The sequence below is a fragment of the Camellia sinensis genome, chromosome 5 (assembly GCF_055761805.1).
Source record: "Camellia sinensis isolate YWXY chromosome 5, ASM5576180v1, whole genome shotgun sequence".
Lineage (NCBI taxonomy): Eukaryota > Viridiplantae > Streptophyta > Magnoliopsida > Ericales > Theaceae > Camellia > Camellia sinensis.
In genome coordinates, this window is record NC_138965.1 from 158,782,988 (window position 1) to 158,855,076 (window position 72,089).

Consider the following 72,089-nt stretch of genomic DNA (forward strand, 5'->3'; position numbering starts at 1 on the left):
ACGTCAGAGCGTAGTTCAGTATGACCAGCGTACTGCTGTGAGCTCTTCAATCCATGTCTCTTTGGCTGTCTCCAATCGTTTTTTAATACCACTAAGAATGGTTTTGTTTAAAGCTTTGGCTTGCCCATTACTCCAGGGATAAGTTGGGGTGGAATAGTAGGTCTTAATGCCGTATCGGGCGCACAATTCTTTGTACATTCGGCAAACAAACTGTGTGTCATTATCGGACATAAGTGCTCTTGGTAACCCAAACCATGTGATGGGGTTTTGCCATAAAAATTGTCGCACATCAACATCACAGATAGCGGCCAATGGTTCGGCCTCTATCTATTTTGTAAAATAATCTGTTGCTACGATCAACTATTTCAGATTTCTTGGAGTGCGTGGCAATGGTCCGATGAGATTTAACCTCCATTGTGCAAATGGCGAAGGACTCGAGACGGGATTGAGCTCTTCAAAGGGTTGTCGGATAATTGGTGAAAACTTTTGGCATGCCGAACATTTTTGGACGATCTGTTGTGCGTCGTGTTCTATTCGGGGCCACCAATATCCATGTGTGAATGCCCGATGAACCAACGATCTACCCCATGTGTGCGCCTCGCATGATCCGGCGTACAGCTCATCTAACACACTTGTGACCTCGTCGGGATGTAGGCACTTGAGATAGGGTCCCAAATAGGATTTCCTAAACAGCTGCTTTGAGTCATTTAGCTAAAATTGCATAGCTCGTAGTCTGATCCGATGGGTCTCCTTGCTATCAGTGGGCACGATACCATCAAACAAATATCGGATGAGGCGGGTCATCTAATTTTCGGTGGAATGGATGGGGAACGAAACTTCTCTGGTGATGCTAGAGACAGAAATGTCCCCTATTTTGATTGTGCGTCGTTCTGTTCGTGCAATTGATGTGGCCAAGGTGACTAGTGCATCGGCATGGCTATTTTGATCTGGCTCGATCTGGTGAATCTCGAAGGAATTAAATTGCTCGACTGCAGCCTTGGCTACTCCTAGATATTTTATCATTCCCTCATCCCTAACTGTGTATTCGTCATCCATCTGTTTGACAACCAGTTGTGAATCGGACTGAACTCTTATTGATTTAGCACCTAGCATCTTTACAGTTGTGAGGCCATTGATGAGAGTTTCATATTCGCATTCATTGTTAGTAGCCGAAAAGCCCAGGCGAGCAGATATTTCAATTGTCTCTTGGTGAGGTGTGATTAGTGCAAATCCAATCCCTGAACCCTTAGCGTTACTAGCCTCATCGCAACCCACATGGTGTCGGTGAAAGGTGTGACTCCCGTTTCGCTCTCTACGATGCTCGTTTTTGGTGAAAATTCGGCTAAGAAAACGGTTAAAACTTGTGCTTTGATTGAAGTCCTTGGTCGGAACTGAATATCGTACCATCCGAGTTCGACAGCCCACCTGGAAATATGTCCTATGGAATTAGATTGGTGCAAGACCCGTTTAAGTGGAAAAGTTGGGTAAACAATGATAGAATGGGCTAAGAAGTAATGACGTAATTTGCGGAAGAAAATGACCAATGCCAGAAGTAACTTTTCTAGGGGCAGATACCTAGTTTCTGCGTCGAGTAGTGTTTTGCTCACGTAGAAGACTGGTATTTGCCCATCTGAACTCTCTTTTATGAGTGTCGAACATGATCGAAAACTGCTAAGTACAAGTACAACCTTTCCTCATTGTCGGGGCTGGTGAGTAGAGGTGGTTTGACGAGATAACCTTTTAGTTCTTGTAGAGCATGGTCGCATTCTGGGGTCCATTAGAATCGATTTCTTCTCTTGGTCAGTTGGAAGAACGATCTGCATTGATCGGAGGATCAGTCGATGAACCTATTGAGTGCTGCCGCTATCCCAGTGAGTATTTGGATTCCTTTAACAGTTGAGGGCGGGGTTAGGTTGGTCAATGCCTGAATTTGATCGGGATTGGCTTCTATTCCTCGATTAGTGACTATATATCCTAGGAACTTTCCTGATCCAACCCCGAACGCACACTTTGCCGCATTAAGCTTCATCTTGTACCTACGGAGTACCTCAAAGGTTTCTCGAAGATCATCGGGATGATTCTTAGCCTTCTTTGACTTGATTACCATGTCATCGATGTATACTTCAAGGTTCCGTCCGATTTGACTGTGGAACATTTTTGTAACCAGCCATTGATACGTTGCTCTAGTATTTTTAAGACCGAAAGGGCATTACTATGTAACAGAACAACCCGATTGGTGTGATAAAAGAGGTTTTCTCATGATCATGCGGATGCATTGCAATCTAATGATATCCTCGATACGCATCTAGAACACTCATTCTTTCATGTCTAAAGGTTGCATCCACGAGTTGGTCAATTTTTGGTAAAGGAAAGCTATCTTTGGGCCATGCTTTGTTTAGGTCGATGAAATCTACACATACCCTCCATTTGTCCTTTTTTTTCTTGACCACCATAGTGTTGGACAACCAATCCGGATATTGAACTTCCCGAATATCATTGGCCTCAAGTAACTTAGCTACCTCCTCCTTGATGACGTCGACACATTGAGGCGTGGGCCTTCTATTCTTCTGTATTACCGGTCGTGAGTCCAGACTCACATATAGCTTGTGGCTCGTCACCCTTGGGTCGATGCCCTCCATTTCATAAGGTGTCTAGGCGAATATATCCCTGTATTGAAGTAAGAAATCCACCATATATATTTTTTCTTCGGGGCCAAGATTTTTACCTTTGAGGAATAACCTATCTTCATCTTCGGGATCGATTAGTATTTTTTTGAGTTTTTCAGCACTCTTAGTCGCAATCTCTGGTTCAGCTTTCTCTCCTATCCCTAAATCGTTCATTTGCACTTCCGGTGGCCGAGTTAAAAAGATAGCCATACATTGTTTGGCCATCGTTTGGTCCCCCCGAATGGTCCTGACAATGTTAGCTTCGGGGAAGCGCAGAACCTGGTGGAAGGTAGATGGAACCGCTTCCATTTGGTGGAGCCAAGTCCTAACCATTTTGGCATTATAAGGGAAGGGTACGTTGACCACCTGAAATTCGACTTGATGAACTGTTTCTCTGGCCTTGACTGGCAGGAAGATTCGTCCCAAAGGGAACACCGAGCTTGAGTTAAAGCCATAGAGTGGGGATTCCACATTGAGTAGAGCTTCATGAGACAATCCTAATTTTTTTGAAAAGTCCATAGTACATGATTTCGGTCGAACTACCTTAATTGATCAATATCCTTTTAACAACAAATTTCTCAATTTGTAATGTTATTACCAATGCGTCATTATGGGGATGATAGATCCACGTCAGATCCTCATTAGAGAAGGAAATCTTTACTGATGAGCAAATCCTTTTTGCAACCACCTCTGAGAGGGACATAATTTCTCTTCGGAATGTCGGTGCCGCTTTCCGACCTATGCGTCTTTTCGTTGGAACCGAATAGATCATATTAATAGTTGTCGTGGGTTGTGTTTTCCCAGTTTTGTTCCTGATATTATCCTTTCGATCTGTGGACGAGTCAACATAAGATCATGGGTGTCTGCTCTGCACCAATTCCTCCAGGAATTGCTTTAGCACTTTGCAATCCTCTGTGAGATGTCCATGGTCCTTATAGTAAGAACAACGCAATCTACAACTGCGAAGTGATGGATCACTGAACATCCAAGGCAGCCAAGAGAAGTAGGGTTCGTTCTGGATTTTTGACATTAAGCAATATATCGGCTCATTAAAGGTGGTGATAATCGCTTGGAAGGCTTCATTTTGTATTTTTGGCTGGTCGGCGATTGCGTTGGATTCCTTTCTTTTGTTGTCCGAAGATTTCTTCTCATCTTTCTGTGGAGTCTTAGCTGGGATTCAGACAGGCTTTGGTTCTTCGGCGCCTCTTATGCTATCTTCAATCTTACAGTATTATTTAACTCACCTCATCAGACTTCCCACATTGGTCGGGGGCTTTTTTGTTAGTGACTGCCGAAGCTTGCTCTCGGGTAGCAACCCTAACTTGAATGAAGCTACTGCCAGTTGCTCATTGCAGTTATCGATTTCATTATAAGCTGGCCAATACCTACTAGAATACTCTCGTAGCCTCTCCGTATCTTCATTCTTCATTGTGAGGAGCACATCTACTTTTTTCGGTAGTTGATTATTGGTGATAAAACGGGAGACAAACGCTTACTGCAACTGTTCCCAATCGCTGATAGATCGCGCTTCCAATTTGTAGTACCATCGCAACGCCATTTCACCTAAACTCGAGGAAAACATCCGACACATGATCGGGCCATTGTTGCTCCATAACGTTATGGCCTGCGTATAATGTTGAATGTAGATAGTCGGATCCCTTTTACCATCATACAAGTTGAATTTTTGCAAGGTGAACCTTTTTGGTGGATCCACGTTGTCTATTGGTCGAGAGAAAGGAGACGCTAAATCATCTGTGAAGAGTTTTCGTATAATGGGTTTTTGGATGTCCTCTGGTCCGACTATCGAGCTAGCTCCTTAGGTTGTTCTCCGGGTTATCTAAAAAATCCCTTCAGGTGGCTTGATGCTTTTTCTGTGTTTGGTCGGCATTGCTGGTGGTGGTCTGGCTTATGACCTGATGGTGATTTGGTCGCCTTTGTTGATCGGCAGTTCAGGCTTGTTTGGCAGGCTTTCTTCGGGTTGTGCGTAGTTCTTCCTTGAGCATTTCAACTTCTGCCATCAGTTGTTCAATAAGTTGGCCTTGTTGGTGTAAACACCCCATTTTGACCAGCCCTAAGACTTAGGCGCTTTCTGTTGATTACCCGATGATGACAATCAGAATATGTTTCCCAACAGTTTTCAACAAGAAAAATGAAATTTGAGCTTTAATCCCAACCTTCACACATTTTTGGCCAAACTATTTTAGACCTTAAAACCCTTTTTTCAAAATATTTTTCCAAATATTTCTATGATGTTCCGAGGCTCCCATTTCAATTAAAATATTGTACTTTTCAGTAAATTGAGTAAGGACAAAGTAGAAATAAATGGACGTGAGGTGAACTCTTAAAAAAAATATTTAAAAATATCTTCTTTATAGGTTTGGATTTGAAGGAAACATGAGGGGATGGAAGAAAACTAGTTTAGGGAAAGGATGAGCATCAAATTGTTAAGAAAAAAATGAACAACCTTCACTAAACTAAGCATATCTCTTTATACACTTGGAATTTAAATGTGAGGCCACCACCATTGGAAAATAGACTTCTAGGGCTTCAATTTAGACCAAATAATCACCTAAAACCAAGTCCGAATAAGGGAGATATGCCCATTTGAAGTTGGGCTTAATAGCAAATTTTGTTGACTCAGCCCAAAACAGCAACAACCCTATTTTTCTTCGTTTTGGTTCGGTTGGGACACCCCATTTACCTATTTTCTAATCCATTCAAGTGCACCCACTCATCCTCCAATATACCTAATCATCCCCCATGGTCAAAAAGAGGTTTTGTTTGCATCCATAAAAGAGTATCCCAAGCAACCACCTTGAAAATTTGCCTCCCTATCACATTCTTGTCTCCCACCTTCTTTTTGACCTTTGCTCTCCCTTATTGCCTATATAGCATGATAATATTGTAAAAGAGAAAGAGGACCACAACATTGAAGAGAAAAGAGTGAGAAAAGGGTAAAAAATAGAGAAAAATTGAGTTTTTGAGCTAACAATACTCCTATCACTACAAAAAAATTGATTTTTTGCGACGGCAAAACGTCGTCGCAAATAGCCCAAATGCCGTCTCAAAAGGTTTTTGCGATGGTAAGTGACTTTTTGCGACGGCAAGTGGGGGGCCGCAACAAAGGGGGTTGCAAAAGGCTTTTAGCGACGGCAAACGCCGTCGCAAATTGTTTGTGACGGCAAAAATACATTTTTTGCGATGGAAAAATCCTGCCACAAATAACGGATGAAAATCTGACTTTTTTTTAGACGGCACTGTGTTGCCGTCGCCAAAGGGGTTTTTTGCGACGGCTAAACATACCGTCACTAAAAATGTAATTGAGACAGCACCATATTGCCGTCGCTAAAGGAGTATTGGCGACGACAATAACACCGTCGCTAAAGCCATATTTTCTAATCAAATCCCTACCTTTTACGACAGTAAAGGTGCCGTCGCAAAAAATCCTGGTTGAATTTACTTTTTGAGACTGTGTGTTCTGCCGTCTCAAAAAAAAAAAAAAATTATTAAAATGATTAAAATAACCTGTATTAAATAAAAAATAACTAAAAAAAAAATCAATAATTACATAATAATATAAATACATACATAAACAAAAGTTGACACATAATAAAAATTCATAATGTTGTTCCATTCATAACAATACATAAATAAAAATTCAACAATAAAAATTATCCCACTACATAATGTCGCATAATACATACATAATGTTGTTCACAAATTTAAATAACGTAAATCAAAATCAAAACCAAAAGTTTTTGTCTTCATTCTTCCGTGAGTTACAAAAACAAAAGTTTGTCATAATCTATACACGCCCGCATTCCACAAGAAGCAAACTGCTATTCAGGAAATATCTGAAAATAGCAAAATAAAAATAATTAATGACAATATGATGGTGTTAATATTTTAATTATAGAAAAACATAAAAAATTAACTACTATATAATTACAAAGATAGTTTAGCAAATAATTTTGGGTAGACAGAAATCCGGCCCTAACTCCCAAACCGGGAACCCGATTGGAGTCCCGTCTTCTCCCACAAGTTTCTCGTGCCTAGGCGGTCGTGTGTGCCAAGTTTCATGCTAAACCGAAGCCGTTTGTTGATTTTGGGGCGTTAACACCTCGAATTCAAGTTTCTTAGGGAACTAGTTTACCTAGACCGAAATCTGACTCTACCTCCCAAACCGGGAACCCGATTCAAGCCCTGTCTTCTCCCACAAGTCTCTCGTGCCTAGGCAGTCATGTGTGCCAAGTTTTGTGCTAAACCGACGCCGTTTGGTGATTTTGGGGCGTTAACACCTCGAATTCAAGTTTCATAAGGAACTAGTTTTCCTAAAGTGAAATCCGGCTCTAACTCCCAAACCGGGAACCCAATTGGAGTCTCGTCTTCTCTCACAAGTCTCTCGTGCCTAGGCGGTCGTATGTGCCAAGTTTCATGCTAAATCGATGCCGTTTGGTGATTTTGGGGCGTTAACACCTTGAATTCAAGTTTCTTAAGGAACTAGTTTGCCTAGACCGAAATCCGACTCTAACTTCCAAACCGGGAACCCGATTGAAGCCCCGTCTTCTCCCACAAGTCTCTCGTGCCTAGATGGTCGTGTGTGCCAAGTTTCGTCCTAAACCGACGCCGTTTGGTGATTTTGGGGAGTTAACACCTCGAATTCAAGTTTCTTAAGGAACTGGTTTGCCTAAAGTGAAATCCGCCTTTAACTCCCAAACCGAGAACCCAATTGGAGTCCCGTCTTCTCTCACAAGTCTCTCGTGCCTAGGCGGTCGTGTGTGCCAATTTTCATGCTAAACCGACGCTGTTTGGTGATTTTGGGGCATTAACACCTCGAATTCAAGTTTTTTAAGGAACTAGTTTGCCTAAAGTGAAATCCGACTCTAACTCCCAAACCAGGAACCTAATTGGAGTCCCGTCTTCTCCTACAAGTCTCTCGTGCCTAGGCAGTCGTGCGTGCCAAGTTTCGTGCTAAACCGACGCCGTTTGGTGATTTTGGGGCATTAACACCTCGAATTCAAGTTTCTTAAGGAACTAGTTTGCTTAAAGTGAAATCCGGCTCTAACTCCCAAACCAGGAACCCAATTCGAGCCCCATCTTCTCCCACAAGTCTCTCGTGCCTAGGCGGTCGTGTGTGCCAAGTTTCGTGCTAAACCGACACCGTTTGGTGATTTTGGGGCGTTAACACCTCGAATTCAAGTTTCTCAAGGAACTAGTTTGCCTAAAGTGAAATTCGACTCTAAGTCCCAAACCAGGAACCCAATTGGTGTCCCGTCTTCTCCCACAAGTCTCTCATGCCTAGGCGGTCGTATTTGCCAAGTTTCGTGCTAAACTGACGCCGTTTGGTGATTTTGGGGCGTTAACACCTCGAATTCAAGTTTCTTAAGGAACTAGTTTGCCTAGACCGAAATCCGACTCTAACTCCCAAACCGAGAACCCGATTCAAGCCCCGTCTTCTCCCACAAGTCTCTCGTGCCTATGCGGTCGTGTGTGCCAAGTTTCGTGCTAAACTGACGCCGTTTGGTGATTTTGGGGCGTTAACACCTCGAATTTAAGTTTCTTAAGGAACTAGTTTGCCTAAAGTGAAATCCGGCTCTAACTCCCAAACCGGGAACCCAATTGGAGTCCCGTCTTCTCCCACAAGTCTCTCGTGCCTAGGCGGTTGTGTGTACCAAGTTTCATGCTAAACTGACGCCGTTTGGTGATTTTGGGGCGTTAACACCTCGAATTCAAGTTTCTTAAGGAACTAGTTTACCTAAAGTGAAATCTGGCTTTAACTCCCAAACCGAGAACCCGATTCGAGCCCCGTCTTCTCCCACCAGTCTCTCGTGCCTAGGCAGTCGTGTGTGCCAAGTTTCGTGATAAACCGATGCTGTTTGATGATTTTGGGGCGTTAACACCTCGAATTTAAGTTTTTTAAGGAACTAGTTCGCCTAAAGTGAAATCCGGCTCTAACTTCCAATCCGGGAACCCGATTGGAGTCCCGTCTTCTCCCACAAGTCTCTCGTGCATAGACGGTCGTGTGTGCCAAGTTTTGTGATAAACCGACGCCGTTTGGTGATTTTGGGGCATTAACACCTCGAATTCAAGTTTCTTAAGGAACTAGTTTGCCAAAAGTGAAATCTGGCTCTAACTCCCAAACCAGGAACCCAATTCGAGCCCTGTCTTCTCCCACAAGTCTCTCGTACCTAAGCGGTCGTGTGTGCCAAGTTTCGTGATAAACCGACGCCGTTTGATGATTTTGGGGTGTTAACACCTGGAATTCAAATTTTTTAAGGAACTAGTTCGCCTAAAGTGAAATCCGGCTCTAACTCCCAATCCAGGAACCCAATTGGAGTCCCGTCTTCTCCCACAAGTCTCTCATGCATAGGCGGTCGTGTGTGCCAAGTTTCGTGATAAATTGACATCGTTTGGTGATTTTGGGACGTTAACACCTCGAATTTAAGTTTCTTAAGGAACTAGTTTGCCTAAAGTGAAATGCGTCCCTAACTCCCAATTTGGGAACCCGATTGGAGTCTCGTCTTCTCCCACAAGTCTCTTAACTTAGAATGTAAAGATTGCAAAGATACATTTTAGCTTAGAATGCAAAGATACATTTTATACCTGATCTTTTGGTGGTGGTGTATATGGATTCTCGTCTTCTGCAGATTCCCTAAATACCCGGTGGCCACTCGATGTATCAGGAACCCATCATAGTCAATGCATAATGTGTTAATCATATTTGAATTTTATACATAATGTTGTGTGAAAATTGAACTATCAAACAATTTAATTTATATCGAACCTGTCTGTTAGGATCCACACTCGCCTCTTGTGACACAAGGGCCATCATCTCAGCTCTCATCTGCTGTAAATGTGTAGAGAACTCTGCTCGCAGCTCCTCTCTCAACTCATCCCTTAGCTCTGCACGAACCTGCTGTGTGATCTGATCAATAGTCGATGGCTGGGGTGTTGACTGTGATGGCCTAGCACCATCTTTATACACCGCTCTCCGAGGCACAGTTCTCCCGTATGTGCGATAATATCCATGTCCGTCTTGACCTATCAACTCATGAAAAATGGTATTCCTAGCCTCCAAAGTCCGACAATCCTCAGGTAGTATAGAGAATTGACGATTAAACTCATCCTGTATTGAATAAGACATACATGTATATGCCAAATTAAGATGGTTGACACACAAAAAATAAAAAATAAACTTTAACAACACATGAAAAGGTGTTTGGAAACTGCCAAGGTCTGGATAACCTCTGGGTCATCTGCTCTATGTGTCATAAGCCAAACATTCATTTTATCAGTAAACTCCCCCTTATTGGTCATCTACATTTTTTTAAAAATATGAAAATTAGAATCCAAATAATTTACAAATATACAATGTTTATTTATATACAAAAATAAAACAATAAAATGTAAACCTCATGCCATATCTGAGCGAAAGTAGTACGCCCTGTGGTATGAGCTATGCCGTGAGCTCGCCGATTTTTAGCGTTCCTAGTTGCAATTTTCTATAACAGGTTCAACAAATGTAAGTATATAAATATGATTTATATGTTTACATATCATACATATAACTTATTTGTATACCTCAGCATCGGAAGTATGCCAATACTCCACAAGTTCTTCCCAATGGCTTGGCACAATGTGCAAAGGAACATCATCTTTCAGATTAGGATCAGAACTTCTAGGCTTGAAACACTTAGCCTTAATCTTGTTCTTGTGATCCTTCCATATGCTGTTGCAGTCTTTCATGCATATTGGCTTGTACTCCTCTGGACATATATTCAAATTGTCATATAAAACACAATTTCAAAGTTTAAATAATAATAACACAATTTTGGAATTCGAATTTTTGGACAAAAATATACTTTTACCTTCACATCCTTCCAGATAGCATCAACAATATCATCAGGCACATTGTTCCAGTCAAGAAAAGTAAGAGGAACAATGTTACCATTCCGCACAATAATGCCAAGTTGAGTAGTTAACTTAGCCACGTTATCTCCTATTGGGCAGTAATTTTCATCAAATTGTATGTCCAGCTTTGTACCAGTACCCCACTCCCTAATGCCCTTGGCACATCCTCTACCACGCCTAGTCGAGGTTGATAAAGAACTAACATGACTTGCGAGATACAATAACAATAAACAACATGCAATGATAATAAACAAGTGCAAATTTAAATAATGTGAATACAAATCGAATTCTTATACGTGAGGTGGGCTGTGAAGAAGTCGAAGGGTCTGCAAAATACAATGAGAATAAACAAGTTATATATAATGAGAATAAATAAATGTATGTTTAAATAATTTTCATATAAATCAAAGCAAATTTATATACCTGCGGATGGCTCATAAGCTGATGACTCTAGTCGGGATGATAGCTGCTGTGGTGCCACTGATGGTGGACGCACTGATGGTAGGCGTGGAGGCTGAGTACATGGTAGCTGCTGTGGTGCCACTGATGGTGATGCCAGTAATAGTGGTCGCTGTGATGGCTGGTCCGATGGTGGTGGCACTAATGGCCCCTCCAATGGTGGCCGATGTGATGCCTCCCCTAATGGTGGTGCTACTGATGCCCTGTTATGTAGCACATCAGACATCACATACCGAGGATGATCAGGCTTCTTCTTCTTTCCCATAATAATCTGCAAGCAATATAACATTAATTGACATTAGAAACATAGACAATGGTTTGTCCTCAACTATAATATGGCATTAATTGAACTAATACAATTACAAAGACTAAGTAAATTAAGAAACTGATGATTAACTACAACCTTGGCCTTAAATGAATTACTGATGTTGATTAAATATCACCCTATTTGAACATCAACTGTTTCCCCTTCTGCGGCTTCCCTTACCCAACCAACTTCTTCATCACGAAGCATTATATTTTCTTCCGATTGTTGGCTCATGTATGGCTCGATTTGTGGATCAGTCGAACTCATATCAAATAAACCTCTTTGAGACATCTTCACCACCACTTGCCAGTCTAGTTGTATACCAAATTTGCTCTTCTTGGGACGCCAAGATGAAAGGTTCATTGGTAATTCGATCATCTCGGTACAACAAATGATTGAAGTTGACCAACGTGAAATTGAAGACATCTTCTTTCTTTCCGTGAATGTTGTCAATCCAATCATACTTAAACAACACATGTTTCTTCTCATTGGAATATCGAATCTCAACAATATCTGTCAATTGTCCATAATAGTACACAGACCCCACACGAGGATTCTTGTTTTTCCGACTAGCATAACTTATGGTATCTACCTTCAAAGCTACACCACAATTTTGTGTGGCTCGACGATCATCCATGCCCTTTACTCGATACCGAAACTCATTTAGTATATACCCGTTGAACCTCCTTGCCAGGTTATGAGGACCATTTGCCAATAGAATAATCTCTTCAGAAAATATGACATCAGTAGTCCTTCGCAAAATTTGGACCTATTTAAAACGAAAATGTAAAATTTAAAATGTAGTTCGACTTAAGTAACTAGAATCTATAGAGTTAAATACATACATATTCCTTGATCCAAATGTGAAAAGTTTCAAAATGTTCACGCCGAAGCTGATGATCGTCGACGCGAGGCATTTTGAGCTTAAATACTTCAAGGTGTTTGCTGTGTAGATTGAAATTTTATCAATACAAAATATTTGGTTGAAAATTCAATAAAACATAATAAAATATTGAGTGAGTGACTTAACCTACTTTATGAATGGTTGAACCGCGCTTGTATTGAATAAGATGTGCCGATGAGCTTGTACCCAAGAAGTATTATCAAGATAAAAGCATGTGTTTTCACCAATAGCATGACCCAGATTATCAGCACCACTATAGTTCCTCACGGGTCGACTAGATTTGGTTTCCAAATCATTGAGATATTGTGCACAAAAATTCATGCATTCTTCCATAATATATCCTTTAGCAATTGATCCTTCAGGATGAGCTCTATTATGCACGTATTGCTTCAAAGTAAGAAGATACCTCTCAATTGGATACATCCATCGAAACTGAATCGCTCCACCCAATAAGGCTTCATCAGCTAAATGTATAGGCAAGTGCTCCATTATATCAAAAAAACTCGGAGGAAATATTTTCTCTAGATGACAAAGTGTTACAGTGATACGATCTTGAATATATTGCAAATTCGTCGCACGATTCACTTTGGAACACAATTGTCTAAAGAAATTGCTCAATTCAATCAAGGGTTCAATTACATTCTTCGGTAACGATCTTCGAATAGCCAATGGAATAAGTTGTTGCATCAGAATATGATTATCGTGGCTCTTAAGACCCCCAATACTTCTATCATGTAAGCGCACACGACGTGATATATTGGATGAATACCTGTCGGGAACTCTTACTTCCTTTAACACTTTCAAGAACAAATATTTCTCATCCTTGGTCATCGTGAATTGTGCTGGTGGTAAATAGGCTTTATTCGACCCTCTTAACTGCAAATGTGGGGGTTTTCTAATATTCATATCTTGTAAATCACGCCGAGCATTAACACCATCTTTCGACTTTCCTGCAACCCCTAATATTGTCCACAACACATTGTCATAAACATTCTTCTTTATATGCATCACATCGAGGTTGTGTCTTATTAGATTGTGCTCCTAATATGGCAGTTCATAAAAGATACTCTTTTTCTTCCAGCTATGGGTGCGATGTCCAACTTTCTCCTTCTCTACCTGTCTCTTATGCCTTTCCTTAAGGTCATCCCTCTTGTATTGGGTTAAAATACCCTTAGATTCTAATTGTAGCAACATCTCAGTTCCAGACAACAATTTTGGTTTGAGTCTGACTTCCCGACTACCATCAAATGATACTTTATCCTTCCGAAATTTATGGCCAGTAGGTAAAAATCTGCGATGACCCAAGTATGATTGTTTCCTACTATGCTTCAACCAACACGATGTAGTTTCCTTATTGCAACAAGGACATGCATATTCGCCTTTAGTGCTCGATCCTAACAAGTTTGTGTATGCAGGAAAATCACTAATTGTCCACAGTAAAGCTGCATGCATTTGAAACATTTGATTTGTTGATGCATCAAATGTTGACACACCCTCATTCCATAGTTCTTTCAACTCCTCAATCAACGGTTGCATATACACATCGATCTTGTCACCAGGTCCTTTCGGGCCGTCAATAAGCACGGATAAAATTAGAAATGGTTGCTTCATGCACATCCATGGCGGCAAGTTATATGGAATGAGCACAACAGGCTAAGTGCTATGAACTATGTTCATCGTCCTGAATGGGTTAAAACCATCAGATGCTAAGCCAAGCCTTACACTTCGGCAATTATTACTAAAGTCAATATTCCGACAGTCAAAATCTTTTCATGTAAGAGAGTCAGCAGGATGCTTAAAGACACCATCATCAGTTCGTTCCTCTGCATGCCATCTCATTAACTTGGCCGTCTTGGATGACATAAACAACCTCTGCAACCTTGGCTTTAAAGGAAAATACCTCGTCTGTTTTGCAGCTATTCGTTTGCCACCTTTGTTAGGACCATTTGAACCACCATCACCATTTGATTTCCATCTAAAACTGTTGCATATGACACATTTATCAAGATTAGCGTCCTCGTATCGAAACAACATGCAACTGTTGGGACATGCATCCCACGTCTCATACGTGAAGCCCAAATCTGTTGTGACCTTTTGAGCTTTATAATATGAGTCTGGGAGTTTCACACCCAACGGGAACGCCTTATTCAATAACTCAAGCAACATGTCAGCAGACTTGTCTTTCCACTGATTAAGTACCTTCAAATGTAAAAGTCGAACAATGAATGACAATGATGTGAACTTCTGACAACCCGGATACAATTCACTTTCTGCATCTTGAAGAAGTTTGAAATACTTTGCAGTTTCTGCATTTGGACCGAGCTGAGGTTCAGATGCATGGGGATCAGGCCCCTATGGTTCATTACCCTAAACACTTGTACCGGCATGTGGATTTCCTATAGCCCCTTGTATCATTCCAATCATATCATCCCCAATGTCTAAATTAGCTAATGTTTCATTCTCTCGATTACCATGCAGAGATACGTAAGATTCCCCATGATTAATCCAATGTTTGTATTTTTTTAAAAAACCATTCAAAATCAGATGCTCCCGTACACCCTCTCGTACAAGATGATATCGATTCTCACACTTCCTACACGGACAACTGATCATCGAACCTTCAACCCTATTGGTGTAGGCAAACACAAGGAATTCATCAATCCCATTAATGTATTCGCTCGACATCCTATTTGGCAAATCAATCCAACTCATATCCATCATCTGTACACATCCACAAAAATATCTCATCAAAGTAACTCTAAATATAATACCTACGTATTCATGTACCATGATAGCATCCTTAGGTCCAGAATAGAGATGATGCCACATAGAACTATCATCAACATCTTGCTAGATTTTGATCACCTTTTCAAATAACATTTGGTGTAAAGAAAGATTGTTTAAAGGCAAGGACAAAGAACATATGTACAATTTATAACCTTTAACTAAAGTTTGTATTAATTAAAGTATTTATTCATTTTGGTGGGTGTTCAATAAAAAGAGTGGTACCAAAACCTCTATTTATAGGATCAACTAGCAATATAGTCAACACAGAAAAACATTTACACGTGCTTACAAGCCAGCTTTAGATTCACCTTCAAGTTTGGTACTTTGTTTTCCCACCCTTCAAGCAATCCTCCCAATAAATAAATTACCCAAAGCAAAGTGCTTCTAATATACGCATAAAACTCATCATGCCTACACTTTTATCACAAAGAATTCAATCAATCCTCCAAATAAAGAAATTGCCCTTCAAAGTGCTTCTAATTTACCCATAAAACTCATCACACCTACACTTTTATTACAAAGAATTTGCTTATTGAAGCATGTGGCCGAGAGTGATGAGAAATTTTTTGAGTGAATATATAAAAGCACTAAAGAAAAGACAAATAAAAAGTACAATGATTACATGATTTTACATGGTATTAATGAATAACAAAAAATTTTAAATAAAATTAAATGAACACTCATGTTCTCATTAATTTAATTATATTATGTTAAGGGAAAAGATATTTGTTCATTTGTAATCTACGCCATATAACAAACGTTTAATTTGGTATCTTGAAAATTTTCTCTTTATGCCAAGCAGAGTGGATCTCAAACCTAAAACCTCAACTCTAGTTAAGAAAATTTTTACCACTTGAGTCACATATAATATATAATGATTTTTTATTTTATTTTTACTTATTTAAATTACACACGCATTGCATGTACCAATTGCGAGTTATATAATCTGTTAAGAGAAAAGATATTATTATGGAAAACTCATAAAAATTTGTTATGAAAATAATGTGACTGTGATGTTTATGTAATAATCAATTTGATGGATTATTTCTTTTAACGAAACAAAGTGTCATGTTGGGCCTCCGAGGGCCCACCATGGAATAAACATCAATAATTCAAATCATGTAATGTGTAGAAATCATCGAATACTTTATTCTTGTAAAAAATTATATTAATTGAATATCAATAATTACATGATCAAATCACATTTATGCTAATAATTTATTTTTTAAATCATAATTAATGTTGAAATAAATTTGATTTGTTCAATTGACTGTCGATATCCAATTAATGTAATTTTTTATAAGGATAAAATACTTAACGAGTTCTAAATATTAAAATATTCAGATTATCAATATAAACTTCGTAATAGGTCACAAAGCCCAATTTTAATTTTGAATTAGAGAGGAACTTGAACCTTATTTTAAAATGATAAAATCGTTGATAGTTTCACATCATTTTATATAATTTTACTATATAAATCTTCTATTTGTATAACATTATTTTAATTTAATTAGTGATCGAATTGCCTAACCCTTAAAAGCAAACACCTGACGAAGACATGAAGACACTCCTCACCATTCTAGTGCTAGAAAATAGAATCAGAGATTTTTTTTCCCCTACCTATCCCCATGACTTCCCAATTGCTAAACTCACCAAAAAGAAAAAAAAAAACCAACAAAAACAAACATAAAACAAACACAATGCAAGTGAGAGAAGAACACTAAAAAAACCAACAAAAAAGACAATGCAAGCATAGAAAAATAGAATGGTTTTAGCTTCCTAATTAACAATGTTAGCCACAAAATGTTGTTCAATGAACCATCCATAAACAATTTTAAAAGTTCTCTAGCTCAATTATTTCAGGAATTTGAAAAATCGGTGGCCCAAATGACAAAGATACGGTGACTAAGTAGAGAAGAGAGAGAGAGAGAGAAAGAGAGAGCATATGTTGAGTAGCTGTCGTCGTCGCCGCACCATCGCAGGCCTGCTCGCCGTTCAACGCTCGTTGTCGCCGCACCACCGCACCACCGCTAGTCCTTCGCCGTTCGTCGCTCGTTTAGGTATTTTGGGAGAAAAAATTTGGTTTCAAACAATTAGGGATTTCGATCCAACTGATCGAGCGGCAAGATGAAAGGGAAGAGGGGGGAATTTTTTTTTTTTTTACTTTTTGCGACGGTAAGTTTTATACCGTCGCAAATGATACATAATTATTAATAAACCGACGCCGTTTTGGTAATTCCTTTTTCGCGACGGACATTTGCTGTCGCAAAATGTCGAATATTTGTGACAGCAAACTTATGCCGTCTCAATTTTTTTTTTTTTTTTTTTGCGACGGTTCAAAACGCCGTCACTAATACTTCTGCATTTATTACCTACCCATGCAGTTTTATTACTGACGGTTAAACGCCGTCGCTAAAACTCCTTTTTGCGACGGTCTAACCTGCCGTCGCCAAAACCCATTTTTTGCGACGGGAAACGCGCCGTCGCAAATGCTTCCGTGTTTTTTACCCTCTTTTCTTGTAGTGTGTTGTAATAACCCTCACCATTGTTTACCGTATAACCACTGATTACCGTTAAACTGAACTGATTATGACTGATAAGCGAACTGATTGAAGTACTGAACTGACTGACTGAAATCTAGAACTAAATTGACTGAGTATATCTGTTTACTTGTGCATTTATCTGTTTGATTGTTTGATTATCTGTTCACCTTTTTATGCTTTTAACTGTTAATTGAAGGCCCTATCGGCGGCCGAATCCGGGAATTGATTGAGGTTTCTCGACCCTCATAATTAATGTGATTTTATGGTGTATTTACCTGAAATTTGATTTAGTATGATTAAATTAGATTAAATATTGGGTTAATTGCAAAGTTTGACTTAATTACAATTAGACCACTTAGTGGCCATTATCTCTGCACTTTTGAGCCTTATACATTGAATTAAAACACTTTTGCTCAGCTCATTTTGAGCATACCACCGATTTGAGAGAGGGAGTGAGAGTGTCTTCATCTCTTTTGCTTAATCTTGCTTGGATTGAGAGGATTGAAGTATAGATTTCATATTTGAGCTCCTAAACCTTGAATACAAGACTAAAGTAGGAAACTCATATTCTTATTGTTGTCATTGAGCTAGTTCTTGCATGATTCATGCTTCATGGTAGAACTAAGTCATGTTTTGGTTCATTGTTGTTGAAATGAAGCTCATTCCTTGCATGCATGTTAGTATTGTTGGATTTTGAGTTGAGTTCTTGGCAAATCGTCACATGCATGTCCATGTTTTGAGTGTAGGCCATGTTTTCATCATGTTTGTGAATCAATTGGCTCATTAGAGCATATTTTGGAGCTTGAAAGTTATTTGAAGATCATGCATGTCACGTTTGAGGATTGTTCTTGAAAAATTGGTTTGAAATTGGGTTTGATTAAACACCCTTGGGCTTTGATTTCTTAAATTGAGTTTTGAATCATGTTTAACTATGAGTTTATAAGAGTTTTCTAGAAAATGGGCCCAAGAGGATCGGTTTTGATGCATTTGAGCTTGAGTTTGAGCTTGGAGGTGCAATCTGGAATTTCCAGATTTTGCACTCCCGCTCGAGCGGGGGAAGGTGACGCTCGAGCGTGGAATCCGAGCATCCAGTATCTCTGCACTGTTTTACATCTGCTCGAGCGGAGGACTGGGTGCTCGAGCGGAGTCTTGTATCTCAAGCTTAAGCGGGCGTCGAGCGTCCGTCGAGCAGAGATTTCACCCATCCAGTACTTTTGCAGTACGCTCGAGCGGGGGATTTACCGCTCGAGTGAGTACTTTTGTCTGCATGTCCGCTCGAGCGGAGTGACCTACGCTCAAGCGTGACCTCTGTTTTCAGAAAAATCTGAAAATGCTTTTAAAAGTACATCTTTGCATTCTCATCCCATTCTAGGCATTCTTAGGCCTAGTTTAAGACATCTTATTGAAGATATAGATGTAGAACACACCAAGGCAACTTAGGGATTAAGTTATTATCTTTTCCAGCTGTGTAGCTTAGTGTGTTCAATCTGTTAACTGTGTAGGGTTGGCGACTGGGGAGACACGCTCTAGCATACTGTAGCCCAAACTCTGTGAGTAACAACTGTGTAAAGATATGTTCGAAATGATTATCTTCTGAACAACTGAACTGTACTGCTTTCTGAACTGATACTGTTAATTGAATGAATGTATGTCCTATGTTCTGAACTGTATTGTGGCATCCTTAGCACCTACTGCTACTGTTACTGTTACAGAGATCTCTGTTGGTTCCCTTGATGGAACCACTACTGTTTACTGACTGATGGCCATCATTTACTGCTCGGTCTTTTAAGACCTACTGTTTACTGTACTGTTATGCTAATGGATGTACCACATATGACTGTACTGACTGAACGACTGAAATACTGATTTAATGAACTGTTTTCATACTGTAAGGACATTCATTCTTAACCTCTTTATGCATTATGTTATTCACTGGGCTTTACCTCACTGCTCATATATATATGTAGGTGTACAGGCACCAGACCGCGGCTAGGAGCGTCAAGGTTACTCCAGTTTTGTCAAGCCAACTACCGTGCCTCACTGCGAGGTTCCAAGCCTGTCATGCTAAGGCTTAGGGGTGTTTTAGGACTCCCCCTTCTGTACTGTCTTGCTGTTTTGTAATAACCAATGGAATTTATAGACTGAATGGTTACTGTACCGTTACATAGGGATTGGGTCCCTATTCTGAATGATTGTATATATTGTGTATACCTTTCCACTAAATGTAAATATGTTTGGAAAGTCCTTTTGCATACAGACTGTCACAGCTCATTGGGCATTGTTTAATTACTGTATTGGCTTCCGCCAGGCCCTGTACTCTGTTTTACTGTACTACTGTTAAGCAGGCCTTCGGTAATCTCGGATTACTGGCCGGTTACGGTGCTAAACCCATAGGGCCGGGTTTGGGTCGTGACATGTGTCTTCCATATACACCCCATACCTTCCATACAAACTAAAATTCCATCTTTCTTACACCCAAAGCTCCTCCAAAAATTCTGAAATAGCTAAATTTCAGTAGTGATTGATCAAAGGAAAGAGTAAGTGTTGTTGAAAGTGAGAAAAAAATAAGAGAGTTAGCCGCTTTTTCACCATACATACCCAGAGTTACATTTTAGTTTCAAATTGAGGGTTGAGAACACACTTCCTAAACTTGAGGGTGATCAAGAGGAAGTTTGGAAATCAAGAAGTTCAATCTTTCTTTGGAAGGTGAATTTCTAGTCTTTCATTTTCTTATATTTTCTATCTCATATTTATTTTCTTGCTTCTTATTTCATAGTATTTTGTTGTAATCCAAGTGGTTTGTTTATCTCATATTTATTTTTTTACTTTATATTTCATAGTGTGTTGTTGTAATTTAAATGGTTTGTTTAGCTCATAATTATTTATTTATTTTTATTCACTTGTTTTAATTTTATATTAGTTTTGTTGTAATCTTGCATGTTCTACCTCATATTTGCTTTCTTGTTTTAAGTTCATGTTGTAATCTTACATGTTCTATCTTATATTTGCTCTCTTGTTTTAATTTCATAGTAATTGTGCTGTAATCTTGCATTTCCTAGCTTATATTTTTCTTGTATTAGTCTCATATTAATTTTGTTATAATTTTGCATGTTCTACGTCATATTTGTTTTTTTTTTTGTTTTAGGTTCATGTTAGTTTTGTTGTAATCTTGAATGTTCTATCTTATATTTGTTTTTTTGTTTTAGTTTCATAGAAATTATGTTGTAATTTTGCATTTCTTAACTTATATTTTTATTATATTAGTCTCATATTGGTTTTGTTGTAATCTTGTATATTCTACCTCATATTTGCTTTTTTTATTTTAGACTCATGTTAGTTTTGTTTTAATCTTGCGTGTTTTATCTTATATTTGTTTTTTGTTTTAGTTTCATAGTAATTATGTTGTAATTTTGCATTTCCTAACTTATATTTTTCTTGTATTAGTCTCATATTAGTTTTGTTGTAATCTTGCATGTTCTACCTTATATTTGTTTTCTTGTTTTAGGTTCATGTTAGTTTCATTGTAAGTTTGCATTTTTTTTTTAATTTTATATTTGTTTTCTTGTTTTTAATCTAACCGATAGTGGTTAGTTGAGCCATCTACATATTTCTTATTTGTTTCTTTTCTTGGTTTCGCAATAAGACAGGTTTTGCTAGGCCTAGTTGGCCGACCAGTTAGCTTCTTTTGGACAAGACGACGTTGTCTTCCGATGTTAACCAACTTCCGGTGGCTTCCAAGGCACATGAAACTTTTTTTTGTTTTATTTATTTTACTTTGAGTGTATTATGAGGTTTTTATTTTGTTGTAATATTTTCCTCACCCCCCTCTAATTTGGTTTGTAATTATTCTTTCAAGTATTGTAATAATTCTCCGCCCCGCTTATTTTTATCCCGTTCTTTTACTTGCTTTCTTTATTTGTGAATATGTATCATATTTTATCTTTCATTATATCCATGCTTTGCATCCATGTTTCATGCATCTTGATTTGGCTAATTTTACATTTGTAGATTTAATCAATTCCTATGTGATTATGTGTGCTACCTCATATTCTTGAGATGATTCACATGTCGTATCTTAAAAGCCAAATCTTTAGTTGCATCTCATGAGTGAATTGCATTAGGATTTTATATATAAGATCATGCATGTTTTACTAACTTTGTTTTTGTAGCTTGTTCACAGGACGTCAAACATGTAAGTTTTTATGCTTTAACATCCCGTTTGTATGTGTTTTTCTTACTATGTTTAACATTCTACCATGAGTCTATTTGCTTATGTGATATAACTCTATGAATGCTAGTGGATGGAGGTTGTGTCGCTTAATTTGGAATGATGTTGGTTTTCATGTTTGTAAACTCAATTTATTTGGGTTGTACATTTTCAAAACTCTTTCAAAACTACATGAAATCAAGTTGTTCCAAAGTGAGTGACATAGTCTATACTTGTATGCTTCACATAGTAATTTTTTTAGGATTTATTAAATAATCGGAATATGAACATATAACGTAAATAAAATTTATATCATGGTTTAGTAAATACCGATCTTTGATCGGGTGAGCGGGGGTACTCAATTAATGACCTTCCCCTCTCATACCTAAGGTTCCGAACCGAGACAACTTTGGTTATGACGAATAGTGGCATTGGCACGAGTCATGAGTTTCCTAATTTTCCAAAATATTAGGTGGCGACTCTGAGATCTGATGACACAATCCATTTTCTGGCAAAATGTATTTTTTGCAATAAAATGAATTTTCAATAAAAGTTGCCAAATCTGGACTCTCATCTATGTTTCACATTGCACTAGTGAGACTAGATCAAAGAGACAAAGGGTCCGAACTGTTTAACGCGCATGGGTACCTTCCGGGCATGTTACAGTTGGTTTTCAGGACCTGGTGGAATTATCGGCTTGGAGTTGGCGGGGGTAGCGTTGGAATCGTGGCTAAACTTTTCACTAGCCATATTCTCGATCGGCAAATTTTGGGAGTGTGTTAGTATTTCGTCCAGAGCAGGATGGATACTCATCTTTTCTCGAATTTTCCACAGACGATGCCAATTGTGGAAGGGGAAAATATTTTCTCTACTGGGAACACGAGATGAGCCGTTCCTTCTCTTACTCTGTGATCTTCCTGGGAAAGCGAGATGAGACAAATACCAAAACGTCACTGATCTCCCTCGACCAAGGTTGGTCGGGCAGACCCTCCGATGATCAAATTAGAACCTTGATTAAACATGTTGTTTTTCTTTTGAAGAGAAGTATCTATTTCTTTCTTTTTTGCCTGCGTTTGAATGGTTTTCCTTCCTCATTTTATAGTGTGGATACCTGGTATCGTGATCGTTGGATTATGGTACCGATCCAATGGTGTTTTATGTATGCATAGACTAGTCGAGCAAGTAGGAAGTGATTTTTATATGCCTTTGTCGGCTACCCAGTGTTATAGATGACCTAGATTTAGTTCTGGTTTTGCGCACTCATTCCTGATCGTTAGATTGATCTTATCAGATGCCCAGATTGTCAGAGTTGGTCGATTTTGTATCATTTCTTTTGTTTTGATCTTTATCATTGATTTTTATCGCATCAAAGGGTTTTCTTTCATGTTTAAGGATCTCTTTTCTGAAAGCGATTCTGCCTAAATCTCCTATCACGTGACCTTGTTTGCTTTATAACTGTACCTTCTAAGGGCTTGAGCCTAGACTTTTCCTGGCTGGGTAAAAATACTTCGAGGCCACGTGTTAACTTGCTTGGGCCTGGGACTTAATTTTTTACTCTCCACAGTTAGTGTAAATAAAATTAAAGTAGGATCCATTATTATTATATTTAACTAATATTTAATTATTATCACTAATATATCTAATTAATATTCAAAATATGATAAAAAAAGATAATATTAATAGGGACATTTATATACGAGTTTTAATTTATGAAATTATACTATATTGAGTCTTAATTAAAATTTTTAAACCTTTAAGTTGCATTAAATTTTTAATAGTCGGAATTGCCCTTCAAATAATAATTGTTCATTATTTATGATTATCTATAAATAAACATGATGATTTAATATTTATTTTGATTTTCAAAAAATTTTAAAATATCAACTTTTAAATTGAAAAAACTAAAAAAAATTATGTGAAAAAAACTAATGTTTTTAAAAAAAAAATTAAAAAACTGAATTATTTTTTGTACAAAATTAATTTTGTGTCTATAATGGAATATGATAATGAAACATTGATGTGCAAAACTAAAAAAAAAAAAATTTTAAAAATGAAAAAATTGATAATATTCTTAGTTTTATTTGATAATTGAATCAAAATAATAAGTAAAAAGACAAAATGTTTAATCTCATTTTTTTTCATTAGTTAGTGAAACAAAATATTACTATACAAAATTGATAATATATTTAATTTTTAAAATTAAAAAAAAACAATATTCTTAATTTTATTAAATAAGATTTATTGACCTAAAAAATTAAATAAGATTTAACCTAAAAAATCTTAAGGCCAAGTTTGGCATCCTCCAAAAAATTCAAAAAGTCAAAAAGTCACTATCCTATTTAAGTCACATCATCTTATTTAAGTCACTTCACCTCTCTAACACATCACTTCAAACCCAACCCAAATCCAACCCATATTTCATAAAAAGTCAAAAAGTGCACTTATTTAGTCTTCCCAAACTTAGCCTAAATAAGACCTAAACTTTTAAATAATTAACTCATATATCACATTTATTCGAAAATTGAGCAGCTCATCTGTAACCTCCATCTGTGGATTACCGGGGGCCACAATACCCTTCTCTCTCTTCCTTCGTCACCAAGAAAACCAACCTATCTCTCTCCTCTATTTCCCTCTCTCTCCTATCTCTCCACACTTTCTCTCTCTACATCACCCCAATTCACCAGCGATGCAAGAAGCAGAGCTTCACGATTTGTCCGACGACTCCGATTACGCCGCCTCTCAACAGCAAGTAAGCAATCCTCCAATCACTCCTTATCTTCAATCTCAATCACACCATTCTCTATATTACGCACTACTAATTCATATATGTCAATCTCGAATTTGTGTTCTGAATTAAGTTGAGTTCGTTTGAAATTGGGGTCGATTGTTTTTGAGCATCGATGTGGAATTCGCGACTTCAATCTAGGTTTTTTTTTGGGGTTTGTTTTTAGGGTTCGGCGAGCTTGACTCGGAGTGATAGTAAACGGAGCTCCGCGAGTGAGCCCGATGGTGCGGAAATCGTTTACTTGAAAGATAATGTGACAATTCATCCAACTCAGTATGCATCGGAGAGGATTAGCGGTCGATTGAAGTTGATTAAGCAAGGCTCGTCTTTCTTTATGGTACTAATCTTTTGTTTCTTATGAGAAGTGTAGGTATAAACACTTATATACTGTTGTGTTTATTGAACTGATTGTTTGTGATGTGGTAGACTTGGATTCCCTATAAAGGGCAAAGCTCAAATGCAAGGTTGTCTGAGACAGGTTAGCCTAGATTTCTAATTTTATACATATACAGATTTATGGGTTTTCATGGGTTTGCTGAATTTGTTGCTGTGTTTGGTATCATGCAGATAGGAATCTCTATACGATCAGGGCAGCGCCGTTTACAGAGATCCGGTCAATTCGTCGGCACACTCCAACGCTTGGGTGGCAGTACGTAATTGTTGTTTTGTCATCAGGTAAGGCAGTGCATACAATTCTCTTGACATATTAGCATTTATTTTTGGTTTAGCATTCTGTAAAATGTATGACTCATTGGTCTAGGACTGTGTTTTTTCTGTCTAGTAGGCCATTCCAATTTTCAATTTTATTGCCATTGGTTTTCCAAGGTTTTCAAACAAAGGCATTGATTAGAAGATGTGAACGGGTAAATTAGTATTAGTTTAATAGTACATATTTATTAGATTCCAGTGTGGTTCTTACTGTAAAGATTGTCACTTTCCTTGCTGGTTAATCAAGGGATAGGCTTCAAGTAATCATATATACCTGTGCATTTGTCGAAATATCAGTGTTTAAGGTGGTTAGAATTTTCTTTACTTGAGTTATGGATGGTGTGATTGGCTAGGTGGAACTTTGAAAAAAACGGATTGTGTAGCCATCGTACTTAGTTTATTTCATGTTCACCACTCCCTACTTTTTTGGTGCATAAGTTGGAGATTTTTTTTTTTTGGGTGTAACATTGGTGAAGATTCTAAATACCCTATGTTTGATTGGGGGGATAAGGGGGGGGACTATCCACTATTTGGACTCCATGTCCGGCCTCCCTCCTTATCCGTCGTTTGATTTTTTTTTAGTCCGGCGGACTCCATGTCTCCCATATGGGGGACTATCCTGTCCTGGGGGGGTGGGATTGTTTTGGGGGGACTAATCACTGTTTGGATTAGATGCGAAAATGACAATTTTGATCCTCTATTATTTAATTGTGTATTATATTTAATAAAATTTAAATGTCTCAATTTAAAAATAAAATAATTTTATTTAACTTTTTATTAATGTTTTATTTATTTAATTTTTTAAAATAATTTTTTATAGATATTTTATTGATGTTTTATTTTAAAATTTTGTTTATGTTTTATTTAATTTCATTATTTAAATTTAATAGATGTTTTAATAGATGTTTTATTTAAACAATTAAATGTTTAATTTCAACAATAAATAATTTCATTTATTTAAATTATGTTTTATTTAAACATTTAAACATTTGTACATCAACATGTTTATTAAATTATTTCAACATTTGTACATCAACATGTATATTTATTTAACATCTATTAAATTATGTTTTAATACGTCAACATTTGATTACATCTACATTTGTTAATTGTTAATTACATCAACATTTGTTAATTGTTTAAACATAATCTGTACATCAACATTTATTTAATTGTTAATTGTTAATTGTTTAAACATAATCTGTACATCAATATAATTTCAATGTTAATTGTTTAAATAAAAATTTAAACATTTAACCATTAGTATGTTTAATTTCAACAATAAATTTTTATTTGTTTAAATAAAAATAATCTGTACCAGTCAATTTTTTATCAATATTAGTATGTTTAAATATCTTTAAACAAAATTTAACCATTAGTATGTTTAATGTTTACTAAAAATAATTAAAATATTAAAAATATGTTTAATATTGCTATTACTTAGTAAACAATTGAAAAAGGGTAAAATAGTCTTTTGTTCATTTATCCTATCCAGTCCGTCCAACCAAACGTTGAATTCACTGAAAATAGTCCTATCCAGACATCTAATCCCATGAAAAAACAAACACAGGATACATATCCAATCCGACTAAATAGTCCGGGGGATTCACAGTCCCAGGACTCAAGTCCGATGGATTCTAATCCCTCCTTTTCCAGTCCGTCCAATCAAACACACCCTATGTGGGTTGAAATTTATTGTGCAAACCAATTGGAGGTCAGTATTTCTTATGTTGAGAGTTTGTTGGAAGGGATTAGAAAGGATGGGAGCCTGTTTTACAGTCATATACATACTCTATATGAGGTGGGAGATGTCAAAAGGGAGAGTTTTTGGAATGTACTTGGTTTGGGACCTCTAGTGATGTTTAGAATGTCTCATGTCATTTCTTTATGTCAGTAGCTTTAGGAGAATTGAGTTCTATCCTTTTTTGTATTTTTCTTTCATGATCTTGTCAATTGACCTTGCTTCGGGTCTTTGTCATTTTTGTAAAGCTATGGTTATAATTTTTGCATCATATTTGTTTTAGTATGATCTACCGTTGTTGATTGTGTGATCCTTTGCACTTGTACTAATGTCAGATGGTTTCTCCTAATGCTAATTGCCTGTATGTGGTTGAAGCATCTATGGCACATAGATCATCAGATGAATCCTTAGTCTATGCTATATGATTTTTTTCACTAGCACTTTATTTACCTTCAATGGCATCTGTTACAGCTGAAAATATTTTCAGGATTGGCCTTTCCTCCCCTTTACTTCTACAATGGAGGAGTTAGAGAGTTCCTTGCTACAATAAAGCAACATGTTTTTATTGTGAGGTAGGTTGTTTTTAATTTCAGTTGTTCTTTTCAACTTGAAATCCTTTGATTGTGAGTAATGAGCATAGTTGGAGATAGAATAAATTTGTTTTTTGGACTAGAATATTTTTTTTTATTATTGCAATACGAATGTCTAATTCCCTAGTTTGTTTTTCTTAGTCTATTTTAATTTAATATGATTGATTTTTGTTCATTTAAACCACATAAAATTGTTATTAAGGCAACAAACATAAAATTGCCCATTCAATACAAAGTTGTGCTTGAAAACTGGATCACGTAGTATTAGATCCGGGTTGGGATTCCACAGTCCTATAAGATCCAACTATCAAGATCGAAAGATCCTGGTTAGAAAGGAGTTTTCTACACAATCCGGATTGATTTTGCTTAAATGGGTCATAAGATGATAGGATTGTAAGATCCAGATCACGAAACCATGATTTAACTTATAAAAAAATCAGTCATTTTACTTGTCCCATGAAAAGCACTAATCATAGGTGCATAAAGGTTATTACTAAAAAAATTGTTAAGCACTTAATAACTAAAAATTTCTTCCATAAAATAATGATTCAGCATACTCCTTTTCATGGGTATTTTTGATCTCTTTCACAAACTTTAATTACTGTGGTATTCAAAATTATTATTTATTGGTTCTTAGTGTTATTGCTTGATGGCTAATGGCACTAAGATTGACGGATATACAGAGAGTCTGATTTCTTGTGTGTGTATATATATATATATTTAGTAGCCCGATTTGTTTGGAATTATATGGAAAAGACATGTTATAATTCATTAATGTTTGTAAGAGACTATGAAGCACGGATACTTCAAAAAGGGTGACGTATCCGTATCGGATACTTATCTGATACCGATACTCCTCGGATACTCGCGGATACGTATCGGATACTTCTTAAAAGTATCGGATACTTCTTAATTAATTTTTTATTAATTTTGAAGTATCGGATACTTAATTTTGAAGTATCGGATACTCGAAGTTACATATTACTTATAATATTTTATTTAGTTCTTTGATAAAAGGAATATAGTGAGAGTTAAAGTAATAGAATTTGTCAAATTGATGTATCCCTGTTGTCTCTCTCACTTCTCTCTCGCTTTCTCACTCTCTCACGTTTCTTCTCTCTGCTCTCATTCTTTTTTTGATGTTGGCATGTAAGGATGATGTTTAATTTGCATTTGCTTTTGCTTTTAGTTTTGGATGTTTTATGAATGTTTGAGCACTTTATTTTAATAGGAATCCCTCTCTTTACTTATTAATTTACTTTAAGTTTTATTTTCATGCATATTACATTATTAAAATTATAAATTTTCTTTTTTACGAATGTATTCCCGTTGTATCCGTATCATATTTTTTCAAATTTTGACATATCGCCATATCCACATCCCCATATCACCATATCCGTATCCGTGCTTCCTAGGCTATTATTGATGACTTAAAAAAGTATATTTGCTGAAATTTTTATTTAAGAATGGTTTTTTGGCTTTAGCTAAGGTCTTGTGATATTCACTGATGAAGGGGAACAAGTTGAAGCTATTGACCTTGAAGACTCTTAGTTTTATAGGAATCTTTCTTCTTCATCAAGTTGTCTTTTGCTTTAGGTTTTATTTTTATGCATACTGCATTACTAAAAATTGTTAAAATAATATTTTTTACGAATGTATCCTCGCCGTACCCGTGTCTTAGTTTTTCAAATTTTGTCGTATCGCCGTATCCGTATCGTATCGTATCCGTATCCGTATCCCGTATCTGTATCCGTGCTTCCTAGGTAAGAGATGAGGTATTTGGTTGTATATTTGCACATTGGTGTAAGTTAATGTACATGGGTTCATCATCATCTATGTTACATGGACTTGGGTACAAGTACCAGGTGCTGGTGCTTGTCCAAGTATCAAATCTTCCTAAACCTAAATTTTAGAATATTGGTATATGCATCCAGAAGAGGGGTATTGGTATGGGGGCACATCTTAAACACTAATTGCGTATTGTATAATATTTTTAGATAAGAAGTAAATTATTTAGAGAAGTACTCTAAATTAAATAGTATTTAGGAAAATATGAAAAAATGACCCATTTGTGTGAGAAGATTGTAATGTTTATTTACTATCAAATGTGAGCGTTTTCTTCGTCAAACATCATATAAAATCAGAGGATTCAAGTGTCTAAATTGGTTGTGGGTATGGGTATCGGACACAAATGACGCACCCTTAATCTAAGAACGGGTACACTAGGGGAAGTAGAAGAGTCCATGTAACACAGATAATCATTGCAAACCACTGGTTATATGGACTTTCCAGAAGATTTTGTTAAATATTAGGCAATTGAAACTTTATCTACCCTGTTAAAGTTGGTTTCTCAAAGAATTATCTATAATTAGAGATTAGTAAGTTGTTAGTTGTTAATTATTGGAGGGTTTGTTGAATCATGTACCCGTAAAATATGATGTGGTGCATAATTTGGATTCAAATAAAAAAAATCAATCTTCACCGAGAGGTTGTCCCGGGAGCAAATATATAACGGAGCTTTAATTTTTGTTTATTATAGGTCATCAGATGTAATTTTGCCTATCACTAAAGAAAAAAAGGGAAAACTACAAATCAGTGCATGTGATAAAAATAATTTGCAATATATGGTAGTGCAACTCTTTTTGTGTAAAAAACACAGCAAATGTTACATCCCAAGAAGATTCTCACCATTTTAGCAAGTATTTGCCACACTTCCCACTGAATTGTAATCCCCCCTAGAAAAAATGGTGGAAATAAGGAAAAGCAAAGGAAAATGAGAAAAGTTCTTTAGAATCTGTTGAGATCCCATGCATGTTGTTTAACAAAAATCTGGCATTAGCATTACATATTATTGTTACCATTTTTGTTCTCACATTATTATTCTTGTAATTATTTTCAGTTAAGGAGTTTAATGCGTACTTATTAGGAACATTGGCACTTTAGGGTCCTTAGTTTGCATACATTAACTACCTTGTTGAGCTATTTTAGGTTCACTTCCTTTCAAATTCTCTAGATCATTCTGTTGGTAGATTTTTGTAACAATTTATTATGTTTTCAGGTCAGCAGAAGATGCAAATGTATTTCTTGTGAATGATTTTCAAGATCCTCTGCAGGTCTGCATCATGTTTGAGTTGTTTGTGCTCTTATCTAATCAATTTTTGAGAATTGTACATGAAATAATTCGATGTAAAAATGATTGCCATTGTTCTTATACCTCAGCATCATTCTTATTCTGATAGCATTTCTCCTGCTCTCTGACAAAGGGGAACATGCAAAACATGGTTTCATGTTCCCAAGCTACCTAAAGAATCCCCCCTCCCCCCCTTTTTTTTCTTTCTAACATTGGGGGGTGTGAGCAAGTTGCACAGACTGTTCTTGAGGTTTGGCAAGGGTTGTCGAATCATGATACGTATCGCGTATTGTTGTATCACTTTTGTGTATCATGTATTGTATTGTATTGTGTATCGTAAGATACATTAACACATATAAATATAGATAAAAAAATTAGTATTTTTATATAATATATAAATAAATATATTGCAAAAAAAAATTACTGTGTCTGAATCATATAACTAATGACCAAATTGGTGAATTAAGTATATATAAATTCAATCAAGTCAAATTCATGATAGTAATTTAATTTCTTGTACCAAAAGAAGTATGGTAGTCATTTTTCTCGCAATTTCATTTGAATTTGGGTCTCCTTTGTATGGGATTTTTTGATAATATAGTTCATGACTCTTCAATGAGGGTTAGCTATGGTGATTAATAGTGAGAAAAGTAGTTAATGGGGCCAAAGGTGAAGAAGAATGTAAAAATTAATTAATTGTGCGATACGAGTTGAATTGCGATACGATACAGATTTGAACGATACGGAAACGTATGTCACGATTCAAGTCACCAATGATACGTATCGAGTATGGTACGATTTTGACAGCACTAGGTTTGGCTCATTGCTGATACCACTACTGTGGTTTGAAAGATGAGACTTGCCTTGCTCATCAGAGTTAGTAACAGCGTTAATGTAGAAAACGACATTACCTTTTCACCCCTATTTGTCAAAAGCTAATTTTTGTTGGAAAATTAAAATTTTAATATTAGTCAAAATACCCTTTTGTCCAACCCCTCTTCTCTATCTACTTTTTTTTTTGAGAAGCAACAAAAGATATTTTACTCTTCTCTATCTACTTATTTCTGTTGCAAGTTCTCTCTCTCTCTCTCTTGTTCTTTCCAAACCAGAACCACATCTTCTTAACTGCCTGTGTGGTGACCACCTTACCTTGGATTCCACCATCTAAATCTCCATTGTGATCCTCATGGATCGACATTCTCTGCAAAATGAAGTGTCATTGAAGGTTTTGACTGAAAATCCCATGGTTGTTGCTTATTAGTAGCTTTGTCAGTAACCACAATCCAAAGTCAAAACATACTCTGGTTTCCGCTCTCTCTCCCCCTCCCGCTCTCCCTCCTTTGAAACCCCAAACACCACCACCATCCTTCATAATTATTTCCATTGCCATCATTGTCCTGAAACCCTCCTCTGCCATCATTCAACACTGTGCTAAGGTACCGGCACAGCAGTTCCACCATGATACCGAATTTATATTGACAAATCCCATTTTCATTACCATCATCATTAATCTGGTCGCGACCATGTCATCATTACGCGCTTATTTCACTAGTAGCACAAACTGCTGCTAGTAGAGCATGAATGCTGTTCTGATTATCCCTTAGGTCACTTATAATTACTCTCGTCAGTTTTGTTTTTCTCTTCATCCTCGAGTATGCCCTCGTTCACTGCCAAAGCAAGGTTTTTTTTTTTTTTTTTTTTTGTTTTTTTTCTCCCCCCTGAGGTATGAGTGAACTAATATTTCATAACATGAAAGCCATATTGACCCCAAGTTCTTAGACAGTAAATTCATGTCAAACTAAATAAATCATATTAGTTGACAACGAAAGGATAAGATATGAGTTATGAACGTAGTTACAAATTTTACTTCATTGCTGTAGAGACTGGCCTTACTTTCTGTTATAAAATTTTGGTTTGCTGTAGCATGTTTATAAATGGTTTGACTAACCAAACGCTAAATCAGATTTGTAATTACCAGATGGTCTTTCCTGTCACATGGTCAGAGCTTTTATGTTCCTTCCAACATTTCTTGCTTCTGTTAAAAGTTACAAAAACAGAGTATTTCTTTTCTTTTTGGCATGTATTCTACATTGATTTTTGGTTTATGGAAATAGGAGGCCAAGTGAAGTTTACACCAACAATTATCTAATTTTTTTTTTTTTTTAACTGCTGCAACACTTCACAATAAATACATTTACCCTGATATTTCATGTCTGCCCTATTTCTATTTGAAATATGGTTTTTTTGTCTTCTTCTTTCCCTTTTGTTTTTGTTTTATTTTCTTGGACAGAGAACTCTGTCCTCTTTGGAGTTGCCTAGGGCTGTTGTTGCTAACGGGCTATCCTCATCAGTCTCAGTTGATGAGTGCCCCTCAATTGATAATTCAGAGAGGACTGATGGAGGTGCCTTTGATGGAACTGCCAGTCATATACAAAACAATGGGAGGCGGAGGCAAAAGGTTCAGGATCCTGCTCGAGATCTTTCAATTCAAGTATTGGAGAAATTCTCTCGTGTGACTAGATTTGCTCGGGAAACTACTTCCCAGATTTTCCGGGAAAGTCATAGTGATAGTTTTGGCACTAATGAGAGGAGGACCCATAACCTGACTCCCCACGATTACCCTAGCAACGTGGCATCCAATGATGTAGAAAAGGTTACTGAACAAATTCCTGTAACCAAAGATCCTTTGGAGGTAACCTTTTGTTTCATTCACTTCTTTGTATATATTTGTATACATTAATTGTGATTTACATTAGGAAATTATTTTCGCATTAAATTTTTTCTCTTGGTATTTTATTTTTTGAAATGTTACTATACTTAATACAAGATTGCTAGGGTACAATTTGCTAGATTGCAGATATAAATGCTCAAGTATGAGTAAATTTTCTCAACTTCCTTTTTCTTTTGAACTATGATTGGGTGTCGATATTATGCTGTTTATGCACTTCAGCTGCATAATCTACTGGCTGGTGCTTTTGGTTTACATCTGTCACAAATATTATTTGCAATAGGGTACAAACTATAGCATAGCCTTTTGCTGTTTGGACCATTAAAGTATATGTAGAGTATTTTCCTGCCTGCGAGTTTAGTTGCTCTTTGGAGTGACAGTATATCGGATTGGATTATTCTTCAAAAGAAATGTGGAGTGTCCCCAAAATATTGCCATATTATATATTGGATTCTGAAATTTGGTCTCAAGTAAAGTGGGACAAGAAAATGAACTTTATTCTCTTGGTTCAACACTCAAATTTCATTCTTTCAGTTTAAAAAATCTAAATTTCTATTCTAGGACTGTCTGATGCAGACATCTATCCTTGTTAAACAGAAAACACTGTATTGGAAAAGAAATGATGAAGCAGAAGCTGCCACCAATGTGGGAACTTTTGAGCTAATCAATTTTAAGGAGGTACTAAAAGGAGCCTTTAGGTTTTGTTTATCTTTCTGGGTTTGTTCCCATTCAAATTTTTTTTACCTTCTTCCAGTATGAGCATAAGGTAACAGTGTCTAGTTAGTTTCCTGCCATTGCTTTTCATAATCCTTCAACAAATATGCAGTCACTTGAATTCGACCTTTGTTATTTAAGCAGGCAAATGATGGCAGTAATTCATTCTTTTCTCTGCTTAGAAGTGATGTGTTACACATGAGAATGTGTCCTATTATCATTCTGATTTCTTCATATATATCAAGTTTGATGAGCAACAAAAGGATTTGGAAAGAGTAGGGATATACCAGAAAATGCTAATACGTTAGCGATTTATGTTTTGATACGCATGTTTCGAAACATGGTACACTTTCTTTTCAAAATAATGAATTTAGCAATCCAAAGAAATCCCAAATTTTTTCCCCAATAAATTTCCTGAGGTCTCCTTAAGAGGAAAGAAAATCAAATGTAAGAACTAAAATTTAAGGAGAGTGGTGTTTTGGCATAATGCTAATAGAAATGTGTTTTTACATGATTTATTTGAAAAAAATAAATTACGTTTTGTTAGATGTCTAATTGCTAAAAAAAACTCTCTAGGAGTACCTTAAATTTCAATAGTATAATCTAGTCAAGTCCACCCTTGTACCACATTCTCGCTCATGTTCCCGTTCCACATACCGGAACAATCTACATTCCAAGTAACATAGCTCACTACATCTTGATATAAATTTAGGATTGTTAAGTAAAGACTGATTATAGAATTTAAATTTGCTCGTTAAAATTAATTGAACATTGGTCCAACTTTCTTTGGGCAAAACAGCTAGATTGGTATTATTATTTTTTTGTTAAGTACAGTTGGATGGTATTATTCCAGTGTACTTACCAAGAAAAGGAATATTAGTGCATCTCGAGCCTCCATAATATTATATGCTTGATGACTTTTGATTTGTATCTCTATTTATTAACCATTGGAAGAGGCATATCATTCAATTAGCCATATTTAAAAGGTTATCCAAACAGAAGCTGTTCTTGATGTGTAACTATTAATTTAGTTTTAGAGCTTGACCTCCAATAGTAACTGATATTTCTAATCTGTCTGATTCGTTGCAATACTAGAAGGGAAATTAAAGGAGGAAAAGAATTGATAAGAAAGCGGACGGAGATTTTAATTATTTTGGTAGCGTGAAGAGAGTGGAGGGATAATTAAGGAGAGCAGGTAAGCCTTTGCTAAGACAGGCACACTTGTGTCCCAACTGTGACTTGAATAAACTTTGCCTATGGGGTTGGCTGGGATATTAATATTAATCAAGCTACAGCTGGTGATGTCTATAAGTATTTTTGGATGAATATCAATCAACAAATATATTTATGATAAGAAAATGCAGCTTTAATGAGTTGTACCTTAGTGGTCTCGTAATAATAGCCCTTTTGGTCCCTAAACTGCCCCTTAGTAGCAGGAAATTTCTATTTGGGTGATGTATCTTACTTAGAAATGCGATTTCTCACCCAAGTAAAAAACTTGTAAGAAACTCGCTCCCGTTGAGGAAGAAACTTGCTCCTAACTGAGAAAGAACCTTTCAAACATGCAAATCTCAAAGAACAAAAGAAAAACAACTCAAACTTATTCAAGTATTTTCTATTTACATAATATTTATTTATACTTAACAAATACAAGTTTGTAGTGGAATCTAATATTTATTCATATTAATACACATATATTACAATTAAGAAAAAAATAATTGTTAGAGTATATTTGCATATTTAATATATAAAATATATAGACGAATCTGTAGACTCTCCCAACCTTAGAAACTTCTTCTATATGTCCTCGCTCTCCCGCCACCGCTTTGTGCAACTGAGAACTGCACAAGGGTTACAACTAATGGCCAAATGTTTAATCAAGAAGCCTCTGCTATATGTTTTTCATAACATCTTAAGCTTTGCATTCCTAGCCATTCATTAGCTCTGGTACTAGCTTAGGCATGATAGTTCCGCAACTAACCGCTAACTTACCTAAAATGAACCTAAATAGTGTTTTGAACAATAAGTGACCACACTAATTGCACCCATACGTGGAATAGTTTGCAAGGATTGGTTATTCGTGAGTTGCTAGCAATTTGGTCCACATTTCTTTTGGGTTGAACACTGCTTACTAAAGAATTATGACATTAGAGGGTATTAGTGATTTTCAGATAAGCATTTATTTGGAAGAACAATTTATATTTTAAAAAATGTAGGACATGATATGCTTGAGACATGTTAAATTTTTTTATTTTTATAAATTTATTATATGTTAAATATATGAATAAAATATTCAAAGATAATGAAGAAAACCAACATAATACTAATGAAAATTAAAAGACTGATTTATCAAAAAACAAAAAAAAGGCTGTATATTCCATAACTTAAACATCAAGATATCATTCATGTAATAATTGCAACTTGTGCACTCTAAATATGTTTTGAAAACATTTATAAGATGAATAAATCATGTGTATTTCAATGTTTTACAATTGTTTTTCTTGTGGAGTCGAGGGTTTATGGTGTTGTTGTTGGTTATCAGGGCTTTAGAGACTAGATGTGTGTTGTGTTGGGGCTCTGGAGATTGTTAGAAGCCAATCTGCAACTTCATATTTGCGATTAGATCTATGTTGTGTTGTTGATGGTTTAATATGAGCTCTATTCAATTCTAATGCTTTCTCATATTTTAAAATGACCCTGGAATTAGCTTTTAAAAATTAAAATAAGACTTCTCCATGTCTCAGGTGTGTCCAGTGAAAAAACAATTATTAAAAAGATCACTCCTATGGGGCCTATTTTGAAGTGTCAGCGCTTCATAAATTTTTTCAAACCTTGAAAATTTAATGTACTTGATTAACAAGTTATTGTTGTATGCTTAGAGAAAACTCAAATTTAAACATCAACTTGTAAGATATATGGATTTTAATGAAAAAGTAGAAGTGAATAGTTTCTGTCCGATAATCCTTGCAACTTATGATTGGTTATGGTTTCTAATTTTGACTAATTATTGGTGTTACTGCAGTGCCTGCTACCTGTTGCTTTAATTATATTTGACAACATCTTAGTATAGGAGAAAAGGAAAAGAAGGAAAGGTTCTACCACTTAATTGCTTGTCTTTTGGTACTTAATATAGACGCTTTCCTTGGCCACTTTTTCTTATGTAAATAAATTTTAAGAGATACGCTTTGCTATTGCTGACAATATGACATCAATACGCATTAATTTAAGATCTCAGATATCAGGGGCTGTTCTTTCATATACAACAGTATGCATGTCGTTTATTGTATATCTTGAGCATCTGTCAACTGGTGTTTTGAAGTTGATGATATGTATGTTGCATCATGCTACTTAATATAAATAGGTGTCCTTTGCAAGCCCCTCTACAGCCTAATAGAAATATACTTTATTCTAAATAACACAATATGTGAAGTTCATAGGCACCCATAATAGGAAAGTTATTCATAGTGATAGACAAGATTGAGTCTTATTATACACATCAACTTGCTACCATCCTTGCATGTTCATTGCCTTGACATGGTTGGTATACATGTTTTGTTGGTGTGTATCTATTTTTTTCTTAATCGTGGTGGTAGCCAGTGAGTTATTACTAACACTAATAAATGATATGAAGATGTTTTTGATCGATATGGAATTTATAAATATTTTGTTCACTTTGTTAGAATCTGATGTGCTGTTCTCATCTTTCTTTGTTGAATGCATAAATCTTTCCTCAATTTGTTGCATCTCAATCTAATGATATTTTTTTTATTATTGGCAGTATGATAAGTTATCACTAGTTTGGGGAAAACCACGCCAGCCTCCCTTGGGGTCTGAAGAGGTAAGGGCTGCTCTTTTCTGCGAAATTTCCATTGATGGGTTTGTTCAATTCATCAAGTAATATGCAATATATTTGTCTTGTATAAGTGATCACACTTTCTGGCCGTCTTTTGCTACTGCATGGCTCAGACCACAATTTTACATGCTTCCAACTCGTATGTGCGCAAGCCACTACTTATAAAAATGACAATAATATATGATTAGCATCTCATAGAAAGAGTCAAGATTTGCTCAAATGAACATGTGAGAAAAAAGGAATTGAGCATGGAATGTAATCTATTCTTGATTATATGTAATTTGACCTATTATGATGATTAAAAGTCAGAGCAATAGAAATCTAGAAAATCATTTTCTTTTATGCTGTTCTACATTGCTGAGTTGATGGCACAGCCCTTGACTAGCTAGAAACCAATTATTGGATTTGGAAGCCTAGGGTGAAGTCTGTGAGCCCGAAGACCTTTTGGTCTTATAAATGTCATTGGTAGATAATAATAATTACCATTGGTGTTTAGTTTAATTATATGATTATTAGGAAGATATTCTGATTTTGTTTCCGAATGATATTTGGGAGAGTTTCCTATTTTTATTAAGGTTGATATGCTATGGTTTACAGTGTAATAATAAGCTTTTGATTAATGATATTGATAGTGTTTTACGCTGTTATTGTTTGTGCTTCACTTATCTCGTTCTACACCATGAGTACATAGTGTATTACCTTACAATTAATCTGTGTCAATGTGTGCGCTGTTATGTGCCTGACATGGATACTTGACACGTACAAAAGTCCATGTTATATACTCATGCACAATAATGTAACTGGTGCCTCTATGCATATTGTATCGTGGATGACGTGAGTCCTGCACAAGTATCACCATTGTTGTCAAGTTGTGAATCGAATCATGGATCATCTTGCTAAAATATTGAATTGTGAATTGTAAGATTCATTTTATTTAATATGATATATACTTTTGTATATTTATAAACATATAAAAATATACACCTTTTGAAATAAAGTAAATTATCAATATGACTAAATCGTATATGTGCATATACGTATAAAAGCAAGTATATCAATATAACGAATTAATCTCTTCTATATATCTTGGTGGTTTGGCGAAAATGACGTCATTTCATTGGTGATTTTTTTACTAGCGATGGGGTGGATCCCCTACCCATTCCCACCAAATTTCCCTTCTTTCCCCAACAAGGACCAGTCTGCATGCACATGTAGTTATACATTCCACTCTAATTTTTAGTTTGTCTGCAGTGGTTGACTTTCATTGATTCCGAAGGACGAATCATAGATTCAAAAGCTTTAAGAAAGAGAATATTTTATGGGGGAGTTGATCCCGGACTGCGGAAAGAGGTTTGTTTATTGTAGTAGGAAGAAGTGGCATGCTGACCTTTTATTTTTCTAGGTTGAATGTGCATTTTTGTTATGTGAAACTTTTTTTTATTGATTACAGGTTTGGCCTTTCCTGTTGGGATATCATGCATATGATTCAACATCTGCAGAGAGGGAATATCTCATGTCAGTTAAAAAGTCAGAGTATGAGGCTATTAAAAACCAGTGGCAGGTTTGTTGTTAATTTTAGCTCAGTAGTCAACACGTTTATTCACCCTCCCATGTTTTGATACTGGTACATGTTGTGGTCACTCCCATAGCAAACGCCCACATGCTTTTCATGCAAGCAGTTAACTAGTTTCAACTTGTGGCACTTCTGAGATTCTAGCTTTTCATTGGTCTTGAATTGCCTGTGTTAAATTGCTACATAGAAATTCAGTTTTATGATTATTATTGTGGTAGACTTGAATGGCTGTGCCTTTTTCTTGTCATATATGAGGCCAGGTTTGGTTAGTAAGCCAATACAGCTTCCTAACCAGACTTGACCAAAGGTTTAATTGAGGGAGTTGCTAGTTATCCAAATTGGAGCAAACTTCTCATCTGTTTGCATAGCTCAAGCTTTTGTATTTTCAGGGTATACAGACTACTAGATTTGTAGGAATTCAGTGTAAGATATTAACAGGGGATATTTTGCTAGGTTCTAGGTTCTAGTTTGATTGTGTTCAAACCTGAGGGCAGACACTTTGTGCATCTGATGTTTATGTATATTTACATTGTGGTTTCTTTCAAATAAACTTTTTACGTGCTTAACATGCTTATATTTTTTTCTTCAGAGTATCTCCACAGAACAGGCAAAAAGATTTACAAAATTTAGGGAGAGGAAAGGCCTTATTGATAAAGATGTGGTATGCTAGAAAATGCCTCATTTTTTTCCTTTTGAATTAATTTTCTTTAGATGAATTGAAAAAGTTGTTTACATTCAAACTTTTAATTGTTCACTTTCTGTTTTCAAGGTAAGAACTGATAGATCACTTTCATTCTATGATGGGGATGACAATCCAAATGTGAATCTTTTACGAGACATACTGCTGACATACTCGTTTTACAACTTTGACCTTGGTTACTGTCAGGTACTTATTGTTGTCAATAATTATTATTTCAGATGGCAGTTATTTATTGATTTTAGATGATTAATAGCAGAATGGTTTTCCATGTATGAAATGTATCAAATATCCTTCTGCTTGCCATTTTTTTAAAGCCAGAATTACCAATGCTTGGAAACCATTGGATCAAAAAACAACGCCAAAATTTCCAGGACTGCACATTATTGCTTAAAGCAAAACCCATCTGAATTATGGCTTCTTTTTTTATTTTATTTTAAAACTGCATTGAAGATGTAAATGGTAACATATATTTCCCTTTTTTTTTCCTTGCAGAATTAAATATGACCTAGTTGCCAGTTACCAAATTTCTGCAAGAATATAGCACAAAGTAGTGTGCAACCCTATAATTCAACATAGTTTGGGATGTAACGTTAAGTCACACTGCAGTAGATTTAGATGCATTGATAAAAAAAGTAGATATGACTTCAGAAGTTTAGTAAAAAAGACTTGCCTAAGTTGGAATACCTTCTAGGATTAGATGTGCACAGTTGATAATAACAGAAGAATTTTTTCTTCAATTGAACACTCAGCATAATGCATGAAATTTTCTTTTGAAAAGGCAATGTTGAACTGCATTGTTCAAGGGCAACGACATGGTTTTGAAATTCCCTTTTAAGTTTTTCTCGAGTGCTATATGTTCTGGATTACCTATCATCTTCTTGAATAATGCAGATGTTTGGCTTATGGTGCTAATATGGTAGAATAATAAAGTATTTCGTTTCTCATTGCATGTGGCTTGATGTCTTGTCCATCATTTGATCTGTCCTAGTAGATTTAACTGATAATATCAAATAAATAATATGGATTGGTGCTATATGGACAGGGATAGTAGTTCTCATTGTGCTTGTTTATATGTATAGTGCATATTGCAAAGAATTCGCTGGATGCGTTTTTGTGTTCTGTGCTAGTTAAGAACCTTTTTTCCCCCCTCTTGTTGTCATGTAGGGCATGAGTGATCTTCTATCCCCAATATTATCCATAATGAGGGATGAGTCAGAATCATTTTGGTGTTTTGTTGCGTTGATGGAACGACTTGGACCGAATTTTAATCGTGACTAGGGGTGTGCGCGGTGCGGGTCGGTGCGGTTTGAGAGAAAAATAGAAACCGTATGGCGGGTGGCGGATTGATAAAAGTGTCACTAGAATTTGCCATTTTTCTTATCAAAAACCGGCGGTTCGGTTGGCAAATAATGGCGGATTTGCCTTGGCGGTTCGGACGGATTGGCGGTTTATAAAAAATATAATTCAAATTACAAAACTTAAATCAAAGAGTAAAAAAAAGACGAGAGATATCGTGATGTTAAGCATCTTGCGAAGCTTTCTTCTGATGCAGCAAGTGTAGCAACAACATGATAATATCAACGACTATGCCATCAGTTCATTACAAGCATCTGTGGAAGCTACAATGATCAAATACAATACATAAAATTTCCCTCGAGCAGTAATGTAATACTATATTCTAAGGTATAGAACAATAAGCAAACTTAAGTAAAAAAGAATTTTTAGAATCCTATAAAACATGATTTAATAGCGGTGCGGGTCGGTGCGGTTTGGAAGAAAAATAGAAACCGACGGATTGATAAAAGTGTCACTAGAATTTGCCATTTTTCTTATCAAAAACCGGCGGTTCGATTGACAAATAATAACGAATTTGCCTTGGCGGTGCGGTTCGGTGCGGTTTTGGTGGTTTCGGCGGTTTCGGCGGTATTGTGCACACCCCTAATCGTGACCAAAATGGCATGCACACTCAACTTTTTGCATTATCAAAGGTTTGTTCCTCTCTCTCTCTCTCTCTCTCTCTCTCTGTGCATGTGTTCTTTTGTATATGTTAATTAAGAAGTTTAGTCAGCTGACATGTCTAACTGATATATTGTTCATACCTTTGTTAGCTAATTTGTTGCATCAAATAACAGTACGTCTCATATATCTTGTGTTTTGTAAAACGCAGTTATAGTCAATGATACTATGAAGAAACCAAGAAAACAGAAAAAAAATTGGGTTTGCCCAAATTTATCTTTATCCATTTTCAATGATCAAAATTTTTATTTATGCAAACATGGTCAAAGTTTTTATTTACTTTATGTATAACAAGATTAGTAATAAGGTTTTATAAAGGTCAATTAGTACTAGAAACTCATCAGAAAAGGTTTAATGGTTAGTTGGTGAAGGGAATTCATAAGAAATGCTAGATTCTAGAGTAATTGAGATGGGAAAAAAAAAACGAGCGATCATATTTATAAAAGGGCACCTATAATACAAAGAAAGAGAATAAATGACGATGTCCATTTTTCTCCTCGCCTCTCTATCTCTCTAGCTTTGTTTTTCAGATCATATTGATTGGAGCATTTTTGTAACCAGGCCCAATAAGGAGTTCAGCCTTGCAGTAAGAAGCTGTGACACCTTTTATTTGGCGCAATCTTGATTTTTTTTTCTTTGGCTCAAACCCGATATTTCAACACATTTTTCTTTGTTATTTGCTTTATCAATCTGGGGATGGTTCGAGATATATTCCTGTGTGGAGTATAGCCATTTTATAACTTCATTATAACTTTGAAATTTGGTTACCTTTTTTGAGGAAGCATAATCTGTTTGTGAATAGACAACTCAAAATCAAACAGGTATGGTGTAGTCACAAGATATTTCATGTTGTACTGCACATGCTTGCTATTATTTTTTGAGATGCTTTTTTATTTGTATTATCATGGGATTTATTTCTTTATTGATATAATTCTATGGCTCTTAACCATTGTTTTGTCAGTAAACAAGCAGCAGTGGTAGATATTCATTTCTAATCATAATTTTAAAGCTAGTTTTGTAGTTGTCTACTGTTAATATCTTTTTGTTATTTCTGAAGTATGTTGAGAAATCGGATCTGTCAGCTTTATCTCAACTAAAATAGTTCTTCTAGGTGTCTGCTCTATTTTCTCTGTAGTTTCATATTTCTAATGTATTTCATTGTTTCTGTGGCAGCTGGTCGAGTTGTTAGATAGTCCATTACACAATTATTTTACGCAGAATGATTGCTTGAATTATTTCTTTTGCTTCCGATGGGTTCTTATACAATTTAAAAGGCAAGTGACATGGTACCTTTTGCGTTCTGTTTTTTTTTAATTTTCTTGAATCTCTGTTTCCTCGTATCAATTTAAGAACATGTTGCACTGGTTATTGTCTTGAGCATCTTTGGGAAATTATTTTATATCCAGAGAAAAACTACCTACATTTAAAATGTCTGTTAGTTCTACTTTTCTCCAAGAAAGCTGATAAAGACAAAAAGGGCAGAAGGAACATGGATGGCATTTTTTGTGGAAATGTGGTCAGAAATATTTTGTCGACTAACTATGCAAAGATTGTATTAAAATTTACTCATAGACATTCCAGTATTTTTAACCAATGTTTTGGACCAAGATTGCCACCTGATGATCACGCTCACATAAGCCTTTCAGTGGTTAGCCTGTGCAGAATTTGAAGAATTTAACCATGATGATTCGAGTTTTCAAATATTTCTCTTCTCAATTTCTGCTCTCTTTGACGTGTGCTAAAAATGAATAAAATCCTGTAATTTTGTCTTGTGTGCTCAGTAGTTCTACAGGCGCAGAAAAAAAATCACATTTTGGATCACTGAACACTCGCAATGGTCTGGGTCCCACAGTGGGCCCTTGTGAGTGATCCGTTTCGAAATTTGTTTCTGTGCAAGTATCTTTTTCCTTTGTGTGCTTCCATTTTTAACTAGAGCTTTATCTGATTTGGCTTTGTGTTCCTTAGGGAATTTGAATTTGAAACAACAATGCGGTTGTGGGAAGTATTGTGGACACATTATTTATCCGAGCACCTGCATCTATACGTCTGTGTTGCAATCCTGAAGCTGCATCGTAACAAGATAATGGGTGAGCGGATGGATTTCGACAATCTCTTGAAGTTTATAAATGAGCTGAGCGGTAACATTGACCTCAATTCGATCCTTAGGGATGCAGAGGCTCTATGCATATGTGCTGGAGAGAATGGAGCAGCTTGCATTCCTCCCGGAACTCCGCCTTCATTGCCCATTGAGGAAAGCTTATTATACCCTCAAGACGACGATGTATTGTAAACATGGTTTTTTATTTTTCAGGAAATTGTCATTACATGTTCACAAAATTAAGGAAGATCCTGTGGTATATGTTTTTAGCTTGATTGACATATATATTTTTTTTGTTTTCTAATGAAAGATACTTTTATTTTGCAATCGAATGTTTCAATTGCATTATTTTGTGGTTATGCATGCTAGGGTACGGATTGTGTGTCTAAATGTTGCAGGAAACAAAATGGTGAGATTTGATTTCAAGTTTGTGTTTCAGATGATGGATTATGAGATACTATTGCCTATTGTTGTTGTGTTTTACTTTCAGCAGCTCTTTGCAGAGGAAAAGGGCAAGGACATGGTATGTATTTTACATGTATTGCAACTTTATCTGGTCTTGAAGTACATATATTCTTCTGCAAAATTATATTAGTGCATGATCTGACTTCTCACTGAGTCATTCCATTATGAATCACTTTTTTCTTCTGGTGGGGTTGGGGAATTATAGAGCACTAAGCCAGTGAACTTTATTGCAATCACACTTGCACTTATGTCAGCGAATATTTCGTCGAGGGCCCGGTTCAATCCACGTCAGTACTAGATTTAGCTCACACACACACAACTATTCCTTCCACCTGTCTTTGTAACCATGTCACTTGGGAAATGCTTTTTTAGTATTTTTTTAAAACTATTTTTTAGGATAAAATTATTGCTAACAAAATAGATGCATTTGGTAAATGCTATTATATATATTTATTTATTTTTAGTTAAATATTTTGGATTTTTAAGAAACTTTATATTCTTCTAGAGTACTTGAAAGTAAAGTAAAAGATTTTAATAGAAATTTAAAGATTTTTAACTAAAGACAAAAAAAAAAAAAAAAAAAAAAAGTACGGAAAAAAAATGATTTTTTTAAAACATATCAAACCAATGGATCCCATTAATTTTTTTTTTAAAGATTTATTTGCCGGCGAATTAAGTTGAATCTAAACAAGGAAAATGATTCAGGCTTACATAGCGAAAGTCTACAAACAAATTTTATACAGTACACAATGCAATGTTCTTTTATCTTGAATGGTGCCTACTCTCCACTAAATATTGCACACCCCTCTAAATTTTTCACAAAAAAGTACACACAATATAGTATTGGTGTTCATCTTGGTAGAACGTGGGCTTCTCTAGAAACACCGCATTCTATTTACTTTTTTGTAAAAAATTTATAGTTAGTAAAAAAAATTTATTTCTAAATCTAGGATTGCTCACCGGGTAGAATTATTTGGTGTCCATGAGGCACCGCGTGTTCATGTCGTAAACCAATCAACAAATACCGTGGCCTCTCCTTGTTTTCCCAATTGCCACTACGAATTCATGGACTCCACCTTTTTCACCAATTGAAGTTGATTTTGATCACCACCTAGCCATGCTTTTGGGGCATGGAATGACTTCTCCTTTAGCAAAGACCGGTTGCATGCCCTGCAACCTCCTGTGGGTACTCCTCTCCACCATTGCTTTGCAATGCTTCATACAAAGCAAGGGAATCCAAGATGGGCATGAAAGGCTCATCATCGGTGAAGAGTAGTGCATCATTAGCAGGGAACAATGGAGGTTCAGTGTCGAAGTTGAAGCTTCTTGCATGTTCGATCCAAGGGCTAACGGCGGTAATGTCCTCTCCTTTTCTACCTTGCGATCTTTCGTCGTCGTTTTCTGAGATTTTGCAGCGAGTGGGTTGGGAGGTAGGAAATTGTTGGAGTTTCTTCTTGTTCTTGGAGCAGATTGTGGTTGTTTTGGTTTGAGAGCCTCTCTTGTTCAAACGGGTATTCCAGTAATTCTTTACTTCGTTGTCCGTTCGGCCCGGGAGTCGACCAGCAATCAGTGACCAACTACATTAAGAAAAATTAAATAATTAGATAGGTTTAAAGTCTTTTTCAGTGAAGTTTTTTTAGGTTGAGTGAGATTAAAAGTACGGTAAGATAGAGTGATGGATTACTGATTCAGTGATTTTAGGTGATAAATAAATTACATTTGATTGTGCACTAGTGTGTTGGTATTAATTGAGTAAATCTATAAAATTATGTTACAATCCTCATTAATAGCATATAACGTGACTGTTTGATGGGTAAAGTGTTCTTTAATCATCTAATTTATTGGATTGGATTGGATTAGATTGGATTGTGAGTCTCACTTTCATGAGAATGTTAACTCCACCCTTGGAGGATTAGCAATCAAATGATTTTGATCAGGCTCATTGATTAGCAATCCAATTGGTCTCTCCCAACGCATAAACAAACTTGGCCTTAGGTTTTAGTCTTTCTGTGGTGAGAGCTTATAGATCAATTAGCTAATGACATCTCGCTACACTCTCGTATAAGATGTTGGGTTCAAACCTCACCTTTGATGAAGTTGGATCGAAGAGCTTTATTATTCCTTATCTGTCCTGGTTGTCACCTATAGCGGGTTCATCTGTCTCCGCCACTTGGCGGCTTGGCTACCTTTCTCCATATTTAAGAGTAGGCTAGATATAAATTGTATTTCAGATCCTCAATATAAAAATAAATAAATTGAAAGTCTGTAATCTTGACCACCCAGCACAATGCATGTTTGGTATCATTTTTGTTTATTTGTTTTCTAGAATTTTTATTTATTTATTTATTTATTGATATTGGTTACTTATTTGCAAACTTTTGCCAAAAATTATTTTTAGAAAGGAAACTTCTATTCTTACATAAAATTCATACAAAAAATTTGGCAAGAATGATGTGGCGTTGCTATTATTGTAAATAAATTCATTTTTAATGGTATTTTATTTTGAAACGAAAGGTCTACAATCAGCGGAGTTAGAAAATTAAGTTAGATTGGGCATTTAATAATTATATTTAAAAAAAATTATGATCAGCGTTAATACATTAATAATTTTATGAGCTAAATTAAGTGTAAAAAAATCAAATGTTCATTATTAATTGTAACAAATCAAAATTTTATAATAGAATGGAATAGTTCAGTGCGAAATGGTAATGTAAGTTTGTAATTTTAACATAAAAAATTATGGATCAAAATTTCTAATTTTAGAAAATAAAAACGCATAATTTACAACACAAATTATTATAAAATCTTTTAATTTTTATTTGCCAGAAAAATAGTAGAGATATAATATTCCTTATAAATGATGTGTTTTGAATAAAAATAATTAAACATTCAAACATTCTTAGAATACCATATGACGTTACCTATGTGATGTTCATAGCATGAGAAATCACAAGGGTTAGTTTGGGAAGTGGGTTGGCTTTTTAGTTTTTTGACTTTTTTGGCTATTTTAGCCTAAGCTACAAAGCTTGGTTTGGGAAGGGTTTTTTGACTTTTTTTTGTGAGAGAATAGTGTAATGATTATGGGTTGGATGTGATATTTTATTTGTTGTGACCAAAATAACCTATTTTGTCTTTTGTGGCTATTTTAGCCACAAACCATCTTCCCAAATCATCTTTAAATGGTCTGTCATTATCTCCTAACTACTTAAAAATGACGAGTTTATCATATACCATCCATAAGATTTTCTGGTACACTATTGATTTAGACTATTACATAGACAATACTACATCATACTTTCAAAATATCAAATAACTACATAATGCAAAAAAAACTTTAATCAAAGAGTAAGTTAAAGATAAAAAAAGAGAATACATTTTGCACGCAGAAACAAACGAATAAAAAAATCTTTGGCTCCGTTTCTTTCCACAATAAACTATATCTGAAAAATTATGTATAATTTTTTTTTTATTTGTATGATATTACTCTTTTAGAAAACGCTTTTAAACTGTTATTGTATTTTCAGAAACTGTTTCATACAAAACAAAAAAAAAAAAAAAAAAATGAAAGGAAAACTTTGAAAATAATACCTAACAAATCTTCCACTAAAAAAATAAAATAAAAAATGGAAGACACAGAAAACAAAATAAAGAAAGAAAGAATGAAAGAAAAAGAAGTAGAGGGTGGAAAATGAGTGAGCGACCAACCGGTTGCCGAGAAGCTTATGCAATCTGATGATGAGGTCTTTCTCGTCATCTGACATTCTTCCACGCTTTATGTTTGGTCTTAGATAATTTTTCCATCTCATCCTGCAGCTCTTACCCCCTCTCATCAAACCTAATATGCACCACAGAGAGAGAGAGAGAGAGAGAGAGAGAGAGTGAGTGATTGTCACACATTTAGAATCAACTTCAATTCTTAAAAATTATTTTTCAACTATATGTAGAGCTAATTATTTACCTGATTTTTCAGAAACATTAGCCCAGTTACCTTCTCCGTGAGCTTCTACATAATTTTTCAATATGATGTCCTCTTCTGGTTTCCACAAACCCTTCTTTATACTTGACTTCCCTTCTTTCATCTCCATTACTAGTATTTAATTCTCTCTCTCTCATACACACACAGGTGTGAGTGAGTAGTCAAAGTAGAAGTTGAATAAGATTATATATAGAAAAGTGGGTGTGGAGTATGGAGTATGGAATGTGGAATGTGATGTGAATTTGGTTAAAAGCACAGTTAAGAGGCTGTCTTGCATGGATTTCACACACCATGGTGGATAGTGGTACTGATAATGAATGGATGGTGCTCAAGGATTAGACTTGAGAGGGACCCTGGCTTTGTTTTTTCACTTTAAGCTTTCCTTTTTCCCCCATGACATTTTCTTTTATCTTGAAAGAAAAATTATTGCTCCACTTGTGGGGTGAGGGAAGAAAGATCACTCATATAACTTTAGGGCACACTCAAGACTACTTTTGGATCGAGAAAAGATTCAAATACAACTTTATTTACAAATTTGAGATTCAAGAATTGTATAAATGATATAAATAGGGGATAATTTTTATTATAAAAAAAATTCCAGGTTTGAGCATTTTAACAAAATAAATTTAAAATTTTAATTTTATCAATTTATTTTCAATCCAAACCATTTACCTATTTTTGTTAAGTAAAACTAATGGAAAATAATAGTATTTTAGTTATTTTCAATCTAAACCATTTACCTATTTTAGTTATTAAATGCAGTGCATATGTATAAAATATCTTAAATATAATTTTTTTATTGAATTTAATGATTAAAATAATCATTTTTTCATTGACCTTACCTAACGGAAATAGACAAATGATTTAGATTAAAAATAAATAAAAATGTAAGGTTTAAATTAACAAAATTAAAAAGTCAAGTTTATTTTGTTACAATGATCAAAATTTGGATTTTTTCTGTTGTGATTTTCCCTATTAATAATTAATGAGACTAAATGATTGACTTAGGTGGTATTTGATAAAATTGAAAACTGAAAATTAAAAATTTAGCATTGAAAGCTGAATACTGAATTTTCTAAGTTGAAAAGTTATTTAACAAAAATTTAAGTATTGAACTATAGCAAGTTATTTAATATATATAACATTAAATTTAAAAATTATTAATTTTAATTTTTATTTTAATTTTATATTATGATATAAGTTGGTGGTGGTGAAAGCAACAATAATGCCTATGACACCACAATGATGGTGGAGATAGAGATATAGTGGTTGTGGTGATGATGGAGAGATAATGTAATGATAGTTGTTATTGTGGTGGTAATTATGACAACAATGGCATTGGTTGTGAAAGTGAAGGATTATAGTAGTTGTGGTGATGATGGTGGAAATGGTAAAAGTGATTGTGATTATGTTAATAAAATTATGGTGATTCTTATGATAGTAATGACAATAGTCAATTGTGTGGTTATAACGGTATATGTTAATGCTTATGTATAAGTATTTATAAATTTAGTCAAAATCTAATAAATTTTCTATTTTTAAAGTTTTCTTAATTTTTAGTTTATATTTTAAGAGTCATTTATTTTTTTAAGTGATATCATTTATGATTATCAAACGGATTTAATTAAGTTTCACTTAATACATTCAGTTTTAGATGATAAGTTAGTTTATCAAGTACCACCTTAGTAGATGAGAATTTTTTATAGGTTTGTGATGCTCGAACACACAACAATTATTTTTCTTCTTCTCCTATCAATCTAAGAAGTACAAACACTTCAAACAAGATGATGTGTTTGTGTGTCATTAGACACTTCTTTACATGTTCGACACTCGTTCAAATGTATTTTATTTTTTAATAATTTTTAAAAAATATAATGAATAAGTATATTATAGTATTTTTTTCTTTAGTAATTAGACTATGTTTGATTAGTACATTTAACCAAACGATAGGAAAAACACTTAACCAAACGACAAGAAATATACGAGGTAGTTGGATTATATTAATCATATTGGGTTGTTTGGAAATGATCTAAATAAGTATAGTTATTTGATAAGTATATTTATTTAAGTCATATATATATATATATATATATCACCTCTCTACTTTTTTGTAAATTTTTTCATAAAAAATTAAAAAATGCACTAAATAACTAAACCACAAACGATTAAAAATAAAGCAAATGACTATAATTTGATAATATTGTAATTTAGCATCTTACATAATACTTGCATTAAATATTGTCATCTTTGTATTATCCTTAAATATGTGTGTGTGTCATCTTTGTATTATCCTTAAATATGTGTGTGTGGGTGTGAGTGTGAGTGTGAGTGTGAGAGAATGAATAGATTGATAACATTTGAGCATCAACTAATGAGTATCACTCTTTTACTGAAAAAATTATCAACAATAATATTCTGTTGGCTCTGAAAGTCATTGATGGTAACAACAGAAATATACGCAAACCAATTTTGATCATTACCCCTCACTAAATTTTTTTTCTCTCTCTAAAAATTTCTCTCTCTAAACCTCCACCCTGGGTCTCGCTGAAATTCGTGAGGTCAAGGGGTTGGTTGTATAGATACGAGTAACAGTAGTAGGAGTAATTTGTACTTTCTGAATCTCTCTCAATACATGTCATCTTCCTATACCTTTAATTTTATTCTATTAATGAAATTTTTCTTTACTGCTCAAAAAAAAAAAAATTCTGTTGGCTCCATCACATATGTGATTTATGTCACATAAATTACATCAAAGAATATCTAAAATGTGGACTTGTTTATTTATTTCTTGCATTAGGTAAGATGTTTGCGTAAGTTAAATTAACATAATTGGACGTTTGACGTTGCTATATAAATTCAAAATTTTAAACTAAACATTTCTCTTGAAATTTCGAAGTATAATTACTTTATTTGTTTTTGAGAGTATTCTAAAGATGAAATTTTTTGTTTTCTTAATTATTTCGAGTTAAGAAGATGTGAAAGATTTGTCTTTATAAATACAATGTGTTTCAAGTTGTGAACTGAGAGGAAAAGATTGTCATGATTCGAGTTAAAATACAACATTGAAATTATATGTTATGCATGTAAACAATGTTTGTTTTCTTCATTTTGCAAGTCTAAAGACTTACTATTGCTGTATTGTTTTCTTCTTATTATTATTATTATTTTTTTGCGTTGGCATTCCAAGTATCTTTTTGAAGATAAGTTATTTGGTGGTCCTGAGTATAGCTCCGTGATTGCCTTAGGTGAATTGTACGGAAAAGAAATAAATTTTCTCGTATAATTCTGTTGATCAAGTCTGCGCTTCTTCGTACGTCGTCGCTTTACTCCCTGAAAACATAAACGTGAGCTAGCCGGCGGGTGTGTGCCGGATACCTCTCCAATGCCTAAGTCAGTGAAATAAACAAATAGACAAAAGCCCTGTGTATTCGAGAATCAAAGCTGTGTTACCTCTCCATAGGTGGTTGTGAGCTTTTATAGGTTCCGCGTGGCACAATCCTAGTAGGACTTTTATTCCTCCATGTAGAGTCCTCCTAGGAGTCATACTCCTAAAAGATAATGCTTATCTTTCAACACCCCCCTCACTACTTAAACCAAGTGAGATGACTTTACCATGGTCGGATTCCAATATGACCGAGGTAAGCATAGCCATGCTAAGCCACAGAGTAGACCAAACTATGCCTAATTTGGTTCTTCCTTTCACTGCTCTTACCTCAGTTTCCCTTGTACAAACCATGGTGTGCTTAGATCGAGCTAACTAATAGCAAGGTTCTAACCGAGCTAACAATAAGACACCACGACCGGGCTGACTCTGAGCGTGGCGACCGAGCTAACTACAAAGCTCTCTTGGACCAGACTAACTTGAAGGCCATCTTGGACCGGGTTAACTCCAAGGCGATCTTTGGCCGGGCTAACTCCAAGGCCTTTATACTCAGCCCTTCTTACCGTGGCCCACAACGGCCCACTACTTAGCTCGGCTCAATTTAGATATAAATTTCCCTCTCAATTGCCCCTTAATTCCATCTGCGCAGCATGATAAGGATTACCTGTTTGCTAGCTGAGCTAAAAATCTTTTAGCATTCTAACCGAGCTAAAAACTCTAGTTTTCCACCCGAGCTATAATGAGCTCTGTCTGTTCGGTCAAAACGTCTCTTCAATCGCTGCAACTGAATCGATTTCCATTCCATGGACACGTGGCAAACTCTCATTGGCCACGTGTAGCTGTCACGCCGTCTTCGTACCTCGTGTTTTTTGAACAGTCCAGCCATTTCTCTCTCTCTTTCCACAAAACCAAACCCTTTGTTTTTGAATCATTTCACTTGCACTATTCACCTTCTTTTTACTCTCTTCTCTGAGCTTTCTCTTTTCTCAAACACAGTGCCTGCAAAACTTGCGTTCTTGCTGCCATCGCTCCCTGCTTCAGTTCCTCCATCTTGAACTGGTAAGTGGTTCGAATCTGTTTCCTTTTCATTTATTTTGCACTGTTTTTGCAATACATAGTTTTGTATTCACATGTTTTTCAAAATACATACCATGTTAGCTTCCGCTTTTCTGGGAAGCACCAAGTAATAGAACCACTCGTATGTCACGAATAACCTGAAAAACACTACTTTTGATCCAAAATCACACTCCAACCGAGCTAGGATACTGTTTGTATTAGGTACGACCTTGGCTGAACTAAAAAACTGGCCTAAAACTTCACACCCTACTCGTAGTTTCAATAGGTCTCAAATACCTTCTGATTCATTCAGCCGAGCTATCGGACCGTACTAATGCTTGCGCAATACCGCGCTTGAATGCCTTAACCACGACCGAGCTACAGCTTGGGGCTAAACCAGCCCTCTTTTAGTTTGGACCGAACTAGGAACGCTGCCTCTAGAAGCTCAGCCAGGCTAAAAAACCCTTGTTCAAACCGAGCTAAGATTCGTAGCATTTCACCTAACCGTGCTAGGTCTTCAATTATCTTGCCTTTGTTTCTTTTTAGCACGGTCCACTTGATCTGTGCTTAACACCTTTGTTTTTCACTTTACAGACTTAGGCTGTCCAGGCACTCCTGTGAGCACTCAACCGAGCTACTCAGCACCATTCTTCGACCGAGCTAACACTCGAGTTTAATTTATTCATAACTTAAACCATAAATGGGAAAGTATAGATTTTTAGTAAACTCACCAGGGGCCATAGCCGAATTTCGTAAGGACTACCAAATTCCAGATGATGTCCACCTTTCCCTGGCCGAACCAGAATCTGTTCCTTGGGGAAGGCAAGACTTTGTCCCTTTTAATGTTATTTCGATCGTAGAGTGCAGTCTATGTTTCCCCGTACAGCCCCTCCTCTGTGAATTCCTTAGGCAAACCAAACTTTGCCCTACCCAACTTTCTACCAATTCCTACCGTATAATAAACGGTATTGCCGCGCTAAACGACCGGGCTGGTCTTAACCTCGGCCTAGCCGAGCTCTTTCATCAATACTCCATAGGATCGGCCGAAGATGGCTGGGTTTACTACTTAAGAATAAGGCGCCGGCGTGAAAAAATAATAAAGGATACCCCGGATAAAGACGTGAACGATGATGATTTTTTCTGGGTATCTGGAAATTTTGAAGACCACCAGACCCAGATCCCAGGCCATAGAATAAATTGGAACAAGGGTGTAGCCGGTAGGGTTACCTCGGCTGAATTCCATGCTTTTTTTTTACCTCGGTCTTCTCATCTTAAACCGTACTAACTGTTTGTCTTTTTTATGCAGATTCGAACTTCCTCAAGTCCCAATATAGCTACCCCAACCTCAATACACTTCGCGCCGCCCTGCGATATCCAAACCGAAGTTGGACCGAGCTACTGGACTTTTAACCGACCTATCGATATAGTGGCAAACGGAAGACCAAGGTAACTAATTTCTTATTGGAAGCCTCTCTTGAACCGGACCCAAACTTGTCCCAAATCAGATTGATCCCTTTAACTGCTGAGTAAGAGATGGCCAAGAAGAGAGCCGTGCGAGCCCTTCTGACTGAAACAAATCCGACTGAGGTACTGCCAGCCGATCAAACTCAAGAAACCGTAGTAGCTCTGCCAACCCACCAGCCTTCGTCATCACGACCAAGCAAGCGTGCTCAGATTTCCACAACCGAGCCACGCCTCGTTGATGAAGACGAAATCGTGGTTCCACAAACAACTCTGCCAAGCCCTCTATCGAGCCCATAATCGGAGCGCTCTGACCAAGCTACCTCCTCCAAGTGGGCTCCAAAAATCACCTTTCAGAACCGTGCTATCACGGATTTTGACTCAGTGGTCGCAGAAAAAGACCACCTGATGGCATTCAACCTGGCTAAAGGTGTTTGTCTTCCAGCCGACATGAGGCACCACAACCACCTGACCGAGCTGAAGGCCCTTCGCTCGTCCACAAAATCTATGGTGCTGGTAAGTTGCCCTTTTACTTTATTTTTTCTAAAGAAATTTTTTCCACTTTCAGCTCGGTTATATTGAAAAAGTGTCTTACTATCTTTTTGCAGGCCATACAGAAAAACCACATCGCTCACAAGTGAGTGTTGGAACTTCGGAAAACAGCAAGGCAAGCCATGGCCGAAGTAACCGAGAAAACAACCGAGCTAGAAGAGGCCAAGAAGCAGATAGCCGAGCTAAAAATCGAGAACGGTCGTCTGACCGGTCTTGTTAGCTCGGCTGAAGCAGACAAACAAAAGGCTGCTGCCGTGATAAAAGACAAATACCTGCGTGAACTGGCTAAACTTGAAGGAAACAAGAACGTCGAGATAACAAAGCTTGGGAAGCAGCTGGAGGATGCGGAGACCTGCGGCTTCAGGGAAGGCGAAGCCCTCTATGTCAAGCAGTGTGAAGCTGTGAAGGATCTCTTCTTTAAGTGCGGTTGGAGGGGGGTCGTGGTGCAGCTCGGTCATGGACCTGAGATCGAGGTCTTCAATCCTCCTCCATATTTCATTCCGACCTCACTATCAGAGTATGCTGCGACCCTTCAGCAACAATTTCTTGAAGATTCGGATGATGAAGAAAAAACTGTGCCCAACGATACCCCGGTCGTCAATGAACCTGCCAATCAGTCAGCTCGGGCGGAGCCAACAGTGGAAGACCTGACTGTCGAACTACCAACCGAAACTATGCTTCCAACCGAGACCATACTCCCGGCCGAAACCGAGCTTCCAACTGAAACCGGGCTACGAGTTGAACTTGATGCTGATCTTGATGATCTGTTTGCCTGACTTTGCATTTCTCTTCTTTTTCCTTGATTTTTGTATTTTCTTTTCTTTGCTTTTGGACACAGATTGTAATCGGGCTGAGGCCCCACCCTTTGTACTTGCTTTGAATTTTCAATGAAGTTTGCTTCCAAGTTCCAACTCTTATTTCGGTTGATCTCTATGCTTGTACTTTACTTACTAACTGAAGTCTTGGATGAGGTACAACATTCTCTTGCCTAGATACTTTATCCTGGTCTTAACATTGCAACTATAAGTATACCTGCCAACCACTCTTTAGCCGAGATCTTTACCTCGGCTGAAGATTACCAAGAGTTGGTTTAATCCAGCCAACCACTCTTTAGCCGAGATACTTACCTCGGCTGAAGAGTACCAAGAGTTGGTTTAATCTAACCAACCACTCTTTAGCCGAGATACTTACCTCGACTGAAGAGTACTAAGAGTTGGTTTAATCCAGCCAACCTCTAAATTGGTTATTCCTGCCATCTTAGAATAAAGTGTTTGGTTATTCCGACCAAACGTCCTGCAGCCTGGATCCTTATCCTGGGCTTAGGAAGGGTGTTGGTTTTTCCAGCCAACCTCTAGATTGGTTTTTCCAGCCAACCTAGAGTAAAGTGTTTGGTTATTCCGACCAAACGTCCTGCAGCCTGGATCCTTATCCTGGGCTTAGGAAGGGTGTTGGTTTTCCAGCCAATCTCTAAGTTGGTTTTTCCAGCCAGCCTAGAGTAAAGTGTTTGGTTATTCCGACCAAACGTCCTGTAGCCTGAATCCTTATCCTGGGCTTAGGAAGGGTGTTGGTTTTTCCAGCCAACCTCTGAGTTGGTTGTTCCAGCCAGCCTAGAGTAAAGTGTTTGGTTATTCCGACCAAACGTCCTGCAGCCTGGATCCTTATCCTGGGCTTAGGAAGGGTGTTGGTTTTCCAGCCAATCTCTAAGTTGGTTTTTCCAGCCAGCCTAGAGTAAAGTGTTTGGTTATTCCGACCAAACGTCCTGCAGCCTGAATCCTTATCCTGGGCTTAGGAAGGGTGTTGGTTTTTCCAGCCAACCTCTGAGTTGGTTGTTCCAGCCAGCCTAGAGTAAAGTGTTTGGTTATTCCGACCAAACGTCCTGCAGCCTGGATCCTTATCCTGGGCTTAGGAAGGGTGTTGGTTTTTCCAGCCAACCATGTTTTCAATGCCCCTGACTCACTAAAACAATTTTTACAGAATGAAACACTTATGCTGAAAAGAAAACTACTTGTTTTATTGAGGAAAAGAAAAATTACAAGTATTCTGAAGAAAGGCTAAAAATAAAATAGTTTGAGATTGACAGTGTTCCATGGCCTGGGAATTGCTTTGTCGTCCTCATCTTCTAAGTGGTATGCCCCTTTGCCAGCTAATCCGACCACTTTGTAAGGTCCTTCCCAATTAGGCCCTAACTTGTCATCTCCTAGTACCACGGTATTTCCCATCACTTTGTGTAGTATCCGATCTCCGATCTTGAATTGCCTTGGATGCACTGTTTTGTTGTATTTCTTGGATAACTCTTGTTGGTATGAGGCAATGTGAACCACTGTTCTTTCTCTTCTTTCTTTGGCGAGGTCGAGCTCCAACACTATGGCTTCTCCATTCAAGTCTGGATCAAAATTTTCGCTTCTAATTGTGGGGAGGCCAACTTCTAGTGGGATTACTGCCTCCATGCCATAGGCTAAAGAGAATGGTGTCTCTCCAGTTGATCGCCGAGGTGTGGTACGGTAAGCCCATAGAACATGAGGCAGTTCCTCAGCCCACTTGCCTTTTGCTTTTTCTAACCTCTTCTTCAATCCATCCAAGACAACCTTGTTTGATGCTTCTGCCTGGCCATTTGCTTGGGGATATGCCGGTGTAGAATTGTAGAACTTTATCTTGTATTCTTCATAAAAAGCCTCTAAAGATTCTGCCATCAAACTGAGTGCCGTTGTCTGATATTAGGGCTTTAGGTATGCCGAACCGAGTAATGATATTCTGCCAGACGAACTTCTTCACATCTTTTTCCTTGATTGATGCCAATGCTTCTGCTTCCACCCACTTTGTGAAGTAGTCTGTTGCTGCGAGAAAGAACTTCCTATTTCCGGGTGCTGTTGGAAGTGGTCCTACTATGTCCAAGCCCCACATTGCGAAGGGCCATGGGCTGGTCAATGGTAGGAGCTCTCTGGCTGGCTGATGTATTTGGTGTGCGAACTTCTGACATTTCTCGCACTTCTTCACATACTTCTCCGAGTCTGCTTGCATGTATGGCCACCAGTATCCTTGTGAAATGGCTCTGTAAGCTAACGGTCTTCCTCCTTGGTGGCTTCCGCACACACCTTCGTGTATCTCGAACAAGAATGCTTCCACTTTGCTGGGGTGAACACACTTTAGATAAGGTCCTGAGAATGACTTTTTATACAATGCCATAGAAGGGGAGAGCCAAAATCGCTGTGACTTTGCTCTAATTTTGTTGGCTTCTTTCTTTTCTTCCGGTAGGATGCCTTCTTTTAAGAACATTATGATGGGATCCATCCATGAAGGGCCTAGCTTGGCGCAACATACCTCTTCTACTTCGGGGTCTTCAATGCTTGGTCTTGGTAGGTAGTCGATTAGCAGCGGATGAGGGATGAATGTATTTTCCATTGAAGCAAAGCCTGCTAGTTCGTCTGCTCTACTGTTTTCCTCCTTGCCAATCTGTTCTATCCTTGCTACTTCAAATTTCTTGATCTCTTTTCTGACTAAGTCTTGGTACTTAGCCATTCTGTCATCCTTTGCTTCGTAGTCGCCTGAAATTTGGTTTACCACCAGTTGTGAGTCGCTGTAAACCATTAGCTCGGTAGCCTTCATGTAGAATGCTGTTTTGAGACCTGCAAGAAGCGCTTCATACTTTGCTTCATTGTTTGATGCTGGGAAGCCAAGGTTGACTGCTTGCTCCACAACTAGGTCGTCTGGTGAGATGAGGACTATGCCAAGTCCTGCGCCGTGCCGGTTGGATTCTCCATCTACGAAGAGCTTCCACATCTCTCCAACGAACAACTTCCAGCAAATGAAGGGGTCAGATGATGCCGTGGGGTCAAGAATGTTGCTGGTGTTTTCTTCAAGGTCCATGCTTGCTGTCTGCCCCTCGCTATCTGATTGTACCAAGTCTTTATTTGTTGGTGAGTCTTGGCTTGGTGTAGCATGGTTCTCTTCTTCCTTGTTTTCTTTACTCAGGTTTGCCTTGGGGTCTGACTGAGCATCCTGCACCAGGGGTTGCACTATTCCGGCGTCAACTTCTATCCCTAGTTCGGTTGTGTCAGTCAAGTCGACTGGGCAGATATGATGACTTCCTGGGGTGAATTCTGCGACAAAGTCTGCCAAAGATTGGGCATTTATCGCGGTTCTGGGTTGGAACTTGATGTCGAATTGTCCCAACTCTACTGCCCACTTCAAGATTCGCCTAGAAAAGTTCGCCCTCTCAAACAAAGCTTTTAATGGGAAAGCTGTGAGGACGACTATGGTGTGGGCGTGAAAGTAGTGCGACAACTTCCTTGAGGTCATCATCAAGGCCAATGCCAGTTTTTCCAGTGGCAAGTACCTTGTTTTGGCGCCCAACAATGTCTTGCTGACATAAAAGATGGGTAGATGTTGGATTCCTTCCGCACGGACCAACACTGTGTTAATTACGTGCTGAGAGACTGCCAAGTACAAGAAGAGTTCTTCTCCAAGTATTGGGGTGACAAGCAGTGGTGGAGAAGACATGTATTCTTTCAAGTTTTCCAGAGCGCGGTCGCATTCTTCGTCCCACTTAAGCTTGGCTTTTAATGCTTGAAAAAATGGTCGTAGTCTGTCTGACGACCGGCTAATAAATCGGTTGAGTGCAGCTGCCATGCCAGTGAGATGCTGCACTTCTTTTACTGAGTTAGGCCTCTCAAGATCCTAAATAGCTTTGATCTGGGAGGGGTCTGCCTCTATACCCCGATTGGTCACTAGGAAGCCCAGGAATTTGCCAGATCCTACACCGAACGCGCACTTAGATGCATTAAGGCGCACCTTGTGCCTCTTCAGAATCTAGAACATCTCACCTAGGTCCCTTAGATGGTCGTTCTCATCCTTGCTCTTGACCACCATGTCATCGATGTAAGCCTTCATTGTTCTGCCTAACAACGGCTCAAACATCTTGGTGACCATTCTCTGGAATGTTGCCCCTGCGTTCTTTAGGCCAAAGGGCATGACCTTGTAGCAATACAGTCCTCTTGGAGTTGTAAAGGACGTGACCTCCTGGTCTGGTTCGTACATGACGATCTGATGGTAGCCTTTGTACGTATCAAGAAAGCTAAGTCGGTTGTGCCCCGCCGTTAGGTCTACCAGTTGATCTATCCGTGGTAGGGGGAAGCTGTCCTTTAGGCATGCTTTGTTGACTGTCTTATAGTCGACGCAGACACGCCATTTGCCATTCTTCTTTGGCACCACGACTGTGTTGGAAATCCATCTGGGGTAGTGCATCTCTCTGATAGCTCCTGCCTCTAGCAGATTTCCTACTTCTTCCGCCACTATCTCGGCGTGGTGGAGTGCCGATCTGCGAGTGCGCTGAATGATTGGTCTGACGGATGGGTGGACATTGAGTTGGTGATAGATGAAGTTTGGATCAATGCCTGGCATGTCGTAGGGTGTCCAGGCGAACACTTCGATGTTAGAGGTCAAGAATTCCAAGACTTCTAATCTCTCAGTGCTGGACAACGACGAACCGAGCAAAAAGAACTTATCCGGGTTCTTTTCATCTATTCTTACCTCTATCAAGTCTTCCATCGCTTTTTGATCAGCTGCTTTGCCGACATCTGCGAACAGTTCATTGTTCTCAGGTTCTTCCACCGAATGAACATATCCCTTGGCAGCGCGGCTGCCATTAACCGTGACAAAGCATTGCTTGGACATAATTTGGTCTACAAAGACCTCTTCAATTACCCCGACTTTGTTGGGGAATCGCATTACTTGATGGTAGGATGAAGCTACTGCTCGCATGGCATGCAGCCATGTTCTTTCCAAGATTATGTTGTAAGTGGAAGGGACCTTCAACACCCAAAATTCCACTTATTTTGTCACGCTTCCTGTCCTGACTGGAAGGATAATCTTGCCGACTGGCCACTCTGGCATTGAGTTGAATCCGATCAGGGGGGATACAGCTGGTGCTAAGTCTTTGTCCTCCAATTTCAGTTGTTTGAAGGTGTCGTAGTACATTATCTCACACGAGCTACCTTGGTTTATCAAAATCCGCTTGATGTCGTAATCCTTGACGTGGAGTGTGACGACCAGCGCGTCGTTGTGAGGGCAGTGTATCCTCGCCAAGTCTCTGTCTGAAAAAGAGATGACATTGGTGGCCTCCGTTCTTCCTTTCTTGATTGTGGGTTGTGCACTTAGAACCTCCCTTAAGTGCTCAGCCTTTTTAATCATGCCCCTGAGCTCACATACGCGCTCAGGTTCGCATACCCCATGTATTACGTTTATTACGCCTTAAGGTGGGCCGTCGATTGGCATTCCGTTTGGGTGGTTGTCATTCTGGGGGGCTGGCTGCGCCCCTTCTTCAATGTATTTGTCCAGGTGACTGGCTGCCACCAACCCCTCTAGATGTTGTCTTAATGGTGTACAATTTTCAGTGCGGTGCCCCTTTTCTTTATGGAAGGTGCACCGTGATCTTTCGTCGTAGTCCTTCTGAGCCTCTCCTAGCTTGGCAGGCCATCTGACAAAAGGTTCATCGCGTATCTCGCTTAGAATCTGGTAGATTGGCTTTTTGAATACCGTGGTAATGGCAGTGCGGACTCTCAACCATCTTTTATCCTGGTCTTCTCCGTTGTCCCGCCTGCCTCGTCCGTTTTTGTTCGGACGTTCTACCACGTTGACTTTTGCCACGGTCTTTTTATCTGGTACTGCGGTCGTGCTAGACTTTGCTTTAGCACGGGCGCCATCTTCTTCTACCCGAATGTGCTGGTGCACTCTCTCCATTAAGGCCTCCATTGTGAGAGGCGATGTCATAGTGATTGAGTCCCTTAGTTTATTCCTGACTGGAAGGCCTCTTTTGTACTGTGCGATGGCGAGATTGGTGGGGCAGTCCCCAATCTGGTTGAAGGTCTCCTAGTAGCGGCTATTGTAGGATCTTAATGACTCTTTTTCGCCCATGTCGATGGAGAGCAGCTGATCAATCTCCACTGGCGTCTTGGTGTTCGTTCTGAACCTCGTCACGAACGCCCTCGTTAATTATGCCCAGGGGGCTATGCTGCCTTTTGGTAGCCTTTCGAACTAGGTTAAACCTAGGTCGCCAAGGTTGGATGGGAATAGGATGCACATCAAAGCTTCGTTCCGCCGGTATACTGCCATGACCTGGTGAAAGTGGCTTAGGTGCATGTAAGGGTCTGTCTTCCCTTCGTACGTGGTAAATTTAGGCTGGATGAAGCCTGATGGTAATGGTGCGTTCTCAATTGCCGGAACGAACAGCGAGCTATGTAGTCTTGCCAATGCTTTATCTGTTGGTTCGTAGGCAAGGTGCGGTATTGGCATTCTAACCTCGACGCTTCCATGCGTCCGAGGAACCAACCGCTGAAGGGCTGAAACTCTGTGTGGGTCGCGTGCCCTGGCATCCTCCTTCTGTCGCGCCCTTTCTTCAAGTATAGTCCGTAAGTCGGACGATCTAGGCAACTCTGTTTGCCTGGATGATGTCTGGTGCGTGTGTGAGGGTCGATAGGTACTTCCCTCAGTGTAAGACCTCAATGATCTCGTTCTCTCAGACCTGGAGTAACGAGTTCTGGAAGTCCTTAATTGAGTGTCGCCCGTCCTGAGGCTTCTACTCTCTGCTTGCGATGGCGTGGTATGCCTACCATGATCTTCAGAGTGGCGAGGAGGCGTATTGCCTTTGCGCCCCTCTCCCGTCGCCACCTCTTTTACCTTGATCTGGCGCTTCATTGCCTCCATGTCCGCCGTCATCTTCCTTATTAGTTCATCTTGCTCTTTTACGCAATCCTCCAGAGCTTGAGGGTCGATTCTTCGCCTTTGCCTTTCAGGACTTTGTGAGCGAGAGCGACGGGGGTTGTTGTTCCGCCTCCCCCTTGCATCCCTCCGGGGATTCTATCGTTGGGGCTCTAAGTCTGCCATGGGAGGGACAAAGGGCAATCCTTCGCGCCTCCTATCCCCCTTTGGGGTTTGTCCGTCAATGGCGGACTGCGGCAAATCTTCGTTGTGCGCCATTCAACTAGCGAGGGAAACTTGACCAAGAGGTTTTGTTCTTTGTCTGATATTCCCACAGACGGCGCCAATTGTACGGGAAAGAAATAACCTTCTCTTATAATCCTGTTGATCAAGTTTGCGCTCCTCCGTACGTCATCGCTTTACTCCCTTACAACACAAACGTGAGTTAGCCGGCGGGTGTGTGATGGATACCTCTCCGATGCCTAAGTCAGCGAAATAAACAAATAGACAAAAGCCCTGTGTATTCGAGAATCAAAGCTGTGTTACCTCTCCATAGGTGGTTGTGATCTTTTATAGGTTTCGCGTGGCACAATCCTAGTAGGACTTTTATTCCTCTATGTAGAGTCCTCCTAGGAGTCATACTCTTGAAAGATAATGCTTATCCTTCAACACCCCCCTCACTGCTTAAACCAAGTGAGATGGCTTTACCATGGTCGGATTCCAATATGACCGAGGTAAGCATGGCCATGCTAAGTCACAGAGTAGACCAAACTATGCCTAATTTGGTTCTTCCTTTCATTGCTCTTACCTCAGTTTCCCCTGTACAAACCATGGTGTGCTTAGACCGAGCTAACAATAAGACACCACGACCGGGCTGACTCTGAGCGTGACGACCGAGCTAACTGCAAAGCTCTCTTGGACAAGACTAACTTGAAGGCCATCTTGGACCGGGCTAACTCCAAGGCTATCTTTGGTCGGGCTAACTCCAAGGTCTTTATACTCAGCCCTTCTTACCGTGGCCCACAACGGCCCACTACTCAGCTCGGCCCAATTTAGATATAAATTTCCCTCTCAGTGGTCCTGAGTATAGCTACGTGATTGCCTTAGGTGAATTGTGATTTGTAGAGAGAGTGAAACCTACAATTTTATATTGAGTGATTAAAGAATATGAGGAGATTTGATGAATTGTGATTGATCAAAGATAAAGTCACGTGGTGTCCCTGGACCACGACATAATTTTTCCTTTTTGAATATTTGTTGTAAAGCTTTTTTTTCTTTTTCTTCTTCTTCTTTTTTAAGAAAGCATAAAACTTCGTTAATAAACATAAGGTTGCTACATATCCTTTTTTAAGAAAGCATAAAACTTCGTTAATAAACATAAGGTTGCTACATATCAAGAACAGTCAGAAAACAACAACTAGAATAACAAATCACAGACTAAAACCAAACGAACAAACACCCAGGAAAGGTCTTTTTGTTTTTTGGACATGCATATAACCCCATCAATAATTTGGCATTATTATCGCATCAAAACAAAACAAAACTACACAATTGCTTTTGTCATAAAAAATTTGACATTCTATTCTCATTACACTGATTTGTGCATTTTTAATATTTTTTATGATTTAATTTTGTGTAGATAAAATAACTAAGTACACGTTTATATCAACATGAATTTTGAGCGATTATTATGAGCACCATGTAAATTTTTATCCAACGCCCCCTAGGGTAGAGTGTGAACAAAATGACCAGTTTGTGTGGGACTATAATTTCCCCCTCTCTCTCTCTTTTCTTTTTTCTTTTTCTCTTGAGAAATCAAAAAAAAAAAAACTTGGGATTATTTTAAATTTACTAGAAATATAATTTATATTTTTTCTTTTGGATTCTTGTCATCGAAATATAAATTTAAAATTAACCTTTTTAAAAATGTCACCAAATGCTATTGAGATTAGTATTAAAAATTTACTAAAAAATAGTGATATTGGTGAGAACTGCTTGGGTCTTTTCTTAGTTTTCTTTTTGGAATTGCATAAGATGTTTGGTTTTAAACAAACAAATCAAAATGGTTAAGCTTGGAAGCACATGCATTTTGCAAAGTAGTAGTAAAGACAAGACATTACATCCAATGACAACAAAAACATATTAAAAGGCATGCAATATTAGCCACTTTTAAGTTGTCATATACATACTTTGTTTTCTTTGATTAGGATATGATTCCTTTTGCTTTTGCTTTTTTTTTTTTTGTTTTTTCAATTCTTTTCACAAGGATATTATACTTTTTGGGCAGCAAAGCCACAAGGATTTTCTCTATCTGTAAAGCTAATGATATACCCTTTACTCAATCATTCTCACTACCAAATTCCATTTGTGCTGTGTCTGCAACTCTAAAGGGTTGTTCAGTGGTGGTACAGACACTGCAGGAAAATTGACTTTTAGCGGCATTTCAAAAACGCCGCTATAGAATTGAAAAATGTCACAATAAGGCTTTACGACGTTTAAGATTTTCGTTGTAGATACGGCCGCCGCAATAGCTTAGTAACGCTTTAAAAACGTCGCTAAACACATTAGGCGGTGTTTTTAAAAACGCCGCCAAATCTTTGACACCGCTAACTTTTCTGTGTATGACATAATGTTGACGTCATTTAGTGGCATTTTTTCACAAAACGCCACCTTTCTTCATTTTCATACTTGCCTCAAATATGATGTCATGATGACTTCATTTAGCGACTTTTTTAAAAAAAACACCATTTTTTTTTTTTAAAGAACAGAAAGCCCAATTGATTGAGAATTTAACTAGAGAGACATTGAGAATTAGTTGAAAATTTATATAAATTTAACTAGGAACAAAGATTGAAAATTAACTAAGAACACAGATTGGCCCAATTTTAAATTATAATGCAAAATTGAAGACTAAAAATTTCACTTTATCTCCTTGGAGATTTAACCCTACAACTTTCCAAATCTCAACATGCACTCAGTTTGAATTTTCTTCAAATCATCTCCCATTTTGTTGTTCAACTGTGCAAACCAATCTTTACTTTGCAACCAACATAAGTCTGTTGGTTGATACTAATTATCTTCATAACACCCTGATCAAAAATAAAATGAAAATGAGAGCACACATAATCAACACAACTTGTTAATTCTAAATTGCCCTGAGTTTCCATTTCGATTGGAATTTAAAGGCTTGGCAAGTCTAACTTGCACCTTAGGTTGTTTTTGTTGGAACAACTAAAATAAAATTTCAGAAACCTGGATAAACAGAGCTAGATTGAATGGTACATATACAATAAACATCATAAAACCAAAGCTATAAAACGGTTAGCTTGAAGTTTTAGACTCCCAAACAGGAATTGTATCAAAATATACTAGTGACAAGCATAAAGCATGATGGGCTGCATGGTAACAAAGATTAAATAGAATAAACTTCAAGCCATCAAAGGGTGTCTTTTCCTCGTTTTTTGATGGACCATGATCGAGGTAACTCAGCAAAAAATAAAAAATAAACCAAGATTTGAATGACCAATGTTATAGAAACTACAAAACACTTTTAGGATGCAGAATGATATTTTTAAGATAATCTCTTGTAGCTTCACAAAATCAAAAGCCAAATCATCTACATATAGTTGGTTGCTATTGGTGTAAATCACATTTTTTTTCTTTCCAAGCAATTGCAAGCAATGAAAAATAGTACTTAATCAATTTACATGGGAACTACACTGAAATGATTATTAGCATGGCGAAATCTTGACTCTCTTCCCTAGTGCTTCTTTTTGCCTTTAGCAAACCAAGCTTTAAAATCTGCGTCACAAGAGAAAGACAAGGAAAGGGGGAAAGGGATGAAAGAAAGAAAAAATACCTCACTATATGTGGTTTTTCCCTTACTCTCCACTTTCTTACAAACTGAGAAACAATTGAAGAAGATTCAAATTTTTACCAAAACAAGAGTAATTAAATATAGTTGTAGAGTTGTCCTCACTAATATTACTCAATGCATAGATTCATCTAAAAGTTAAAGGAATAGTAGTTGCCAAGCTGCAAAATAAAAGGCATTGTTCCACCAATATACAAACATAAATTATGTTCTACCAATATACAAACATAGATTGAAAAAATTGAAAATAGTGAGATTGAAAAACAAAAAGATCAAAGTGAATGAGATTCTATTGAAAAGAGAGTAGACCAAAAATAGCAAGTGAAAAGATTAAAAATAGTAAAACTCGACTGAAGAGAGGCCAGATCGAAGATCTGATGGAGCAAGAGAGAGAGAGAGAGAGGACCTGAGGGATAGTAGCGATGGGAGGACCAGACTTGAGGAGGAGCTTCAACAGGTAGAGCGCATCCAACCCCATCAATTAGCAAAATTTACCAACCTCTCTATACAAAATAGGTGATTCAGAACAATCTAATCCATACCTGTTCGAGCTTTCCTTGGAACAGAAAAGCCTATCATTTCATCGGCTGGTTTCCTCTTGCTCCGACTCAATCGGTCTCGGTCCCGGTCCCTGTCTCAATCCCGATGATCCTGATCCTTCTTCACTCCTCGGTCTCGCAACCCCGCCGATTTGTGCAACTCAACCGAACCATCTTCCTCTGCAAAGTCATTAGAATCAGAATCAAGAAAAACAAAACCATCAAGAAATTTCAACCAAATGAATGCAAGAATCAATGGATTTAGAATTAGATCTGAACTAGTGATCGGAATCAACCCAGGTGCATCTCTCAAGGAGCATGAGGAGATAGAGAAAACCCTAGATCTAGGATGGAGAGAGAAAAAATGGAGAGAAACGGAGAGAGAAAACAAAATGACGGAAAGAGAAATGGGAACAGAGGGAGACGGAGCACCGTTTAAAGTGGAACACGCGTGTCTTAATTTCACTTTTTTGTCTTCCACAGCGTTTTTCAAATAAACATTGTCTAAAAAACGTGGTTATAGACAAATTTTGTTGTAGTGAGATTTGGTAATAAAATCTAAGATCTTTTTTGAGAGGTTATTGGAGGGAATTGGGGTGGCTGCTGTGCGGGGGTGCACAGCAGCCACTGCTGTGCAGCCAATTGGGCCCCTTTTCGGGGCCAATTTTGATAATCCGAACCGTTCACATTTTAGAATACATCAAGTAGAACATATCTGTAAAAAATCAAGTTAATCGGATATTGTTTACCTATTTATCCACTCACATTTGTATCTACAAAAATAAATAACAATTGTAATTTAAAGTATTAAAATGAATACAAATGTGAGTGGATGAATGGGTAAACGATATCCGATTAACTTGATTTTTTACAGGTATGTTCTACTTGATGTATTCTAAAATGTGAATGGTTCAGATTATCAAAATGGGCCCCGAAAAGGGCCCAATTGGCTGCACAGTAGTGGTTGTTGTGCACCCCCGCACAGCAGCCACCCCTATTCCTTATTAGAGACTTATTAGATTGTTAATTTCAGAGTCTTTAAAAATTAGTTTTTAACCATACATACAAGATAACTCGGTTCCAATTGGATTAGGTTGGGTGAGAGATATCTTATGCGCTTGCTTAACTTTTTATTTGAAAGGCATGTTTAGGAAGTTGGCTATTTTAGTTATCTTTTTAATTTTTTGATTATTTTAGCTTGGCTAAAAAAATGGTGTTTGAAAAGCCAGTTGGCTTTTTTTAGTTGATTTGATAATTGTGAAAAAAAATAAAATAATTATAATTTGGATGTGACAATTTATCTTATTAATTATTTTAAATTATTTTATCTTTATTGAGTATTTTATCACAAAAATCCTTTGCCAAACAGGGCCTAATGCAATGTAAAGAGGGTAAAACAAGCACAACATAGGTTAGAACAACATATTTACATGTGTAGCACAAAAAGAAAAAAGGACCACACTTGATGGTGAAATGACAAAGGCTTCTCTAAAAAAATCATCTTCAATAGTGTACGGGGGCGAAATATTCAGTGCTTTCCATACTCTATGGACTCAAGCTTTACGTGACGACGTCTAACTTGGCAACAAAGAAACGGTGAGCTGCCCGGCGGTGGGTTGCCGGATAGACCCTCCGACGATCAAGTCAGATCACTTGAGGAAGAAGAAGGCTGTTATAGAGAGAGTGTGTGTTTCAGATGGCATTAATTGCTTACCTCCAACGTTCATCTCCCCTTCCTTTTTCTAGGCTGGCCATGCAGCCTCAGGATTGTGCGCGCACTACCTCTGCTGTCTTTCCCTAGACAGGTGGCAGTGCTTGTCTCCCACCATCTTACGCGTGTAAAGGCCAAATCCTCCATCCAGTACCTGCAAAACTGCCAAACGGTATTGACGCGTGCCTAGAGCAAATTTCCTCTCCCTTACGCCATTGGCCCAAGTGGCACACTTGACCGGCATACCAAAACCGGCCTATTCCTTGGAGAAAATCACAACCACAGAGAACACGACCGAGCTTCCGAGCTATTCGGTCGGGCGCACGCCGACCACCATCCTGGTCCAAACTCTCCGGGTTAACTGAAGGTGAAGCGTGCTGGTCCTCTTTTCGGCCTAGACTCATTCCGGACTGCCATTTTCTCGGTTGTGCCGTGCTAACGCGCGCCTATCGCCGAACGTCTAGTAGTCACAGCTTGGCCAGGCCTTAGACCATGCCTGGTCTGCCAACCTACCTCGGCTGTGTACAATAGGCCGGAGGGCCGCGCCAACTGAAAAGATAGCTCGGCACCGTGAGGTTTGCCACACCCGTGTTACCGTAGCTCGGTCGTACTGTCCGGTGTAAATCTCCCCTCTCAATTGCCCCTTAATCCCATCCGAGCTAATTGTGATTGGGGTTACCACCATGACCGAGCTAACAGTTCCTTAGTCGCGCCAGCACCAAGCCGAGCGTGATTGGGGTCGAAGCAATTACCGAGCTATCCTATTTGGTCGGTCTTCGTATCCTGCCCGTAGTCCTATCAAGGGTCATACAATCGTACTGACAGCCGTCCTTTTGATGCCACGTGGCTTCATCCCATTGGCCCAGTGCAGCCCCAAAGCTGTCTTTTCATGCGCAAAATTCAAACGGCGCAGCAATTTGGTTTTTCCCCCTTTTTATGCACAAACGAAGGGTCATTTGCACCTACACTATTCATTTTCTCCTTCAAGCCAAAACCCTAGCCCTCAACACTCCAAACTTCTATCATTACTGCCGTTGCTCCCCTTCTCTCCCCAACATCCATTTTTGTTCCTTCTGAAGCTGCAAACCAGCTTGAGGGGTCGACTTTGCTAGGCATCTGACATTGGTAAGTCCCTCTATCCATATTTCGTACTTTCAGTCTTTACTCTTCAAGTTCTTCAACTGTGTTCTTCATGTTCTTGCTTGGGGATGTTGGAATCACAACAATCCCCCTCCCCTTTAGACTAATAATGATACACCCTAGAAAAAACTGGAACTGGAGGAGCATTTGGGGTTTTCGTGCCCCTTGATGCCCCAAGCCTCAAAGCATAAACTCTGCACTTGGGATGAACAATTTGAATCTGGGTAGAACCGAGCTAAGTAGGCAACTTAGATTGATAAATAAAACTTCAGCCGAGCAAAAACTAGTTTGTGGCTTCTCGTTGAGGCCGTGACCGTGCTGGGTATAGGGAGTCAGAACCGAACTAGGAAGGCCAAATCGGCCGGATAGTCGAGCTGAGATAGGGGCTAGACCGGCCACAGATAACGAGGGATTTTGACCAAGCTAGGAGTTCCAATAGGAGCTGTGCAATTTATGCCGCGCTAACCCTTGGGCTTATTTTTTAACAATGCAGAACAAACTAGGACCGACCAGGCCCCTTCAGCATTACCATTGGCGGAGCTCAAAGTCCGAGCAAATACACCAGAATTTTCCACCGAGATACAAATTAAACCACCAAATAAGTGAAACTGAGATAGATGGGGAAGTACCGGTTCATGGTGAGCTCGCCCGGTGCACTAGCCGAGTTTTGTAGGGAGTACAACATTCCAGACGATGTCCATTTAGAGCTGGCCAAGAAAGGAGATACCCCGTGGGGTGACCTAGACCGATGCCCCTTCACGGTCGTATTCATAGTGGAGGGAGGGCTTTGTTTCCCGGTCTAACCCTTGATCTACGAATTTTTGAGGCAGACAAGGCTTTGTCCTACCCAAGTCTCAAACAACACGCACAAAATAATAAATGGCGTGGCCGAGCTGAATAGGAGGCTCGGTCTCAATCTCGGCCTTGCCGAGATATTTCATCAATACAGCCTCAGCAAGAATAAGGGTGGGTTTTGCTAGTACCTGAAGGTAAAGAAGGGCCGAGCAAAATTCATTGAGGGTAACTCTGATAAGGAAACAAATGACGATGATTTCCTGTGGGTGTCCGGTCGATATGAGGACACCGAGGCGCCCATACCGGGCTGGTACATTAGGAAAGATTTTGGCAGCGCTGGTGAGTAGCTTAGCAAACCGCGTTACTTTCTTTTTACATTGATTTTCTTTTTGCCAATCTAACACTTGTCCTTTTTTTTGCAGATTACAAGCTTTTGGTCGATGACTACTCCCGAGCTAATCAAGAGGCCATCAGAGTTCTGCTGCGTCATCCGGCCGAGGAAAGGGAATCACCGAAGCTGCTCGGCTTTGAACCAACCTACGATTACACAGCGCCGCACAAAAGCAAGGTGACCGACTTTCTTCGTGCGCCCTCCCCAGAACCAGATCCAAATCTTCCATCGATCAGACTTGTTCCTTTTACTGCCGAGCAAGAAATGGCCAAAATTCGGGCAATCAAATCGATGATTACTGGTGAGCCCAACAACTCCCAGCCACCAGAGGCATCAGGGGGGACTTCCTCTACTCCGGTTGCATAAGAGAAGGGGGCTGTGCTGGCTCTTGCCAGCGAACAAGAAGCTGGCCGGTCGAAGAAGCGGCCGAGGAAAGATCTGGCCGGACAACATCTGGTGGACGAGGACTCCACCAAGCAGGCTTCGACCGACCTGGGGGACTAGACCGAACAACCAATCGGCGGGCCAACCAAGAGCCCAAATGCCCCCCCGGTCTGGTCCCCTGAATTCAAGTACAAAGGCCAGGCTGTCTCTGCGGCGGATTCTGTTTACGCGGACAAGGATTAGTCCTTCGG

General features: G+C 37.8%; 2 protein-coding genes across 3 annotated transcripts; one reads left to right on the top strand and one right to left on the bottom strand.

Moving 5' to 3' along the window:
* The first annotated feature begins 24,305 nt into the window (after positions 1-24,305).
* Positions 24,306-44,747, top strand: LOC114297992 (uncharacterized). 2 transcript variants are annotated; one of them, XM_082870262.1, is made up of 17 exons: positions 24,306-24,533; positions 24,736-24,906; positions 24,996-25,047; positions 25,137-25,244; positions 27,506-27,590; positions 30,667-30,721; positions 33,029-33,430; positions 34,064-34,144; positions 37,959-38,018; positions 39,285-39,383; positions 39,484-39,594; positions 40,196-40,267; positions 40,376-40,492; positions 41,471-41,571; positions 42,246-42,294; positions 43,496-43,596; positions 44,288-44,747. In XM_082870262.1, the coding sequence occupies exons 1-17, from the start codon at positions 24,471-24,473 to the stop codon at positions 44,610-44,612; spliced, it is 2,052 nt and encodes a 683-aa protein (XP_082726388.1). In that variant the 5' UTR covers positions 24,306-24,470; the 3' UTR covers positions 44,613-44,747. The 2 variants fall into 2 exon arrangements, with proteins under 2 accessions (XP_082726388.1, XP_082726387.1); XM_082870261.1 differs by lacking the exon at positions 34,064-34,144 and having other exon boundaries at positions 24,307-24,533.
* Positions 44,748-45,569: 822 nt separating this feature from the next.
* On the bottom strand, positions 45,570-49,108 carry LOC114297977 (transcription factor MYB82). The gene is made up of 3 exons (XM_082870263.1): positions 48,844-49,108; positions 48,591-48,720; positions 45,570-46,462 (listed from the first exon to the last, which is right to left on the bottom strand). Exons 1-3 carry the CDS (start codon positions 48,968-48,970, stop codon positions 46,033-46,035), a joined length of 687 nt encoding a protein of 228 aa, XP_082726389.1. The 5' UTR covers positions 48,971-49,108; the 3' UTR covers positions 45,570-46,032.
* Positions 49,109-72,089: the final 22,981 nt, after the last annotated feature.

Bases quoted from the DNA above. Each gene is read 5' to 3' on its own strand.
- LOC114297992 (XM_082870262.1), top strand. From the start codon at position 24,471: ATGCAAGAAGCAGAGCTTCACGATTTGTCCGACGACTCCGATTACGCC. The intron at 33,431-34,063 runs GTAACCTTTTGT...CTTGTTAAACAG, and splicing joins TAACCAAAGATCCTTTGGAG to AAAACACTGTATTGGAAAAG. The intron at 40,493-41,470 runs GTACTTATTGTT...GTTGTCATGTAG, and splicing joins TTGACCTTGGTTACTGTCAG to GGCATGAGTGATCTTCTATC.
- LOC114297977 (XM_082870263.1), bottom strand. From the start codon at position 48,970: ATGGAGATGAAAGAAGGGAAGTCAAGTATAAAGAAGGGTTTGTGGAAA. The intron at 48,721-48,843 runs GTAAATAATTAG...GGTGCATATTAG, and splicing joins TAATGTTTCTGAAAAATCAG to GTTTGATGAGAGGGGGTAAG. The intron at 46,463-48,590 runs GTTGGTCGCTCA...TTCTTAATGTAG, and splicing joins CATAAGCTTCTCGGCAACCG to TTGGTCACTGATTGCTGGTC.